Here is a 72,089-nt window from a genome sequence, read left to right on the forward strand (position 1 = left end):
CGAACTTGAAGGCCTTGGCACTAGATAAGTGCACCAGAGAAGAATAGCGATCATGCATCTACTTCCTAGCAGTTGTACAAGTATTGACTAAATCCCTCTAGCATTGATTCTCGGCTTCCAATTCTTTTATCTTGACTTTAGAAGCTGCAAGCTGATTCTTGTATACATCTCTAGCATCATAGGCCATCTTGACATCTAGAAGCACATGGGAAAGTTTCTTTTCTGCAGTAGAAAAATCATTCTCCATTTTTCCAATAAAGAGGGATTGGGCCTCAGCAGTGGCACATAAAGCCATGGTACGTATGATATAGGCTCTACAAATCAATCGTGATATGAATAAAATGTAAGCAGCAAAATAAAAACAAGGAAGAATGGAGCACAGAAGTAAAACAAACCTCCATAGCATGAACTGGGGCAAATGGAAGAAGTTATTCTAAACTCATGTTTCCCATTAGTTCTTCATCTTTAGGTAGCCACATCCCTCGGGCAACTGCCAGTGCAGTAGAAAGATCTATGACTACGGAATCTTTAGAATGAAAAACCGACTTGTCAGCCCTGGAAAAAGTTGTTTTCTAAGGTTCCCCTTTGTCTGCCAAAACAAAAGTCCGAACTTCTTCTTCAGGTTCCACTTCTTCGCCCTCCTTCCCTTTGTTCTTGCCAAGATTAATACCTTTGCCTTTGGTAGAAGAAAGATGATTCTTTTTAACTTTTTTCTTTAAAGGGGCATCTTTAGCCTCCTTCTCCTGCTCAATAGAACGTATGACCAGCAGAGGAGTATCCTCTACGGCCTTTCTCTTGAGAGCTTTAGCTCTTTTTTTCTCATCCTTGGTCAAAGGAAATGAGTCAAAGGAAAGAAGCGACAAGTCCATGAGGTCAGCTGCTGAAGCACTAAATGCAATCTCCTTAAGGTTGGATGAAGCAATGAGGTCCTCTGCAGAAGGAAGGTCGTTCCAAACTCGTTCTTCAAAGAAAACAAACCTCGTTCTACCCACCGAAGATGGAAACGATTCTGAAAAAACAACAAGAAATTCATAAATACGGCGAAAAAGCAAAACCTGGCAGGGGAAACAACCAGAACACTCTGGATGAAAGGAATAAAGGTATTCTATACTAAGATCCCAAATTTACGAGGAATAGGAAGTTTCTTTGACTGAGGCACATACCACTTTCCTTTAATAATGATCATTATTTCTTTACTAAGATCCCATACTAAGATCCCAAATTTACGAGGAATAGGAAGTTTCTCTGACTGAGGCACATACCACTTTCCCTTAACAATGATCATTATTTTTTTCCATCTTTTTTCAGAAGTAATAAGGTCTGTGTATATCCTCTGTTAAAGAGAAGAAGTGAAATAATAACGGCCAAGTTTGGTTTAGTGTCTGGAAATGGTGTAGCTGAACAATAAGTTAGTGAGATTCAGGTCAATACTTTCTAACTTCGGCGAACAAGAAGAGCCAACATTATTCTAAGAAAATTAGGGTTTACTTAGAGAGGGGCAATACCTAATTTATTGAAGACTAAGTGATAAAAGGGATGAAAGGGAAAACGAAGGACATTAAGATGTCCGACAGATAAAAGAAGTTCATTTTCACCCACCTCTTCACCGGAACTGAAATCGGCATCGGTTGGGTACTCAACTATCTCTACCCCCTCGAGGATCTCAAACTCTTCCATTATGGAATCAATGGTTAACTTAAGGCGTCGGATTGACAAGATCATTTCTTTTTCCTTTTTGGCAAAGATATCGACTGATCTAGAATTAGATTCCTCCGCTTGAGGTGAAAAATTATCTTCTCTCACGACAGGATCTCTCATAACCTCAATAAGGTTATGTGATACTCCTCGATTCTAGAGCCACGGGTGATCAAGTTCGGGAACAGAATACAAGGGATATCAAACAATTAATATTTAAACAAGCATTTGAATACAAAAAGAATAATAAATAAATAAATAATAAACTGAAGGGAACTAAATAATAAATCCTCATTTAAAAATCCTCAAATAATAATTAATTAAATAATCCCATAATCAAATCCTCCAATCCTTTGATACCAGTAATTATTTAAACTATAACTCGGGAATCCATACTGTAGACCCCCAATAATATTCTAACTGAAATAACTGAACTGAAACAAATCCAATAACTAAAACATGAAGAAAAGGCCTACATAGAGTCGGAAGAGTGAATGACTGTCTCTGCTCGGAATAAACAATCTCTAAGACTGGAACTGACGAACACCTGAAAAATAATGGTAGGTCAGACCCACAAATAAGTTCTAATCTACTACATCCCAAACAAAGACTCGATACACGTACACATCCTAGTTAATTCAACAATAACTAAATAGTCCATATATAGATATATACACACTAAAGGAACCTCACTAGACTATAGAGTTGCCTCAACCTGAATAGTAGGCAATATGCAAAACGCACATATAGTGAGCATGAGTACCTAGACCTATCAGGGCACACAACTACATTATATCTAGCTACACATCCCTTGCAATATATGCACCCTAATCACTGATCTTGAGACTCAAGCTCATATTATGGCGTATAATTATATATATATATAATCTGTCCTAATAAACTATCCAAATATTATTTTAAAAAGATGTCATCCAACTGTTCCGTTAACCTGATAGCTATAAGTAGGACTTAACTATGTAGTTAATACCGTTCCCTTATAAATATAAATAAGTTGGACTTAACTATTCCGTTAATCCATTCCTAAAGTGTAATACCGCTAATTTTAAAAGGATAGTCTTGGCATTTTAAATTATTGTTTTATTGTATTTTGTGTGACTATTTGGCTTATTTGTTAATTGTTTAATTATTTTAATTAGTTATTTGATTTAATTGTTTAGTTATGTGTTTAAATTGCATTTATTTGGTTTAATTGTTTATTTATGTGCTTAAATTGCATTAATTGATTTCTTGTTTTCAGTAATTGAATGGTTTTATTTAATTGTCTTTTGTATTTTCTTTAATTGTATTAATTTAGTAATTATTAATTCTAAGGTAAAATAAGTTAAATAAGTTTTTAAATTACGCTAATTAACTAGGGTTCTCTAGGAAGTCAGTATGTGTAGCCGACATGGATTAACTTAGGTTGCTCTATGGGCCGACTAAGATCGACATTAGGGCTTTGTCTCTAATCATACAGGGAATAGGGTTTTATTTAAGTCTCTATATATATAGAACAGTATGTTGACTTTGGGTTTTAGAATACACAACCTCTGTTTACGTATCAAGGTTACAGAGCGAAACAAAGAGGGGTTTTGAGCAAACAGAGTACGTTCGGTGAGGGTTTCGACTGCGGCTTAAAGGTCAAACCTAGGAGAAGGGAGGAGCAGAAGTAATAAGAGGCTAGACAGTATTCCAATGTTGCCAAAAACGTGGACACGACGCCAAGATTTCATAACTGAAATCACAGGCAAGTTCTTTTCTTCCTCTTTTCCGTTGGCTTGTGTTCTGTGCACCTAGATAATCTCTGGGAGATTAGTTGGACATTAACTGAACCATGTATGATTTTTATATGTTAACTTTGATTATCTAATATCTGTGAAAACTTCTCTGCAATAATTCTATCATGTATGGTTGCATTGTCTCTGTTTTAGCATAAAAAGTCGCCACTGTTTTAGTCTTGTATTGAATCTTACTGCAATAAACCAAGGTCTGAATTAATACTAGATGTGATTTAAGACCTTTAAGTTCAATTTAGAGGAAGAACAGTAAGGTTGGAATGGCCGGAGACGGAGCAGTTGGACTGAAACGAAGCAAAACGGGGCTGGAAGCTCTCAGAAGAGGTAAGAACCTGCTCCATGGAAGTGGGAGCCGGCTCCCACACTCACAGAGCCGGCTCCAAGCATAAAGAGCCTGCTCCTAAAGTCATGGAGCAGGCTCTCTCTCAATTTTGGTTTTCTGATTTGTTTTTACGAACTGTTTTGAGATTGTGTAGGGTTTAAACTGTTTGGATAAGGGGTTAAGTAGTTAATCTTGGGTGTTATTAAGACGTTAAATTGATTAAAATTTACCTCTGAGTTAATGGAACAAACAGTATAAAATTAATGTACTTTGTATGCTGTTAACGGATGGAAGACGGATTAATTGCTTAATTAAATTTTAGCAATTTAATGGGGTTTAGTATGTTTATAAAACTTATTTTAAATGCATGATAGGGTCATCTGTTTATTAGTTTTGATCTATGCATGATCTGGATGCTAATTGTTGAAATATCAAATCTTTTTCTGCAATTACATGGATTATCGTTTAAATTTTAATTGTTGAAATATTAGACATTCTTCTGCAATTATTGGGATAATGGTTTTGGACTGTAAATTATTATACTATTATTTATGTGTTGTAATTTACATGGATATGGAGGGTTGTATGCACCGGTATGGGACGGTGGCATACTAGGGATGGTTTAGCACAAAACGCTAAGACCTAACCTACCGGATTAAAGGAATGGATTATAATATATTGAATCCTATTTGTGTTTAAGTCAGATCAATTGGCTAAGTTGAATGACTTCCTGGATTAGTTGGTTGTAGTTAAGTCATATCAACTGAAAAAGTTGAGTGACTAACCGGACTGTGTTTTGTATGTCATCTTAATGAATAATTGAATGACATACTCTGGTTTTGGGATGGACTTTAGATATATGGTTATGGTACCACGAGATGAGCTTGAGTCTCAGGCTTGTTGGTTAGGGTGCGTATATGCAGTGGATGCGTAGCTAGCTATGGTAGGTTGAGGTGTACCATATTAGGTCTAGGTATTCATGCCCACATTTGGGTGCGTTTTCGCATGTTGCCTTCTATTCAGGTTGAAACCCCTACTGTAGTCCAGTGAATGTCCCTTAGTGTGGATATATACTTACTTATGGACTAGATAGCTATTGTGAGGTATCTAGGGTGTATCTGCGTATTGGGTCACTGTATGGATTGCAGTTGGATTAGAACTTGTTCGTGGGCCTGACCCACTCTTTTATTCTTTTCAGTTACAGGAAGGTTCCAGCCTTAAAGCTTGATCGTGCTTGTCGAGGACAGTCTCTCTTTCATCTGCTTACGTAGGACTTCTCTTGATGTTCTAGTTTAGTTTTGTTTTCTGTTATTCAGTTCAGTTGGGATTTTATTTAGGGGTCCACGAGACGGATTCCCAAGTTGTACTCTTGGAGGTTTTGGAGAATTGGAGTTTTATTACTCAGTATTATTTGGAGGATTTTATATTTGATATTTCTTTCAGCTTTATTCTATCTATTATTTCATTTTTTCTTATATTTTGTGTTCGCTTTAAAATACTTTAATTGTTTGATATTCCCTCGGGTTTGGGCCTGGGTCTGATCAACCCGTATCTTGAATCCGAGTGGTATCACATAAAGTGCCCACATCCCATAATGGTACAACCATGATATCAATCATATATGCATTAAATAAATATTTATTGAATTTATTTACATTAAATCATGCAATCTAATTCTTAATGAATCTATTCTTATTAAATAAATATTTAATACTGATCCATCAACCAAAAACCGCAATATTGTTAATATCCTAGCATTTAATCAAATTAACCTTAAAAATATTTAATGCAAAAACCATCTGATTAAAACAAAATAAAAATATATATATATATAGAATAATTTTAAAAAATTACTTAAATACTCAATCCAATCCCATTTAAATCAATTAGTTTCCTTCTTTCTCGTACAGCGTGCATATCTTAGAAAACAAATACTAATTATAAACACCCAGGTCTTTTCTTAAAGCCATTGACTTTTCTTTACTTCCTCGGTTGACGTGCATGAAGAAAAACACACATTCTGATTTCATAAATATACACAAAATGGTTTATGCTAAAAGTGATTCACCTCGTTCGGCGTACGTGCAGAAAACACCAATTCGGATTACATATATATATACAAACTGGTTTATGCTAAAAGTCATTCACCTCGTTCGGCACGCACACTTTTACGAATAAATTTTGATTTCATCTACTTATGCACAAACTGATTCATACTAACATAATTCATGTAAAATAAAAAAATAATAATAAAAATCCAGGCCACCAACAGTGCCCAGTTCGGCAAAAGAAAATAACTAAAACCCATTATTAAAACATGAACTGAAAATTTTAAATTAGACTATGTAATTTGATCCAATTTAATTTATTCAAAGAACCTATAATTAATCTAGCATGCATAGGGTATGAATCAAATGAGAAGAAAAGAATTAAAACTTGCCTTAAGGATTTTGATAAAAACCCTAACCTCCTTTTTCTCTTATTTTTTCTTCCTTCTTTCTCTCTCCAAACTCTCTGTTTTTTTTTCTAAAATATATTACGTGAATATTTTCTAGTCCCCTTTTTATTAACCTATAGTTATATATTTATAGGCAAATAAAATAATCCTAATCATTTTTCCCATCCAAGTTTAATTAAGAAATAAAAAAATAAAAATTAACTAAATATAAAATATTTAAAACGTAACTAAATATATATCCTTTATTATATATATATATATATATATATATATATATATATATATATATATATCAGATTATTTCATTATCTTACTAATAGAAATATTATAAATAATATTAATTAATAATTTACTTCCCTTATATATATATACACAACTATCTATGGGTAATTCTCCGTACCCATTTAACCTCCTGTCCAAATAGTCCATGGGATCCAATTGGTTGGTCCATTACTACTATCCATATCCAATAGCCTTAAAAATGAAAAATAAAATATATAAAAATAAAAATAAAACAATTAAATTCTTAAACAAATACATATCATTACATACAATTTAAATTAAACAAATAAATCGAATACACATAATTTTAGCACACAATTTAATTTAAACAAATAATTCAATTAACACATAAAATACAATTAAATCAATTAAACAAGTAAACAATTATCCAAGAAATTAAATAAACAATTAAAATGCAATTAAAACAATTAAAATAATACCGCGACTATCCTTTTGAAATTAAGGATATTACAGGTCAGAAATCCTAAGAGGTGGAATTCTAAGAAGAACAGGAGATGCCAAATGGGTAGTTTCAGAATCCATAACCTCTATATGATCGTGAGTGGATGAAGTGTTCATAATAGAGAATCAATAAGATAGATGAAGACTAACCTGATAGTATGACGAAACAGTAAACGCAATGGAAGTAGGAACGAACTTTGAAGAACTTTTTGGTCAAAATGCCAATAGTCACTTCCAAAACCGCCTTTTACACTTTTGGCAACCGTGCAAATTCAATTCCCGTTTAATTAGGGACCGTTGCTCGAATTAGGAGAGAATTGGGGGCAAAGTGTGGAGGGAAAAATCCTCCACCAATGAAAATAGACCATGTCATTAAAATAAAGTATTATTCCATTATTTCTCCACTAGCCCTCAAAAGCCCAATATTGATCAAGCCCAATAAAACTATCAACAACCCAAAAGTAGTAGTGATAGCCTCTCGGGTTGTAATGAGACCAGTCCGGCCCACTCGTATTATAATCCAAAAATGGTTCGAGATTAATCAATTCCTGCATAGTAAAGAATCCTATATGGAAAGAAGCTCTACATGGGAAAAGTTCTACATGGAAAGAATTGTAGAAGGAAAGAATCTTGTATGTAAATAATTGTATATGGAATGAATTTTATATGGAAATAACGTGGAGGACAATCATAGCGAATCCTACCATAATTCCACTTTCTTTTTGTATATAAATAGAGGCATAGACCTCCAATAAAGATGATCGAGCATTACAAGCTTTTCTCTAAATTGTTCTTTTATTTGAGTGAGTTGTATTTATTCTTTTGGTTTTTTAGTTAAACAAATTTTTGCACCTACAGTTGTGTTCGGTAGAAAGGAAGGAATAAAGGAGGAAATACAAGTGAACTATTATAGAAGTTTTAAATTAAATACTATCTTAAATTTTACAAGTTTTAAATTATAGTATTAATCTCTATAAATTAGATATAATGGTCCTTCTTTCTTAACGAACTTAGTAAATTATTAGCTTATTCTCTTTTGTTCTATCCAACCGAAAAAAAAAAAGAAGGAAATACATAATCTCTTTTTTAGGGATGCCTCATCCATCCATTATTCTCTCCCTTTCATCCACTTTTTTTCTTTCATACTGAACAGAGCATTAGTAAAATATGTTTTTCAAAGTCCTAAACTACTCAATATCACATTTATACCCTAACCAATTTAGCTATTTAAGCATGATATGCAGTATCTTATCAATTATACCAAGGGCTTTTAACATAGTGATATCTCATTTACCTCCCAAAGTAGATGGTGAGAGTTCGGGTCCTCAAAGAGGCAAAACAAGATATGTGCAAGATTCTCTTATTAACAATCAATTTATTTATTTTTTGCCCCTTTATAAATTTTAATTGCTAAATTATTAGTATATTTTTAGAAATATAACATATATTATAATTTTTTTTTTAAAAAAACAATAATATTTCTATGACATTTTTAACAAGTTTTCATTTTTTTTTTTTTTGGTCATAATGTGAATTTTACACAACATTTTTTAATTCAATTGAAATTAATTATAATTTAAAAACGAGAAAAATACAAAAAAAATTAAATTAAGCAAATACAAATGATGAACCAAAAACAAAAAAAAAAAAATATGTAATAATCACAAATTACAACGAGTAAAACTGAAATTTTGAGAGGCTACCAAAACTCAAAAGCAAGACTTGTTGGTCCTAAAAAAATTAATGACTTGGTGAAAAATTAAAAATAAAAAAGGTGAGACTTAACAGTAGTTTTTCTTTTTATACTTTAGGGTGGTTGTATGCTAAAAATTTAGCACATTATATGCAGTTTTTCATTTTTTAAATTATTTAAGATAATTTTATCCAACCACCCTATAAATTAATGAACTAAATAAATATCATTTCTGGTCTAGTTAACAAAACCCTCTTGAACAGTGAACCACAAAACTGGAGAATATAAAGAAGTACGTTTATATATTTTGAATATACAATTTAAGGGGATTTTATGGAAAAAAAAAAAAAAAACGCATACTCATTTCTATCATTGCATAGATCGACAATACTCGTGGAAAAATCTGGTTACCATAAATTTTCATCAATTCACACAAAGTTAAATTAAGATGGGTGCCATAAGTGAGAGGAGGTTTAAATTAAATAGTTGTTAATGTTAGATTTTAGACGGCGTCGAGCAGCTATTTGTAATGTCCGTTTTGCCGGATGTTTGTATAAGGTTAACTAATGCCTGTGTTTTGCGGATGTTTGTTTTCATTCAGAATTTCAAACCGCCCAAGAGTTCAAAACTGATTAGCGGATGAATTGATTCTTCGTTTAAAAAAAAAAATAATTTCTCATTACATTATTCTCTCCACAAATACCATCTAAATTGTTATTATTGGATAAATCACCATGATTTATTTATTTGTTTTAATAAAACATTCTGACCTTAAAAATTATGGGGTAAAAATGGAACAATAGAAAGAATGAAAAGAATAACTGTTTTACTTCATTGAGTACGTATATATCCTTGATAATCACATGAAATTAAGAGATTAGGAAAGTCATTCCAAGACCAAAGAAACTAAACACAACTACGCGGTCGGTAGAATAAAATGGCTGCGTGAGTGCTTCTTGTAGCCTGCTGATGGTTCCATGCCTTCCAAAGTAGAAGGGAGAGTTTAAGTCCCGAGATATACTTTCCTACACGAGTGATATTGCGGCATCCATGCCAACAACCAATTATATTTGCCACGTAAGTAAAAGTGATTTACTTTAGTAAATCCTATCACTACCTATCAATATTTAATCACTACAGAAAGTATTTCATTCGGAGGGACAAAAGTGGGTGCGAAGAAAACGTAACTATATCTACCACACAGTTTGTGCCACTAAACACAACTACAAGTGAGCCAAACTAGATACATTTATACCCAGTAATGCAAAACAAGCACAAATACGCGTTCCAGATAAGCTACAAGCTCATAAGCACCCCCTGTGCTTTCTCAAAAGCCGGTTTACAGCTTCCTAGAAGCACTTTCTGAACCTGCATTCAATTGAAATAAGCTGGCGAGACCAACAGGTCTGTGGCTTAGCGGTACAAGACTTCTACCTCCCAAAAGGAGGTCAGGAGTTCGAACCTCAGTAGAGGCAGTGTGTGTGAGTCCCAACTAGGAAAAAAAATAATAATAATAAGCTGGCGGTTCTAAAATGTTCACTCTAGTTTTCTGGTATTCAGCAAATCTTACAATGTCTAACATCCCACCCTCTCCAAAATTTACCACCACTTGTGCACTTAATAAGGGAAAAATGCCGATCCTTCGCAATAAGAAATATATTAACACATTATTCTCATGAATCCCAACAATGTTGGGAGTTTATCGGAAAAGGGCACTCGTACTGTAACACCAGTATGCCTCTGAAAACAGCAAATAAAGCAATAAACAAACTTAATGCCAAATGAAAATTAAATAATTCCAAGAATTAGTGATTTTGGTTCTTTTAGTTTTTCATTTCCTCTGTCAGAAAGAACTAACCTTGTGACTCATGTAGGCATAACCCATACCCGAATATCAATGAGTCTTGCATATTTCCATTCACACCAATGCGCACACATCCAAATCATTCAGATCTGTTCTGGCTCATGCTCTTCCACGTTTGAGAATCAGAGTTTCATGCAAAATAGGTAGAACGACGTTGTTGAACATAATCTGTAAGAATGGATCTTTTATATAACATGACCATATGAATATTTTCAAAGGATATATAAGAATATCATACGCCATCTTTGTATTAAACTGAGTTGATCCAATGAAGTACCAATAGTTTCTACTAAACTTGGGAGAAATCAAACATGAGAATGCTCATGAAATTTAATCAATGAGTATGTACAGACAGAGATTGGCACATAAAAAGAAAAAAAAGGATATCAGAACACGCTGCAGAGATATCCTAATATTTGAAGTGGATGCCGGAAAAAACATCCACAAAATGAATACAATATAAAGAGGGAACTGCAACAGGATTTCCACCAATACGGGTCCCTGAAATTAGCTCGGGATTGATGGTTAAGAACAATTAACTAAACAAGGAATGCTATACACTTAAAATACCTCCTCTACATAAAGTAGCTGAGGGAACTCTTCCTCCTCGATCCACCTTCTCCATATAGTTCATTCCATTGGAGGAGCTCATTCATATTTGAAGACTCTGATGATACACTTGCACACACCTGCATTTGAATGAAATATATTATTAAAACCATATTCCTCTATTAAGAATACAATATCTGCCGTGCAAATAAATTGCAAATGACAAATTATATGTTCCGTGCTGCATACAATTGGAAGTGAATAGATTCATGAAAAGAAAATCTCACATCTCCAAGCTTGAGAGTAAATGATTTGGAACAAAGAGAAATAAAAGTATTATTCTGAGTGAATAAAGAGCAATTGGAGAGAATAAAGGCATTGAATCCCACCACAATTGTTCTACAAAATAACTCAAATAATAGCATGTTTCCTTGAACTTGGTCATTAACACATTTATATTCCACAAGGAATGGCAGTGCCATTGGTGCGAGTTCGAGTTTCAGAGCAGCCACTTTGTGAAACACCAAAGGTTAGATCTCTCTCGAGTCCTCCCTTCCCAAGACCCTCCTGTAGCGGGACCAGAATTGGATAATGTCCTTTTATTTATTTAATTATTTTCCTTTTATTTACGGAAATACAGTACAAAGACGATGAAATAGTTAGGAATTTCAGAATAAGGCTGTTTCGTAGATGCATACAAGTATTTTACAAAACGAAAAACGATAAATACATGCAAATCTTTGTGTGTCCATGTGCATAAGTGAGTTTACAAACCGAGTTCTCAAATCACCCAGTTGACCCTAGGCAATGAAACCGGCCTACTGCCCAAGCAACAATCCAGGCTTACTAATTTATATTTTTTACTAAATTAGAGTAAAAATAGATTTAAATATGAAATAAATGGATTTTTTTTTTTTTTTTTCATAATTGATGTTGTATTAGAAAGATAAAAACATGAAGTACAAGTGCATAGAGGGCATACCCTCAAAGAGAAAGTCTAAAAACATAGGTAATGGAGCTCATTTGAGAAAGCCCATTTCCAGTACAAGCTCAAGAGGACACAAAACAATATAGAACTGCAAATAAATGGAAATTTACAACATAAAATACATAAATTACTAAATTTTATTTGAGTGTGGGTATTTGTAAAATAAATATTAAGAGGAAGGGTAAATGAGAAAATATTTTAACTCAATCAGAAAATTCAGTAATTAAATGCTTTTTTATAATTATGAAACAATGAGGGTGATATTTTAATTTTCTCTAAAATTAGGAAGTTGAAGGGCTTAAAATGCAAATCACAAAGATTCCTATTGAAGGCTTTATATATTTAAGTTACACCCTCTCCAATAGCTTAAGGTTTTGGAGTAGATGGTTGTTAATATGGTATCAGAGCCAAAGGTCTCGCATTCAAACCTCACCGTCACCCTGATAATTAAAATTTGTGTTGGATCAAAAGAAGGTCATACGTGAGGGGGCGTGTTGAAGGCTTTATATATTTAAGTTACACCCACTCCAATAGCTTAAGCTTTTGGAGTAGATGGTTGTAAACAATTACAAATAAGAGGACCATCGTGTTTTGTAAAAACAATAATGATCCTTCCAGATAACCCAGCTACAGTTGTTAAAAAACCCTGCAACCTGGACAGTCTTACTCGTGTTTTGCAAGGAAGCCATACTTTTGAGCCACCACGACATTAAATCCACTGCAATCATCATATTGAGAGAGGTGTGCATGATTTATTTCCTTCCTTTCTTCCCTCCTTTTTTCTCCCCCTACTCCTCTTCCCTCCTTTCGTCTAGTCAGTGCAGAATTGGCTGAATCTTCCAACGAACCAGCCAATTTGCTACCTGGCCGAGTCGTGTACAATTTGTACTCACACCGAGATATTGGCCAAACTCGGTACTAGGCAAGCAAATTCCGATGCAACCCGGGATTCTTCAAACCTTGTGGGAGAGTGGCGGTGTTGAATAAGTGTACCATATACTTTGGTTGTGAAAAATGCACAAACTAGGTGATTTTCATGTCTACAAATATTTAATGGGGCATTGACATGGCACACGAGAATTAAATCATTACATTGTCTTATAAGTTCAGTTCAAGGCCACCACCCATTCTAATCTTGATTTTGAGTTCGCAACCACAAGGAGAGAACTTTTAAACAAGGGAGAATATAATTTAAAGTCTCACAACCCTTTTATATGTAGATTTCAGTACCAATGCAGGCACATCAACACAAAATCCACATAAGCTTTTCCATTATTTCTATTTTAAATTTTTTCCTTCGTATAATATATCACTTCATACAGGAGTCTTACAAAACATGCCACCACCTTTTCAAATTAGTTTTGAATCAAGTGTCCTAATCAGTCCAGCTGATTATGTCTCACAAGATGATCTTTCTTGGATACATCGAATTTAGATGTTGTGAATGTAGGTTCTTTATATATAACCGAAGCACTACTCGCAACATAGTAGAGATCTCAGGTGGACTGAGGGAGGTGAGAGTCCAGAAAAACTTGAGAGAGGAAGGCAGTGTGCAAGTTCCCCATTGACTCCATTGGTGAAGGTTGAGGGTGAGATGAGAGAGAGCATGGGTAAGAGATAGGAGTTTAGAATATGAGTGCTGGTTCCCCTGTCATTTCTCCTCCCTTTCGGTCTTGGTGGAAGGATCTTTATAGGCAACTGTGAGGGTAGGTGATGTCATTCTGAGGCAATATATGAGTTTTTGTTATAGTGACAACAAGATAATTATAAAGTAATGAAAAATAAGGAGAAGTTGTGTAACTGTTATGTGTAATTAGGGTAATTATTTAATGAGATAAATAATGTTAATATGGTTAGGTATAGTGGGGATAGGATGTATGGGAGTCAAATTTTCTTTCTCAACGGGTCATGGACTTCAACCGCCAAACTAAGTACTTCCTTGAATCCCAAATGTTCCCAAGTGCTGCTCCCAACTCGGGTCTTCAAGTCCTGAGTCTCCTATTCAAGGTTTATTAATGACGTGGCAAGTGCCACATAACTTGCTTGTTAACTACTTGACTTTTTGTTAAGTGGGCCACTATTGATGATGTGGCAAATGCCATGTGGGATAAAACATATCGGATACCTACAAATGCTTGCTTGTTCGATGTAAAGGTGGAGAACCACGTACTTGATTCTAGAGTTCAATCACAAGGTAGAAACAAATCTCATCTAACCACTAAGCTACAAGCAATTATCAATACAAATACATGAATAAAGATAAGATGACAAATGAATCAATTTGTATTTAAACACTTGGACTTGGACCGAAAAGAAGCTCATTCACCGAGTAAGTCATGCTCAAGCTTATTTTTCAAGCAAGATTGCTTAACAACCAAAACCTCATAACAAGTATGTCATCCATTAGGCTCATGAACAACTCTAAAACTGAAGCGAAGTCCTTATGCTAACATTGTCAAACAATAGTAAGTCAGTTATGGTGAAAAATGATGCAAGATTTCTGAGTATATATAAACTTGGAGTCACTATTTTGCATCAGCAAGTTCAGAATTGTTTATTTTACTTTTGTATTAGAAAATTCCCAAGTGGTTGAACCCTTGCCAAGGATTACAGATTGGCAAATGGACAAGAAAATTTTGCTTGATGGTGATGGTGGTCCTGTTTGATGCATCACTTTCTGAAAAATCATTAGTTATGAATATGTTCTAGTGAAATAGTATCTCTCACCCAAAAAGCATGAATTTTCAACCTGAGTACTGATATCTCAACCTCCTCAACAATATGCCTGTTCCTCTGTTTTCAGATACACCACATGAGACACGGGTGTTCCATCCAAGCCTGACAGGTTTTTTCAAGGTTGAATGATAAGTAACATGAACCATCATTCATTACTGTGATAGGAAAAAGTATCATGTGTTGGCATATTTGGTAAAACAAAAGTCGTGGTCAGTCCATAGTGTTCAACAGTTCAGTGGAATAAATTGAAGCTGCGACTTAGATTGAAGACTGAGCTGACCGATATCTTGCTTCAAGCTCCATCAATCACACAATTTAGAAAAGGTGACCTAGAAGACCATAAAATTTGGAGTGATTAACTAATAATTCAGTTGGCCTAGGAATTTCGTAATTGATCTAGAAAATTTTGGTTTGGAATCAATTATGAAACTTGAATTAATTTACAATTAACTTAAGCTCAATCAGGAAGTTTAAAACTGGATATTACTTAATTGAAAATGAATTTGAAACCCTTAATTTTGGTTAGGAAGCTTAGATATTGAGTCTGAGTTGAAGGCCATATAAAAAGCTGATTTTGGTAAGCATTTTGTGTTGTTTCAGTTTGAGTTGAAGGCCATATAAAAAGCTGATTTTGGTAAGCATTTTGTGTTGTTTCAGTTTTGTGCCTCACAATAACATTATCTACATGGAATCTCGTGATTAGCATTATATTTCCAAAACTAGACTAAATATACTTTCCCAAGATATATTATATACCTAATTTCGAGTCCATTTGACCTCTCAAAAAACGCTAGAGTCAGACTATTTGCAGTCAAATGCATAAAAATGTGTGGATCGATCAAACCTTGACTTTGATCTATCGGACATACCAAAAAGCTAAGATCTAAATTTTGATCCACCAAATAACCATTCCTTGTAACAAAACCATTATTTACTATGCCACAAATACTTGCCAACAAAGCTTGGTTGATTTGATTGAATCCTCTAATCTGCAGAAACTAATTTTTGTGGTTATGTTAGGACTAGTAAGATTCTAACAACATAATGATTTAATGTGCCAAACAAACTTCTTAAGAAGCAGAATTTTAAGGTTGTGAACCAGCTTGAGTTTGGCCAAGAAGTAGCTGAGCCATGCTTGAATCATGCCAATCTAAACTCTATTCGAGCACAAGCTTGAAGCCACCAGCAGACCTAATTAATAGTCCTCTCATTCTTTTGTATTTTCAGAGTTCTGCTCTCACACTCTCTTTGCCGCTTGTGCTCTGTGTTCTGAGCACCTAAGCTATGCATCAAACAAAAAGGAGCCAAAGAAGGAACATGCCTTTAATCAACCAAGGTACCACAGAAAATCACCAAACAGTGCCTTTAAAACATTTATATTCTCTAGAGAAGCCAACCAAAATCATTGATTCATCAAGGAGATCAAAGCAAAATTAAAAATAATAAGACTTCTTGATTTTTCCAACTCCAGCAATCATACCTGTTCATGTGCATATTTAAAATCCTCCATGCTCAAAGAACGAATATCTGAACTGCTGTGCAATGCAGGCAAGGGTCTGTTCTCTGCCAATGCCAAAGCCTTCTCCTAAAATTGTGAATATAATATCTGATCGATTAGTATAATGAGGGCAGGGGGAAAAAAATAAAGGGAAAAAGTTTTGCACTCCATAGCTTCAGTGCACACAAATATTGCGCAGAGTTCAATGTATATAATAATAACTCAAGAACTAAAAAAACAAGGCAATGAATGTGAAAATAGTGCAGACAATAAGATCCTAGCTTATCGGTCCCTCGAAAAACAGCATACTGCAGTAAACAATTTTTTATTGTTATTTTTCCTGGGCAACAGTTTTTTATTTTTTATTTACAAAAGAAAGCAACAGATAAGAGTTTGTTGCATCTTATATTCTCAATTATCAAGTAAGATCCTGCTGAAGATGCAACACAATTATGAGCTGAAGGTAATGTCTTCAGAAGTACCTACCAAATAGTTCATATTCTAAATATCTTTGTAACTGAAAATTACTGAAAAACAATAATAACTTTTATGTAGTCGTTAAGGCCTCAACATGAAAACAACTAGAAACAACAGCGGATACAAAGAAGCAAAAGGAAGCCCCAGAAGGTTAGCTAGTGGAGTTGTTAAAAGTTGTACTGCATCAGAGATCGGAGAGAGTGTGTTTTATTATTATTATTATTATTTTTGAAATGGGTGGGGGAGTTGAGCATATTGTGTAACACATAGTAAAAACAACTAACTCATTTATGGATTAAAATCTAAATTAAGGATCAACTTTTCTTACACCGTGTGCACAATTAAAAAATAATGAGAGCTATACAGTCAGCATGAAGCAAAAATGCACAAGAGGGGATATTCATATGCTAAAAATCATATCAACTGAATTCCATCAATAACAAATTGGATCATTTGGTCTGAAATGCAAACAAACTGTCTTGTCAACAGCAGAGTTAAAGACAAAGGACCTAATAGATGGCATCCCAACCAGATGTACCTGCTATAACTTGGAGGCAAAAAAAAAAAAAAAACCTACTGATATCATTTAGTCGATCAATTTAAAAAGAATAGCAGAATGGTTCACAATTGGGACCCTTACTTATGGGCCTTATTAATATAGGCCACGGAACCAATTGTATTTGATGAGTTTTAACATTGTCATTCCGACATCACTCTAATTACTTATCAACAGACCGAGTCCCAAAAAGTTTACCATGATCCACAGTCCACTAAAATCAATAAAACTTTTTTATAAGGGGCCCATGCGGGTCACAATCAATAGTCCTTAAGCTTAAAAACCATGCAGTGAAGAGAATTAGACAACCAGTGTGCAATGATCTCTACAGATGTTATAAGCGGTGAATGTTTTACTCGATCAGCAACCAAAGAATATAAATAAACATAAAAAACTAAATTTTGAGGATCATTTAAAAAATCATTTTAATTTCAGAATACAAAATAAAAAAGAAATACCATTTAACATCACTGATTTTATTGCACCCAGAAAAGGTAATTCAATTTGACTTTATAATTAGAATTAATATGACCTAAGAGCAGTATACAGAAACAAAATATGGGAACTTTTGACATTCAAGTAGTTGCATAAACTAACCTTCTTTTCCTTCTCCAAGATTTCTCTTATGGGACAATAGGCCGCTGTCACACATAGATTCTGAAACCAAAAATTCAATCAAAGGAACCAAACATCGACCCGAAAAATAGTATCTGTTTAAATTAGGCATAATTTGGGATTAAGGAAATCAATAAACAACCTTTAAGTCGCTTCCTGAATAGCCATCAGTCATATTAGCAATTGCTTCGAGTCTAATGTCAGGAGCCAGTACTTCCCTTGCCAATATAACTTTTAAAATTTTCCCTCTGTTTGGGGCATCTGGCAAGTTTACCATTAATCTACACCAAAAATGTGTACATAAAATCATCAAGGGTAGTGTTTTTTTACCAGCTATAGAGAATTAACGAACTCTATAAAAGCAGTACGATTTCTACCTACGCGGAAGCCTCCTTATGACAGCTTCATCAAGGTCAAAGGGCCTATTGGTGGCAGCAAGTACCAGTACACGTTCCTTATCCTTCGTACGCAGACCATCCCAGTTCACCATGAACTCATTCTTCATTTTACGCATTGCTTCATGTTCTCCAGGATTTTCACGTCTTCCTAACATGCTGTCAACCTAGAACAAGGAACGTGTAAGATATATAAGAGAAAATGATCCTGAAGTATAGTAAACTCTGGAAAGATGGAACTTTTACCATCACTAAAAGCAACACAAAGAAAAAACAGATTTAAAACAAAAGTTGTAAAATTACTATCAGCAGCAGGAACACAGCTAAAAGAGATTAAGTATAACAATAAGAATGATAATGACCCATTCACCAAGTAATGGAAATGAACAGACAGATTATTCAACCAACCTCGTCAACAAAGACGACACTAGGAGCAATTTTACCAGCCAGAGTGAATACTGCTTTGACAAACTTCTCTCCTTCACCAAACCACTGTAAGCAGTGAAAAGGCATCAATTATTTCGTAGACAGAAGCTCACAAAGAAAGCCGCAAATTCATCCGTCGGATGAAAGGAAGTACCTTTGAAGTAATACTAGACATCGATATGTTGATAAAGTTAGCACCAGCCTCAGTTGCAACAGCCTTTGCAAGCATCGTTTTTCCAGTACCCGGAGGTCCAAAGAGTAGTATTCCCTTGCAAGGCTGGAAGAAGAGTAACTAACTTGAAAAATAAACTAACAAGATGAACTGCAATTTGCAAAAGGCTGGATTATTTTTGGGAAGAAAGCACTAAACTAATATAATCCACTTAACCTTTGTCAGCTGCCCTTTACAAAACAATTCTGGCCTTTGAAGAGGTAACATCACCAATTCCTTTAAAGTATCTTTCACATTTTCCAAGGCACCAATATCATCAAAAGTAACCCCAATATCACTTGGAGGAATAACATCCGCAAGAAGTCTCTTCTCAAAATCATTATCAGTTACCACATCCTGAAAACCTTTGCCGTCACAATCCCAATTTCATGCAATAAATTTTGGATAAAAAAAAAAAAATTTGCGTGTGGGAGGTGGGTGGGTGTGGTTGGATACAATAATCAACTTTACCTTCAGAGAATTCTTCAAACTATTAGTTTCATTTTCAATACCCTGTAGAATATTAAGCCCATACCTAATACTGCAAAACAAGACACGTAGAGTAACATTAACATCAGAATGTTAAGAGGAACATCAAATCTACATATTCTTTGTTTTCTTCCTTCTTCCAACACATTGGCACAACTAGAAAAAAATGTACCCACCTTTCACCGGAAATAACATGTTTGGGATCTTTAGCTGAAGCTTCAGAACAATGCATAAAGTGATGACTCAAAGCCCATCCAATAATTTTCTCCGCAACTATTAAAATGAAGAAAAATACATCACTGAATAACACAATCTAGGTCAGAATATCAAAGTGAAAAACAACATTTTATAGATCAATGTAATACTTTCACTCGTCAGGGCTTGATCTTTAATGCATACTGTTTCAAGGTTGAGGCAGTCCAGTCCGTTTCGGTTTAAAACCTGAAATCATGGCGTTTGACGTAAATAATTGAGAGCATGAAGTTAACATCAGACAGCCAATCTGTTCAATTTATAAGCGCATATCCTACTGTTAGGGTTGTAAATGAGCCGAGCTGAGCCGAATAGTGGGCTGTTTGAGCTCGGCTCGAGCTCATACCCTAGCGTCCAAGCTTGGCTTGAAGAAGTTCACGACCAATCGAGCCAAGCTCGAGCCTAATTATCACATCGCATCAGTGTATCACCACTTCCTATAGCACATACATATTATATATACACATATATTGGAGTACAAGTTCAGAGAGGAATACAAGTTAAGAGAGAAATCCAAGAGAGAAATACAACAATAATCTTATATATACATATATATATATTACATAGATGTATTAAAGAAAAAAGAAATTATTACATAATTTTTTTTTATAAAAAATTAGCTATATGCTTGCGGTGCTGGTAGAAGGTAAAATAGGCATTGGATGGCAGTCGATGAAGACAGAGGCGCTGTAGATGAAGGGAGAGAGACGCTTTCAGATGCTGTGTGCGGCAATGTGAAAGAAAATAAAGTTGAAAGGGTTGGGGTTATATATTTGTGGGCTCAGGGGTTTTATTTGTTTATGGGCCTTAGTTGGGCTAAGAGTTAAGATTAATTTTATTTCACTTAAATGGGCCTTGTATATAAACTAAATGGGTTGGGTATAAATTAATGTATAGGTTCTCACTATTATTAATAAATTAATATGTATATGAAATATATATATTAATATGTATATGTATAATTATTTATGTTAGCAAACATGTTCACGAGCTCTGTTCACACACATGTTCACAAACAAACAAGCCGAGTAGGGGGCTGTTTGAGTTCGGCTCATTTATTAAACGAGCTTGAAAATCCTCTTTGAGATTGGTTCGTTTATTAAGCAAACGACCACGAATCGAGCCGAGCTTGAAATGTTTGTTGAAAGATTGGTTCATTTACAGCCCTAACTACTGTCACCAAGCCAACACTTCTTTTGACACGACCTTGATGATCACAAATAAGCCCAGTGAAATTCTGTTATGCTCCGTTTGGTAGGTATGAAGATAATTGGATGGGAGGGAGAGGATGGTACGGGTGACACATCCCTAGAGAAAGGAGAGTGTCCTTCCCTCTTTTTGTTTGGTTGGATGGAACATAAGGGAATGAGGTAACACCTTCCTTTGTTTGGTAGGAGAGAAGGGAAGAGAGATTTACTTATATTGGGTTTATCTAATAATCATGAAGGATGGTGTTTTAAATTTAATAATTTTATACCAGTCTTGCGTCTCTTCATTCCTCTCTTCTGTCCATATTTAGAGGGATAAAAATTTGTGAATAAGGATGACTCATCCATCCTCTTTTCCCTTCCCTCCTTGTCTCATCTCTACCAAATAAAGGAAGTTTGTTTCTTCCTTCCTATCTTCCCTCCACCCCTCTACCTTCCTACCTACCAAACGGACCAATAAAGAAAATACAAGGCAGTAATGCAATCATCTCAAAGTTTGTGCCAAACCACCACCTTGAATTCGAACTTCAAGGAAACCAACATCCTTTCTTTCTATGTTAAAATAGTTGTCTAAAATATTATAACAACTATATAGACGTGCATTGCACATCTACCCCGAAGGTTTAGTACCAAACAATGTAAGCAAAATACACTATTCCATCTTTAAGAGGCTATGGCAAAAAGACTGCAATGCAACCTCAACTTGACTGGTTAATATACCTCATTTTTTACACAAATAAAAGAAGTAAAAATTATGCATAAAACTAGCGTACAGAGCAGGAACTACTCATCCCACCAGATAAAGCATTATAACTGGCATTCAAAAGTCTGTCAAGATACTACAGTTATGTTTTTCTCCCCCTTCTTTATTTAGTCATCACCCTTGCCTCTATCCTGTACGAATTTTCTTTTTCCATTCTACTCTATTACAAGACAAATCACCTCTTGATTTTTTAAAGTCATTTCTAAGTACTGCATCCCAAGTCAGTTTTGGGAGGCCACCCAATCTCTTACCTTTTCTACAAACCAAACTTCCTTTTCTCATTGATGTATCTACGCTATGTGTTCAAACCACCTAAGTCTGTTTTTCTTTTTCTTTTTCTTTTCACCAACTCAAGCTAACTCTAAGTTTTCGCTCACAATTTGATTGTTAATCATATCTCTTCTAATCAGTCTTACCATCACAACGTCCTCCATTCCGCTGCACAAATGTGTTGTCCTTGTTTCTTTTTTAGCACCCAACACTCTTCTCCCATATAGAATCCGCTCGCCTAACAACCGTCCTATAGAATTTACCTTTTAATTTATTTGGAATTTTTTTATCACATAAAATATCACTTGCTCGTCTCCATTTTGTTCATCTTGCTCCAATCCTACTAGTGACACCATCATCAACCTCCCCATCTTTTTGTATTATGGAAGCTACATATCAAATATGTTTAATGTAAATGATCCTTTGATCTTGAATTGTTATTATTATGTTGTCATTTTTTAAGACTTTAATAAATTTACATTCCATTCCATATATTATGCTTTAGTCTGACTAATCCTTATATCTTTTTTTTTTCCTAAATAATCCTTACACCTTTTTCTTCTAATGCTTTTCTCCATATTTCCAATTCTCTTCTCAAAGCTTCTTTAAAAGTATCCAATAGCATTAAGTCATCAATAAACATGCACCATTGGAATATTTTAACGAATATCTTTTGTTATTTCATTTAAAACTATTATAAATAGATATGGGTTTAGTACGGATCCTTGGTGTAATCTTACTAGTGTAGAAAAATCAGTAGTTTCTCTATATATGGTATGAACTCTAGTTTTCTTCTCATTATACATATCTTAAATAATTTTTACAACTTCTAAAGAGACCCATTTTCTTCATAGAGGTCACAAAATTATATTCCTTGGTACTCTCTTATCATATGCCTTCACTAAATCTACACAAACCTAATGTAATTCTTTTTATTCACTTCTGCAATCTTCCATCAATTGTATATTTAAATAAAGGGACCTGTTTCTTTATTTATTTCTACAAAAGCTGACACCACATGTCAATGACATAAAAAACAAAGCATGATAAATATTGAACTACAGAACCCCAGCACAGAAAAGAATGACCAATACAAGAAGAAATTTTTTAAAAAGCAGAAACAACTGCCAGACACAAAATGTTTACTACTCACTGAGCGAAGGCTAACAATGTTTGACTGTGATTTTAGTGTCTCAATATCATGATCCAACTGTTGTTTCCAGTCCAAAAGTAGAGTTTCCTCCTGACACATTTCAAAGAGATATTAAGTGCCTTCCACAAAAAGTTATGCAAAACTATATGGAATATACACTGTATGTAAACTCAGTACCTGAGGCATCTGTATAGTCACTTTATTTGGGAAAAGACGGGTGAGTTGCTTTATTGCTTTGGGGGTTTCTTTGCCTCTATCATGCAGTTTACCTAAGTTATCCTGAATAACAATTCAGTTGCATCACTCGAATACTTCAGGAAGTGAATCAAATTTTACATAGAAAACAGAATTTAGCCCCCATAGTTCTTACCATATGGAAAGGAAGAATGATGCATTTTAAAATCAAGAATTAATGACACGCAAGGTGGTAAGGCTGTTAACTAGATGATACAATTGCATAATCATCCTTAAAAGATAACAATTAAACCTCGATTTTAAAGTGCATAAAACAAGTGAAAAGATCTGATGAATAATTAAGCCCATACAAGAGCTAAAAAACAATTAAGCCCACATAAGCTAAGTCCACACTGTGCATGTGAGAGAAAGTGCGTGCACACACACACATACTTGGAGATGAACTGCACAAACTACGTTCAACATACCGTAAATGCAAGGTCAAACAATGCCGTTTGATTGCTCCCAAGCTTCTTAAACAAAAAACCACCGGGATGAGACTGGAAAGCATGTAAATATCATATTTAGTTAATATGTAAAATAATATTACAAATGAACTAGATGCAATAAAATTAACAACATACCTTCTCCTTACGGTTGTCCGTCTGGGTATGGGAGGCAATGACAACTACATTCCCCATTAAATTCTCAAGCTTGCTCTTGAAAGCTGCATATGCTTCTGAATTCCCCACTAAAGACTTCTCCAAGTCTTTCACAAATAAAATCAATGGAGTGCTTTTACTTTCATTTGAAGCAACCTATAAAAGGTGAGAATCTTAGATCGTGTTTACTACCATCTACTCTAAAAGCTTATGCTGTTAGAGAGGGTGCAACTATAATATTTAAATCCTTCAACACGCCCCCTCACGTGTGACCTTCTTTTTGTCCAACACGTGTTTTTCAATTTTAATTAGAGTGGCGGTAAGGTTTGAACTCGAGACATTTGGCTCCGATACCATGTTAATTACCATCTACTCTAAAAGCCTAAACTGTTAGAGAGGGTGTAATTTTAATATTTAAATCCTTCAACAGATCGCATCACAAAAATTTAAATATGAATAAGTCCCTTCAATGTGTAACATATAAAGAAGGGGAAATGGTGTATTCATTCGTATTGCAATAGACCAACATTGACCTCAAAAAGTTCGCTAATAGCAGGCTTGTAAACATCGTCACTAGTGGAACTATCCAGGCGAAGTAAGTCAGCTGCATCAGGACAAAAAAACAAGAAGAAGATTGTCATCACTCTAAAAGTTAGTTTAAAATAAAAAAATAAAATAAAATAAAAAACAGTTTATTGCCACAAACCAAGGGCACAAACATAGATCAACAGAAAAAAGAAGAGATACGTCAGGAAATCACCAGCACAAAAGAAACCGTGATCTTCTTCACAAAGACCCCCAAGGTCATTTCCTTCAGGAATAGATTTATCAAATCTGACCCCAATTTTGGAAGATCGATTTTTTTCAAACGCAAGAACTACTTTGCCTCTATAACCATATGTTGGACCCCTGCAAACAAACGCACATACAACCTTTCATTCGAAGAAAATACAGAATAAGAAATCCAATATCATTAATTTTTCATATCTACACAAACACAAATAAGAGAAAAAAAAAGGATCTACTTTTGGCATCATTATTCTCACTCATTCTTTCAATTTTTTAGTCAATATTGTGTTGTGTTCATGCCGCTGTGGGGCAAATGTTAACTCAATCGCAATGGGTGTTAACTGCATACCTAACACTGATATAAGTGTAAAACCATCTCAGATATGCCAAAGAACTAATCTAGGTAAACACAACTACAGGATACACACATTCAATAGGGGTGTCAAAAGCAACGAATATATTCCAACTTCAATAAGAAATCCCAACAAAACCTTCTTAATGGTCCTTGTCCATCAATAGTATCAAAATGAACAGAGTGCCCATGTCAAACATATTATGCTTATCACACAAGCAGTTATAGACTTCTTCAACAAACATATTATGATCGTTTTGCCGCCCACCACTTACCGACAAGAAAGAGAGAAAGAGCTACAACTGGGCTATGGACTTAATTGGGAAAATCACACCGCCTTCTTCCAAGGGGCATTCTTTCATTATCTTGGCTACTGATTACTTGAGGCAACATAAATGGAATAGTCCAATGGATGTACAGTTTCAATGGGGAACCAGTTAAGAACGATTCTGCTTTTAGTCTGATTAATATATTTCAAACCATTTATGCAATATATTTGGTATACTGGTTGCATTGTTACTATTGCCAACAATGCGGGAGGCATCAACACCCCCTCATTTAATCAGTCACATATACAACACTTAACCAATATACAAGTATAGTGCTACAACACTTTTTCTTTTAGTCACAAATTAGGCATTTGATGTTGTACCTTCTTCCCCATCAAACTCATCCAATCTTAAATGAGGAGTAATTTTAGAAATCACTTTCAGAATTGTCCAAAGAATGTGCAGAATTAGGGATTTGAGAAGGAACAGTTTGGGCAAATCTCTTAAACATTGAACTTTAATAAGAGGAAATATGATGGTTATATTATAGGAATTTCTAATATTGTGAGGAAGTTCAAGTACAAACAAACATTCAAGGGTTATGAGGGCTTCCACACGCAATGGCTATATACAGGCACAAAACACCTTTACATAGAGTAAATAGTACAAGTACTTACATCTGGGGGGTTCCCTTTTCCTTGTAAGATAAATCAATGGGAATAAAAATACAGAGGAAAATGGAAGCAAATAAAGATGGGGAGCAAGAGAGGGTGGCGAAATTAGTAACAAGACAGACCAAATCTTGTAGCTACAAATGACCCCAATATTTGATTGTTATATGTAGAGGATCTACTCCTGTTAGCATATATGATAGCCACGATTTATGGAATGACTTACCATAATAGCAGAGATTTGATTATGCATATGTTAGCATATATGATAGCCACGATTTATGGAATGACTTACCATATTAACATAGATTTGATTATGCTATAGAATATGCCATAGAATATGCTGTAATTTGATTTAGTTTTCTTTCTTGTAAAATGAGCATATGCTCTTTTTATCCATAAATACTAAAGCTGTGAATGAGTTATTCATCTTATTCAAGCCTTTACACAATTCTCTCCTTTTTCTTCTTTTTTATATTTCTACTTGGTATCAGAGCCAACACCTTTCCACACTTTTCAGCAGCCTGGCTATCGTGTGACGTTGCCTACACATGTTTTTCTGTGTTGTTGTTTTGTGATCGAAAACAGGTTTTACAATTTCTTTTTTACTCTTCAAGGGTTGGGTAAATTGGGATAGTTGGTCTCCAACACCTAGAAGGGCTTGGGTAAAAAAAAATTTAGTCTACAAAGAGGTTCCGGATATTAAGGAGGAGGCTGTCTGGCTATATGTAAGCGGGCAACGCTTTTTAAAAAAAGTATGTATTTGGATTTTTCAAGAATGGTCTGGGAAGACATTGTTATTGTTTATGTTCTAAGGAGGCCCTTTAATTTATTAACAGAATTTGTGGTGTTTTTGGAGTTTTTTTTATTATCGTGTGATAGATTATGACAGATTTAGGGTCCTCGATTGTTAATTCTCTTGGCTCAAGTTTTGTGGGTAGTGGTGCCCTTTTTTCCACTAACTCATCAGAAAATCCAAGATCACCACAGTGAAGTTGGATAGTTCCAACTATTTGATTTGGGCTCAGTCTGCCATGATGTTCATTGGTGGCAAAGGCAAGATTGGCTATGTTATTGGTTCTGAGAAAGAGCCAGCTGAGTCAAAAAAGGTATATCCACAATGGCTTGCAGATAACGCTATGGTTATGTCTTGGCTAGTCAATTCGATGCAACCAAACATAATTGTTGGCTATATGTTTATGAAGGCTGCTAAGCAGATTTGGGATTCAATTCAACGCACTTATTCTCTGAGGCAGAATAATGCACGGATTTTCCAGTAGAGGCGAGATATCACCAGGATTTCTCAGGGTGACTTGACAGTTTCAGGTTACATCGCCAAGCTTCGTGTTATTTGGGAGATGTCATATAATGAATCCTTTCACTCTTGGAAGGATCCAAATGACGCAGTTTTATTTATTTATTTATTTTTTTGACAAGTAAAAATTAAATAAAAAGGCGTTCAAAAAGGGAACGCATCCCAATTACAAGATTGGAATCGAGGCTAAGGCCTCAAAGAATCCAAGAAAGTAATTAAATCATCGGAAGAGAAGCAAGAACTCCTCTTGACATAATTAAAAAGAGAGCGAATAATAAAAAGTTTCAGCCTCGCCGTGGACGACTCCTTCCCTTCCTTCCCTTCGAACATTCTGTTATTTCTCTCCTTCCAGATGCACCACCACACGCAATGTGGAACGACTCTCCAGTAATCACGTACATCTCTCCGCACACGACATCCTCTCCAAGCATGAATCAACTCCTTAGAAGAACGTGGCATTACCCAACGCATGCAAAACATTCCAAGAATAAGAGTCCAACAGTCATGCGCTACGGGACAATGCATAAGGATGTGATCAATTGACTCACCATCTTGCTTGCATAGGCAACACCAATTGACAAGACAATTTCCCCTTTTCCTCAAATTATCAATCGTCAAAATCTTACCCCAAACAATGGTCCATAAAAAAAATGCCACCCGAGTTGGAGCCATAGAGCGCCAAATGGTCTTCCACAGAAAGTCCAGGCGATCAAAATTAGATAAGCATGGGCATAAAGATCGCACTTCAAAGCGACCATGGGAAGAGGGAATCCATATCAGATCGTCACTTCCTCTGCCTACTCCTTCCTGCCGATACAACTGATCCAGGAAGACACAAACCTCATTCAACTCCCAATCCTGAAAGGAAGGTCGAAAGTGCACATTCCACGTAATCCCACTGCTATCAAGTCGATAACAATCAGTTACGTAAGCATGCCTATCAACTGCAATACTAAATAGTTTAGGAAAAGTATAAGATAATGGTTGATCACCACACCAAAGATCTTCCCAAAAACGAACACATCTACCATCATAGACTTTAAATCTAATATGAGAAGAGATGCTTTTTTATATCCATGGATTGTGGAGAAGAATCGAGTATTTCAGTTTCTTGCAGGATTAAACAACGAGTTTGAGTATGCTCATGTTCATTTACTGGGCTTATCTTCATTAGGTGTTGCTTCTGTTGATCGTTCTGCTATGGAAGTTCGGGTTCCCAACCTTTCAGGAACTGCACCATCCCAGTCAGTTCAGAGTCCTACCATCGGTCCTCCTCTGGGACGACAACGTGGACGGTGTGACCATTGCGGAAAAATTGGTCACATCAAATCTCGTTGTTATGTTCTACATGGACGCCCACCGTAACAGAAACAACCACCTCGATCCTCTGCACATTCTGTTACACAACCAGTCTCGTTGTCAACTCCTGACAACTCTGCCTCTACATCTTCTGCCACAATTACCTTGACTCAAGCTGATTTGGACAAGTTCTAACAATTCTTCAACCAAATGGAGGCATCATCTCAGCCAACCTCCACTTACGCCCACTCAGGTACTATTGCGTCTGCACGTAGCGTATCTACATCTTTGACATCATGGATCATTGATTCTAGTGTTTCAGACAATATGACTGATAAGTCCTCATTCTTCCAATCTTATAGTATTTGCTCTGGCCATCGCAAGGTACGCCTTGCGGATGGCTGTCCATCTTCCATTGCTAGGAAGGGTCACATATCAGTTACTCTTTCATTAACTTTGTCAGGTACACTTCATGTTCCACAGTTGACTATAAATCTTATTTCAATTAGTAGCGTTACCAAACAATTAAATTGTAGTGTAACGTTCTTTCTCTCTTATTGTAATTTTCAGGATCTGGTGTCGAACAAACGATTGGCAGTGGGCGTGAAGTGGACAGTCTATACCTATTGGATGCTCCTTTGTCACCTCAATCACATTCAGCTTTATTTTCTAATTATGCTTCATCTAATAAAGCACAGCTTATGCGTTGGCACATACGTTTAGGACATATTTCTTTCGGTTATTTAAAACATTTATTTCCTTCCTTATTTTGTAACGTGGCAATGTCAGATTTATCCTGTGAGACATGTCATATGGCTAAACATGTTCGTTCCAATTATCCTGCTAGTAGTAATAAATTTGTTTTAACACCTTTTGATCTTGTTCGTTCAGATGCGTGGGGTCCTTGCCCAGTTACTTCTAGTCTTGGATTTCGATATTTCGTGTTGTTCATTGATGATCATAATCGTGTTACATGGGTTTATCTTATGAAATTTTAAAATGAGGTGTACACCATTTTTAAATTTTTTATAACAATGGTTCAGATTCAATATGGTCGTACCATTAAAAAATTCAGATATGACCAGGGTACGGAGTACACTTATGGGGAGGTACAATGACTATATACAGAATTTGAAATTGAGCATCAAATGGCTAATGTTAAAACTCCTCAACAGAATGGCCGTTCTAAAAGAAAGAATCGCCATATCTTGACTTAGCCAAAGCAATCTGCATTGGCATGAATGTTCCCCAATCATTTTAGGGAAATGTAATTCTTACAGATGTTTACATCATTAATAGGACTCCTAGGGTTCTTAACTTTTCAGCCCCTTTCTCAATCTTACATCCCAATTCATCTCTTTTTTTTATTCCCCTACGAGTCTTCGGGTGTGTGTGCTTTGTTCAGCAGTTGGGGCAGACCCATACAAAACTTGACCTCAAGGCTATGAAGTGTGTGTTTTTGGGCTATTCTCACTCTCAAAAAGGTTATAGGTGTTACCATCCTCCCAATCGTCGATAGTTTATATCCATGGATGTTTCTTTCTTTGAGTATACACCATACTATAGTGGTTCAGTTGGTTTTCAAAGTGAATGGTTCCCATTAAATATAATGGATGATCATCTTCTTCTGTCTTCAACTCCTCTACCGTTACTTGTTTCTTCTTCTATGATTCCTCCTCGTGATACCCCTCCAGCAGGGGGAATTGTTCCTTTTTCACAGGTTTATAGTCGGAGATAACATATACAAGCTTCTACTCCCACGATCGACTACCCTGTTCCTTCAGCACCAGCTCCGCCTTCTCAAGCTATTGTTTCACTTGATGATCACCCCATTGCTCTTCGAAAGGGTAAACGTTCTTGTACATACTCTATTTTTAGTTTTGTTTAAGATTGTGCTCTCTCACCCTCCTATCGGAGTTTTCTTGTTTCTGTTGCCTCAATTCCTCTTCCTTCTAGTGTTGCAAATGTACTAGCACAACCTTAATGGCGTGATGTTATGACAGAAGAACTATAAGCACTTGTAAAAAATCAGACTTGGGACATGGTTCCGCATCCTATTGGATGAAATGTTGTGGGTTGTCGTTGGGTGTTTACAGTTAAGCATAATCCAGATGGCAGTTGCTCGTTACAAGGCCCGATTGGTTGTCAAGGGTTATGCTCAAACTTATGGCATACATTATCAGGAGACTTTTGCCCTGTTGCTAAGATGAATACCATCCGTGTATTATTTTTAATTGCTGCGATTCGATCTTGGCCTCTATTTCAGTTATATGTCAAGAATGCCTTTCTTAATGGTGATTTGTAGGAGGAGGTGTACATGGTTCCTCCTCCGGGCTTTCGCTCTCCTGCTTATTCTGGTATGGTATGTCGTCTATGTCGTTCTCTGTATGGCCTCAGTAGTCTCCTCGAGCTTGGTCTGATCACTTTGGCATTGCCATGCTCAAGTTTGATTTCCATCAAAGTGTAGTTGATCATACCTTGTTTTTACATCATTCAGGCAGTAAGATAGTTGCTCTCATTGTGTATGTCAATGATATTGTTCTTACCGGAGATGATACTACCGGAATTGCTGAGGTTAAGAGCAATCTTGGCTGTCAGTTTGAGACTAAGGATCTTAGTCCCTTACGGTACTTCTTGGGCATTAAGGTGGCTCGTTCCAAGGCTGGCATTTTCATCTATCAATGCAAGTATGTTCTTGACTTACTTTCTGCTTCTGGTCAGCTTGGCGCTCATCCTGCTGATACTCTGATTGAGCAGAATCATCGGTTGGTTGATTCTGAAGGGGAATTGTTGTCAGATGTTGGTCAGTATCAACGACTTGTGGGGAAGCTCATCGATTTATCCATTACTCAACCTGACATTGCTTATGCTGTGAGTGTCATGAGTCAATTCATGCACTCTCCTCGTACCCCTCACCTTCATGCAGCTATTCGGATCCTTCGCTACTTAAAAGGGTGTTCGGGCCGTGGTATTTTGTTTGCTAATCATGGTCACTTACATGTTGAGGTTTGGACAAATGTTGATTATGCAGGATCAATTTCAGATAGGAGGTCAACTTCGGGTTATTGTATCACTATTGGTGGTAACTTGGTTACTTGGCGCAGTAAGAAGCAGGATGTTGTCTCTCGATCTAGTACAAAGGCAGAGTATAGGGCTATGGCTCTTGGGGTATATGAGTTACTATGATTGAAAACCTTGATGACAGACTAGTGCCTTCCAGTGTCGCTTCCATTCTCACTCTACTGTGACAACAAGTCTGTCATTAGCATAGCAGCAAATTCTGTTCAGCATGACAAGACTAAGCATATAGAGGTGGACCGTCACTTCATCCAATAGAAGATCATCTCTGGTCAAATTTGCACTCCATTTGTCACAAGCTCTCAACAGCTTACAAACATTTTTTACAAAGGGCATCAGCAAGATTGTGTTTGAGAATGTATTGTCCAAGTTGGGCGTTTTACATATCCATGCACCAACTTGAGGGGGAGTGTTAGCATATATGTTAGCCACGATTTATGGAATGACTTACCATTATAGCAGAGATTTGATTGTGCATATCTTAGCATATATGATAGCCACGATTTATGGAATGACTTGCCATATTAGTATAGATTTGATTATGCTATAGAATATGCCATAGAATATGTTATGATTTGATTTAGTTTCCTTTCTTGTAACATAATCATATGCTCTTTTATCTATAATATGAGCATATACTCTTTTTATCTATAAAAACTAGAGCTGTGAACGAGTGATTCATCTTATTCAAGCCTTTACACAATTCTCTCTTTTTTTCTTTTTTTTATTATATTTCTACTACTCCCAACACAATCAAAACCACAATTGATTTTTCATCTTAAATCCAAGAGACAACATCCAATTAGTTTAAGAAATTCACAAGGATACATATAATTTCAAACTTATTTGCCCTTGACCTATAATACTAACTTCCAAAATCCAAACGATGACCTATATTAAATTGAGAAAAAACAGAAGGAAGATAAAAGCTAAGAACATGTTAATTTTCATCAAGGGAAACTGATAAATACATGGATTCAAAGGAGGAACACAACCCTCCGTTACATTGCATAATTTTGATGGCATGGATGGAGGATTTATTGGAGGCGACTAGAAGAAACTATAGCTTCCACCTTGCCATGATGCATCACCATACTATTGCTCCTTAGATGGGATGCTGATAAATACATGGATTCAAAGGAGGAACACAACCCTCCGTTACATTGCATAATTTTGATGGCATGGATGGAGGATTTATTGGAGGCGACTAGAAGAAACTATAGCTTCCACCTTGCCATGATGCATCACCATACTATTGCTCCTTAGATGGGATGCTCACATAACAAAAGATTAAGTGCACAAGATGATGTCGAGAAAGTCAGGATCTAAGAGAGAAGGATTCTGCAAATAAAGGACCTGCCCTCTAAGAGAGTGGAGCATGTGAGGCGAAGGACTTTAGACCCATTGGTCTTGTTGGGGCGGTGTATAAGATCGTTGTGAAAGTCTTAGCCATTCGGTTGAGAAGAGTTCTCGATGGAGTGATCTTAGACTCCCATAATCCTTTTGTTGGTGGGCGTCAACTTCTGGATTCAGTTTTGATTGCTAGTGAATGCATTGACACAAGGGCGAGAAGTGGTATTCCGGGGATTGTATGCAAACTGATATCGAAAAGGCCTATGATCATGTTTGTTGGGATTTTTTGTTGTATTTGATGGAGAGAATGGATTTTGGGCAGAAGTGGAGGGCATAGATTCTTTTCTGTATTTCAACAGCTCGGTTCTCGATTTTAGTGAATGGATCCCCAACTGGTTTCTTTGCCAGTTCTCGTGGCTTGAGGCAGGGGGACCCTTTTTCCCTTTTCTTGTTTATCATTGTCATGGAGGCTTTTAGCCGGCTGATGGGGAGGGCAGAACAGCTTGGGTTCATTCATGGATTTTCAGGGGGCAGAGTTCCGAATCAGTTAGTCATCTCCCACCTGCTCTTTGCGGATGACACTATTGTCTTTTGTGATGCTACCCTCCTTCAGTTGAGGTATTTACGGTGTGTGTTGGCATGCTTTCAAGTTGTTTCTGGGTTAAAGATTAACATTGGGAAAAGTGAGATTGTCCCAGTCGGGTGAGGTGGAGGATGTTCAAGTCTTAGCTGATACTCTGGGGTGTGGTGTCGTCAAGGAGAGTTGCTGTGTGGGATCCGATTGTTGAGAGGTTCAAGAGGAAGCTTGCAAGTTGGAAGAAGCAATATTTGTCCAAAGGGGGGAGGGTTACTCTTATGAAATGCACGCTCTCAAATCTCCCGACCTATTTTATGTTGCTCTTTCCGATGCCTAAGTCAGTTATTCGAAGAATTGACATGATTCAGAGGAAGTTTTTGTGGGGCGGGTTAGGAGATGAGTTCAAGTACCACTTGGTTAATTGGGAAAGAGTGTGTTCCCCTATTAATAAGCGGGGTTTGGGTATTCGAAGGTTGGATGTGTTTGATAAGGCGTTGTTGGGCAAGTGGTTGTGGAGGTTTGGAAGAGAGAGGACCAAGCTTTGGAGGCACGTTATCGCTTGTCATTATGGGGATGGAGATGGAGGGTGGCACTCAAACGAGTGCTAGAATCCCAACAGGAATGGGCTCCCAGAAGCTTATTGGTAGAGGGTGGGATGAATTCTCTAAACGTATTCGGTTCAAGGTAAGAAGCTGAAGGTTTGTCAGGTTTTGGGAAGACAGATGGTGTGGGGATTTGGCTTTAGCATTCAAATTCCCGCGTCTTTCCCGGATTGTTGTGTTTAAAAATGCTATGGTTGCTGACTATTATCGTCTCGATAATGGGAGGGTGACTTGGGATATGCAGTTCCATCAACAGTTCCATGATTGGGAACTTTTGGAAGTGTCGGACTTCCTATCCTTCATCTATAGCCAGGTGGTGGTCGGGGTGGGCATGTTTGAGATGCTGTAGGTGGGTACCTCAAGAGGGCTTTTCGAGGTTAAGTCATTCTACAATTGTATGTTGGAGCGCCTGGGCCCTATTTTTCCTTGGAAGGCCATTTGGAGGTTGAGAGCTCCACTGAAGGTTGCTTTCTTCTCTTGGACCGCTGCTTGGGGAAGCATCCTAACTATTGATAATCTTAGAAAAAGAAGTCATGTTGTGGTCAACAGGTATTGTTTGTGCAAGACAACGGGACAATCCTAGCCACCGAGCAATGAATAAGAAGATGTTGTTTGTGCAAACATCTTCTTATTCATTGCTCGGTGGCTAGGGATGTTTGGTCTATGTTTCTTGGGTGTTTTTGGTCTTCCATGGGTGTTCTCAGAATCCACAGTAGACTTGTTAGAGACTCGGAAAGGGTGTACAATGGAGAGCTGAGTTAGAGATGCTTGGAGGGCCACTCCCCTTTGTATTTGGTGGGGCCTATGGCGTGAGAAATGGGAGATTTTTTTAGGGAGAGGAGTCTCCCATTTGGGCTATTAAATACAGTATTCTTACTTCGTTATTCTTTTAGGTAAATGTGCGGGACTGTAATTCAATGGATTCTCTTTTGGATTTTGTGGATAGCTTAAAGCTATAGTGTCGTCTTGGACGGTTGTTGTCTTCTTTGGGAGCACTCCCCTTTTGAGCGCCTTTTATAAAATCTTACTTATCAAAAAAAAAAAGGACCTGCCCTCTCAAGAGTGCCTTCTTTTCTATTATATGTTAGAGCTGTCCTGCTTTTAAAAAAGAATTTTGAATATACAAATCCTCTCAATCCAGAGAGTTTTCAAATGATTGAAAAACATAGTGCAGTTTCCTGTTAGATTGCTGGATGAGCTTGAAAAACGTAGTGCAATTTCCTGTTAGATTGCTGGATAAGCCACCTTATCATATTCACTAGCAAGTGAATTTTTTCCTGTTAACACCACAGGGCTTTTGGAACCTGCTGGTGAGTGGTGACCTACACAGCTTCTTTCTGAACCCATGCAAGCCATACGAGCCACAGAAAGGGCATGAGATTTGATCTCATCCTGGACAGTGTGATATAGTCCTCGGATTCTTCCCTTTCAAACAATTGGTTCCGATGACAGGGCCTACCTGACCCAAGACTCAGCAACCAATTTCATGTCTTTTGAATACTTCGGCATCTAGTTTTTTTGGGTACCAATGCTAGATATGAAGCACTTTACAACTGTGATTCATATATATATATATAACCTTGATTGAGGATTATGGTGCATAATTGATCTATAATTTCTCAGATGTCAATTATATTCTATTTAAAATGGTAGAAATAATACCTTAAAGGAATTTGAAGAGGAGAGAATCCAGATGATATCGAACCAACGAATTTTACTCTATCACCTGCCAGATAGATAATTGTTGTTACAACTTTTAACTATCTTGGATTCAATACACTAACGGTATGGCCAAAAACAGGAGGGAGGTGTTGGACCAATTGTGAATGAAATTACTCAGCAAAAGAAATTAGATACCTTTTTTGAAAGTGTAGTTCTTCAACAATGCAATAGATGCATCCTGCTTAGACTTGGCCTGAGAGATTGCATTAGATCCATCGGTCATATCAGCCTCAACATGTGAAACTGATTTCCTGAGCTGTAATACAGCAGCCTGTGCAGCACGTTTAGGAAACACGCTTGCTCTTTCAGACCTTGAATTCTCTTTTACAGAATCAAAATCCTTTGGCGCTAATCCCTGATAACATTTTAACGAGCATTTTCAAAATAAAAAGGTAAAAAAGCCTCGTGTGTCAAGTCCTACCCAGTCAAGCATTTAATATTGCTAAGCAGGGTTTACGCATGAGGGCGAACTAGAAAATGACAAACACTAAGAAGAGATGCCACAATTTATTACTGAAGGAGGAATGCAGATAGAGATGAAGCTTACACCAGGCAATAGAAGAGAATCAACTATTAGGAGTCTAGCACCGAAGTATTTGGCAAGTGCCTTAGTCAATGTCTCCTGATACATTTCCGAACCTACAAAGAAGTTTATGAGAATTTTTATGTCTGAGATGGAATCAAATAGGAAAGAAAATAAATATAGAACAAGTTTCTAATAGAACCAAGGAAATTAGGGGTAATACCTGCAGGACCAGATAATAATATTCTTGGGCACAAGGTAGGGAGATCTGAGGCGTGCTTCACAAATTTATTACATTTCATATGTATGTATGTGGAAGCAATCAAAACAGTCTTCGTGGTCTCACTGTCAGAATGCACAAATTCATATCAAACATAGATTTCCAAATAACATGGACCAAATCATGAAGATTCCACATAGTCCACAACCGGAAAAGTATTCAAAAATCAAATATTATGAATTCTAAAGATATAATTTTATATGTAAAAATATGTAAAGAAGCCTAACAAATTGTTGGAAGGACAACAAAATTGAATCCATGACAATATAAATGCAATAGCTAAATGTGTCAGATAAATCACCTAATACTATAGATGAACAAATTATGTAGCAAAAAACTAGAGAATTCATTTCAAAAACAGCAATCAAACAAAAACTGTTCCATTATTAAATTGCTATAATTATTAATGAATAAAAGAGAACATAATAAAATGGAATGGAATAATTTGCACATCAGACGAAAACAAGGATACTGCACAGAGAAAGAAGAATACGAATATAAATATGAACTGAAAAACCCTGGTTAGATTTTTAGCATGGAAAAAAGCACAAGTGCAAGAAAAATCAGTTAAAAGTTCATATAGTATGGTGAGGCTTTATTAAAGGAGTAAGCATGTGAGTAGGAGAGGAGTCATCCAATTCTGTGTACAAATACAGGTGCATATCTAAAAACATACACAAGCACACGTACAGATATATGTCATGTCCTCATTATATGTTTCTCTACGTGACATAGTTGATTATATTTACATTATTAACAAGTTTATCGACTTTATCTTACAGTCATAGAAAATCCATTTACTGTATACAATATACTTTTTTATATAAAAAATATATTTTATCTCCATGCCTTCACTTTGTCTTTGCTCTATACTACTACTATTTCCATGTCAATATCAATGTGTCCATGTCATTCCATATCCGTGCTTCTTTGCTAAACGCACAGCAGAAAATGTGACAAAGCAATTGTGAAGTTAAAAAGATCGTGAAAAGCCTAACACTGAGACTGAGAATCACATGTTGCACCTTAAATAATAAGGAAATTTTTCGAATGAAACTTCAATGTCGTTGGGGTTGAGAATTCCTTCTTTTAATCCATCTACAAAAGCTTCACGCCTTGTCGATGTCAAAATGGCAGGATCAATATCCTTGAGCAGTTCTCTGATCTCACTCTGCTTATCAAGAAGTTTTGAGATGCTACCACTTAAATCAATATCAGATGAAGATGATCCTGCAAGCATATCCCGGAGCGGTCTTAATTCGTGAGTTGCCCTGGGGACCTTTTCAATTTTTGCACCCACAGAAGCATCCAATCCAATGCCATTGGCATTAAGATCTTCATCAGCAGCATCAAAAGGTGGAATAACAGCATTCTCACTTGACAGGACGCTGGCCCCATTTTTATGATCAGAAGTGTCCTTCATGTCAGCATCCAGTATATTATTATCTGATACCTCAAAAGCAGTAGGTAACACATGCATTTCAGAACCTTGTTGAACATCATCATCATGACGAGATGTTGGAGGAAGGGATAACTCTTTTTGAAGATTAGACAAAGATGCTAATATGGATGCCCCTGCAACTGCTGAAGGGTCTCCTGATCTTGCCTCAATGTGTAATCCTTTTACTGGAGCACGATGGGCTTCTAATATGCTTATTGAAGGCAACATGCCTGGAGTAGCTAAGTTATCACTGACAAGTTGCTCGAAAATCTGATAAAATGTCAAGAAAACTTGCTTTTTCTTTAAAAAATAAACGAGTATAGAGTATATATTAGGACTACATAAAACAACAATGAACCCCAAGTAACTAAAAATAAACTAGTTAACTCCACAAAAACTGCACCCTCAAATCCTGGTAAAAAAGGATACATAAGCATGTTTACCAGATGAAGTAAAAACCACCTCATCACCTTCATTGAGAGGTATGGCAGAATTTTTAGGATAAACCTTGCCATTTACTTGGACAGCACCTTTTCCCCCAGTAATTTTAAGAAAGATGACAGAAGAACCTCCACACTGAGCATGGTAAAAGAGAAATGTAAGTATTACCTATCATTTTGAAAATAGAAAGAAAAATAAAATAAAAATAAAAAATAAAAAACAAACAAACAAGGATGTTTCCACACTACTATTTGATAAGCAAAACCACATATGTCCACATTTCTATGCATTTAGTTATTTCATTCTTATGCGTACTGCTATGCATTTCTACTGACCAAGTAATTCATCCGTCTCAGAAGCAAATACCATAGGAAGTCATACCTCAGGCTCCACACGCGTCAAGTTGCACAAAGATTTACTAATGGATGGATCTCTTATTGATAAGTCGCACTGACGGCCTTGACCAACAGTGAATATAGGACTGCTCAAAAGCACATGAGGGTTCTGGAACAATGGAAAACGTAGGAACATTAGAAAGAATTTAAGATTCGAAACATAATCACCAATGAAGATATGCATCGCTTACCGGAAAAATAATTTAATAGAAACAATTTTTCAGTAAAAAGCATAATTTGTTACCTAAAACCGAAGGCAGATACCGAGTTTGGACCAGCCATTGTGGAATGTTAAAAGGAATATAATTAATACAGACCTAGCTACTGGCATTATTTTCACAAAGTGAGTGCTCTCAAGCACAAATCTCATTCTCATGTTACTCAACCCGAGGATTTTACCCAGCAATAGCACTTAAAAGCTTAGGTAACTAGGGAAAAATTAGTTCAAGTCCAAAAGTAACAATGATGAAATTCAAGTTTCTTATTTTCAAGGTTCATCATGTCACTTTCATGCCTAATGAAAACAAGATCACCAAAGGAAAACAATTTATTTCTCACAACCCTGGCTTGCCAAAATTAAAGCCCACAAAAGCTCCTTATCATACCCTGATGTTTTTTCTCACAATTTCAAATATATGAACATTACAACTACATTATTCTCTTTGGGACTCATATCAAGCTAGAACATGAATAATCATCACAACAAAAAAATAAAAATAAATAAATAAATTAGGGTCTCAAGTTATTTCAGTTTCAACATAAAAGATCCACACAACTACAGCTCACATTTTAATGGATATTGCAAGAATGCGGACTCATGAAAAGCTTCTGGACATAAGGGATAGGGGGGCCAGGCTTCTCATATCAAAAGGGTCGTAGATAGAGAACTCAGCCACCTATTTCATTCTACGTTCCGGGGCAGAGCCTACCTGATTCGACCAACTTTTGGATAACAAGACGGCAAAGCTGAATTGCTTTGATCAATGAAAAAGCCCAGTCAGCCACCAGCAAAGGTTAGAACCTCCCTATTTGACATTGGTTCTGGTATTGAAGACAACCCTCGGGGGATGGTTCAATGCCATAAGAAGATGAAAGGACAAAAAGGAAAACTTCCATGCACATGCATGGACAGGTGATGGGGCTCAGACATCAAAGACTCCGTTCTAAGGTTAACAAAACCCTATTATCATCAAACTGTCCAGGTCTCCAGCTAACTTGACGATCGGCTTGTCAGAGGAGGAGGTTGGGATTTAGGACAGTCCATCGAAAAAGGAGGGCCAGCCATGAATGCATATCAAAGTTTGGATGTCTTGCATTATCAAGTTGGCTGTTCTACAACCCTGAGGCCATGCAGGAGAAGCAAACATGTGTAAACTGGAAGGGTTCAATCTTTGGGGGGATAACCTGGTCCACTGAAACGCAGCTATCTCAAGGGTGGCTTTGAGGAGGACCATTGTCTCATCAGAGACGTAAAAGCCAATATTTGTGTCAGCAATCATATGGCATTACCTGTTTCAGATTCCCAAGAAAAGTTATCACTCACAGTGCCGCAATGCAAGTGATGAAGCCAACGGAGCCTCAATTATTTACCATGCAAAATAACAAAGCATCTCAAGCTATGAAATTTTTTTTTTTGATAAGTATCTCAAGCTATGAATTTGAATCAGGGAAACTGCTATGATAAGGTCAGAAACTGCCAGTTTGCTCAGAAGAACAAGTTTAAAACAATGGTTGAAGATTGAAAATCTTCCACATGCAACATGAATGTCTTTTTGCAGAATGAAAGAGCTTGAGTTAGTATGCATGAAATTTTCCTTTATGAAGTTCAATGTTGATGCAATTGGCGGTAGATGTGGCCAATGAGAAATGTGGCGACCCAATGTGGGCGGGTGCGAGGCACTGGCAGGTTACCACACTAGGAGAGTTACAGGTGCACAATCCCACATCGCCTGGGTGTGGATAGGGCAAGTGCAATATATAGATTCAACATCCTTCTATGAAACAACGCGTTTTAAAGCCGTGATGGCAGTGAACCCACCAGAACTCCAGAGTTAAGCGTGTTTAACCAAGAGTAATACTAGGATGGGTGACCCCCTGGGAAGTCTCTGGTCTGGGGGAGCCAAAAAGTGCAATATATAGATTCAACATCCTTCTATGAAACAACGTGTTTTAAAGCCGTGATGGCAGTGAACCCACTAGAACTCCAGAGTTAAGCGTGTTTAATCAAGAGTAGTACTAGGATGGGTGACCCCCTGGGAAGTCTCTGGTCTAGGGGAGCCAAAAGCGGACAATATTGTGTCTGACTAGGGTAAGGGTCGTTACAAATGGTATCAGAGTCTGACCAGCAGCAAGTGTGGCCAACAGGGACGTTGGGCCCCAAAGGGGGGTGATTGTGGCGGCCCAATGTGGGCGGGTGTGCGTGGGCAGGTGTGAGGCACTGGCAAGCTACCACACTGGGCGAGCTACAAGTGCACAATCCCACATCGCCTGGGTGTGGATGGGGCAAGTGCTATATGTAGATTCAACACCCTTCTATGACATAACGCGTTTTAAAGCCGTAATGGCCGTGAACCCACCAGAACTCCAGAGTTAAGCGTGCTTAACCAGGAGTAGTACCAAGATGGGTGACCCCCGAGGAAATCTCTGGTCTGGGGAAGCCAAAAGCGGACAATATTGTGTCTGGCTAGGGTGAGGGTCGTTACAAGAAATTTCAATCAAATTGCTATATACACGAACAACAACAACAACAAGCCTTTTCCCAACTACATGGGTCTACTAAATGAATCCTATATTTCCATTCCGTTCTATCTAAGGCCATACCCATAGTCAAACTCATGCTATCATATCCTTCCTTACTAACTCCGCCCGCGTTAACAATCAAATTGCTACATATACATGGAAAATTCGAATGGCAGAATTGGATTGCGCACTGCACAGAAAATCAGCATTATCATCATCCTTGCCTTTATCCCGTACAAACGGGGTTGGCCACATGGATTCTCTTTCTCCACTCTTTCCTATCATAAGCCATATTTCCTACTATATTTAATTTTGTAAAGTCATTCCTTATCACTTCATTCCAAGTTAGTTTAGGTCACCCTTTGTCCCTTACCTTCCATGCAAATCAATCTTTCTCTCCTCACGGGTGCATCTAGAGGTCGGCGTTGAATATGCCCATACCACCTAAGTCTACTCTCTCTTATTTTCTAGTTAATAGGCGCCACACCTAATTTCTCCCTAATCATTTAATTATTAATCTTATCTTTCCTAGTTTTTCCTAGCATCCTTCTTAACATCCGCATTTCCGCCACATGGATGTGTTGCTTGTATTTCTTTTTTAACGTCCAACATTCCACTCCATATAGAATAGCTGGTCTAATGATTGTTCTATGTACTTTTACTTTTAACTTATTTGGTATTCGTTTATGCATAAAAACCCACTAGCGTTCCTCCACTTTGTCCAACCTATTCCAATTCTACTGCTTACATCATCATCAATCTCACCATCTTTTTGTACAATTGATCCTAAGTAACGAAAATAATTACTTTTGAGTAGTGCTTTGGTCTTGAATTTTTGTTGTTATATTATCATTCCCTATAACACTACTAAATTTACATTCCATATATTCCTTTTTAGTTCTACTAATTTTTAATCCTTTTAACTAACGCTACTCTCCATGCCTTTAATTTTATTGCTAAAGCTTCTTTAGAGCTATCCAATAGCACTTTGTCATCCGCAAATAACATGTACCATGGAAGGTCACCTTGTAAGTCCTTCGTTAAATAAATTTACCAACCCTTGGTGTAATCCTACTCTTATATGAAAATCATTCGTCTCCCCACATATAGTATGAACTCTAGCCCTCGTGCATACCTTGAATAAGTTCTATAAATCTATCCGGAATATGTTTTCTTTGTAGAGTCCACCAAATCATGTTGCTAGATCTATTGGGTGTGCTTCCTGTTTCAAGGAAGGGAGCATTCTCATGCATCAGAGAAAGGCAAGGATTTCTAGAGTCCAAGAGGTTATATAAATGAGAAGAGTGAAGACAAGGTTCCTTCATCTCGCGTCCATATATGTTTTTCAAGGTGAAAGCTCAATTGAGTTCAGAAACCGTAAAGAATCAATTTCTTTACAAGTGAAATCAACTTGAGGACTTGAACAAGCTAGGATCACTGGCTGAAGGGCAAAGGCATTGCAGAACTAAAGGCAGTTGTTTAAAGGTTCAACCAGACCCTCTGGTTTACTAGGTGAAAATCATTACGTGTAAAGAAATTTCTTGCCTATAGAACCGGACAATTAGAGAAAGAGCATGACCAAGGGGAGTTGTGCAGACCTAATCACCTTCGCACTACCAAAGATCTTATTGGTTATTTGTAGCATGGGAGTTGCTGAAGGGGCACCACTCTTGGAGTTAGGTGCCAGCCTAAGCAAGGTAAAGTGTGAGCGTGAGTATCTAATACGTTATCATACGAAAATTTTAAAATATGCAACCAACACAAGTCAAGATCAAATTTAAGGAATATTTTCAACATTATCAGTTCAGTGTTCTGCCAAATCAAAGTATACAAATCCCTTAAAAATGCAATAAAAAGCTATTCAAATTCTTTTAAAAATGGATTTTGGCAACATTAGCTAAGAGGATAAGCTAATCAATGAGTGTATCTATCATTTTAATATGTATATGCATCAACTAAATCAAATAGTGGAAGGCTACAATCATAACAGGTATTATACCATCATATTCAGACTCAAGCAGAAGACACATTAAATGCAAGTAATCAATCGAAAACTCATAATTCCATCAAAAACATTCGATAAGATAAAACAATCTTTGAAGGAAGACATTAAAACATGGAAGAAAGAGGTGTTTGGGAATTTGAAGTGGAGGAAAAATAGTGCTTTATCAGAGATTGCAGATATTGATGGGTTGGAGGGACAGTGCAACCTTGCGGAGTCATTGAGGAATAGGACCTTGCGGAGTCATTGAGGAATAGGAAGCTGGAGTGCCAGGCAGAGTTTGCTGAGATTGCTATCATGGAAGAGATCTCGCGGAGAGAGCCTTGTGGCTCTAGGAGGGCGACAAAAATACGAAATTCTTTCATAGACTTGCCAATGCCCATAGAAGGGGCAATCATATTGGGAGGATTCGGGTGGAAGGAGAGTTGTTGTGTAAGGAGGAGGAGGTGTGCAGAGGTTCCTGATTTCTATGAGATGATGTTTACAAAAACCTCAAGTTGGAGACCATCGCTGGGGGGGCTTCACTTTGACTCTATTTCTGCTGAGGAGTGCACTAGTTTGGAGGAGCCTTTTTCAGAAGAGGAGGTCTTGACTGCTTTGAAGAGTTGCAATGGGGATAAATTCCCAAGAACCTGATGGATTTTCCATGAGATTCCTTTTGGAGAGCTGGGAGGTGGTTAGGGGGAGGTGATGGATACTTTTTATGCTTTTCATGCTCAGGGTTGTTTTGAGAAAAGTCTGAATGCTACCTCTATTGCTCTTATTCCAAAGAAAGGGGGGCAGTGGATGTTCAGGATTTTCGACCCATCAGTCTGGTGGGACGCATGTACAAGTTGATTGCCAAAGTTCTTGCTTTTAGATTGAGAAGAGTCTTGGATGGGGTTATTTCAGACTCCCAAAATGCCTTTGTGGGAGGCCGTCAGATTTTGGATTCAACCCTTATCGCTAGCGAATGTGTGGATTCCAGATTGTATAGTGGGGTTCCTGGTGTCCTTTGTAAATTGGTCATTGAGAATTCTTATGATCATGTGAGTTGGAGTTTTCTTATCTATCTGTTGGAAAGGATGGGGTTTGGTGAGAGACGGAGGCGATGGATTCAGTTTTGCATTTCCAGTCCTCGCTTCTCTGTGCTTGTGAATGGATCTCCGACAGGATTTTTTTCCAGTTCGAGGGGCTCTCTCCTTTTCTTTTCCGTATTGTGATGGAGGCCCTTAGTAGACTGTTGAGGAGGGCTATGGACTTGGGTTTTCTAGGAGGCTTTATGGTGGGGAGGGATGCAGCTAGTCAGCTGGAGATTTCTCACTTGATGTTTGTTGACGACACTTTGGTGTTTTGTGACATGGATGTGTCCCTAGTTGAGATATTTGAGATGTGTTCTGATTTGGTTCCAAATTGTCTCTGGTCTAAAAGTGAACGTGGGAAAGAGCGTTTGGTGCCGGTTGGGGAAGTTCCTGAGATTGCGATTTTAGCAGGGGCTCTTGGGTGTAGCATTGGTTCATTTCCTATCTCCTATTTGGGTTTACCCCTTGGGTCGTCCTCGAGAAGGGTGGGAAGCTGGGACGCTATGGCGGAGAGGTTCGAGAGAAGGTTGGTGGGATGGAAAAAACAATATCTTTCTAAGGGAGGAAGGGTCACCTTATTGAAGAGTACACTTTTAAGTCGGAATTCCTACTTACTTCCTTTCGTTGTTCCATATTCCTCATTCCGTGGCTGAGAGGATTGAGAGGCTGCAAAGGAATTTTCTTTGGGGGGGATTGGGGGAGGAGTTCAAGTTCCATCTAGTTCGCTGGGAGAAGGTTTGTTGTCCGATTCGTGTCGAAGGCTTGGGCATCAGAAGATTGGTGCCTTTCAATTAGGCTTTCCTCGAAAAATGGCTTTGGAGATTTGGGGTGGAGAGACATAGGCTTTGGAGGAGGGTGGGGAGGGGAGGGGAGGTTAGAGTTTCCTTGAGATGCGTATTCCAGGGGGAGTTGGTGTTTGGAAATTCATTCGGAAAGGATGGAATGTTTTTTCGAAACGCATCAAATTTCGACTCAGGGATGGTAGGAGGATCAGTTTTTGGGAGGACTTTTGATGTGGTGACCGCTCACTTGCTCTCTCTTTCCCTCGGCTTTTCAGGATTGCCACAGATAGGCAGGCCATGGTGGTTGACTGTTATCGTCTTGATAGCGGAAGATCGTCTTGGGATGTTCGTTTCACGAGGCACTTTCAGGATTGGGAGATCTAAGACGTCGTTGGTCTTTCGGAGTTACTTATCGCCAGGAGATTATGAGTGGAGATTCTGATGGATGGTTGTGGGTCCCTGCTTCTCAGGGTCACTTTGATGTTCGGTCCTTCTATAGATGTTTCATGGAGGGATTCGGGGTTCCATTCCCGTGGAAGGTTGTTTGGCGCTCCAAAGCCCCCTTAAAGGTGGCTTTCTTTGCGTGGACATCTGTTTTGGGAAAGATTTTGACTCAGGATAATCTGAGGATAAGGAATCAGGTTGTGGTCAATTGTTGCTACATGTGTCGTAGAGATGAGGAGACGGTGGATCACCTTCTCTTGCATTGCACCATGGCTAGGGAATGATGGGATTTGATGCTTGGTTTGTTTGGTATTCAGTGGGTTATGCCAAGATCCTCTAGAGGGTTGATTAAGGCATGGAAAGGTCGCATAGTGGGGGCCCAAGTCCAGGATGTTTGGAGGGTTACGCCATTGTGTGTCTGGTGGTGTCTTTGGCTCGAAAGAAACAAGAGATCTTTTGAAGGAAAAGAGACTCCTATCTCCATGCTTAAGTTCTCTATTATTTCTACTCTTTTTTGTTGGGTTATGGGGAGAAATTATAGATATTTAGAGGAGATTGTAGATTTTTGTGGACTCCTTGAAAGTTTAGAGCTCTTTTTGGCCTTGTGTAGTTCCCTAGGACACGCTCCGCTTTTAAGCGCTTTTTATACATTTTACTTATCAAAAAAAAAAAAAAAAAAAAAGATAAAACAATCTGATCTACAACAAAAATTGTGATATTATTACCGCACACCAATCAACAATCAGTAGAAGAAAAGAAAAGAAAAGAAAACGATATTATCAAATTATAAAAAACAAAGGCTTGTTTTTATTGTTTCAGTCTCAAGCTTACTGTTATACCAAAATAGATAACATAGAAATGGAGTGGGGGTAATAGATGACAAAGATTTAAAAGAAAATTATTTAACTTTTGCAATAAAAGGAGATTGGATAAAACTAAATGAACTTGTGTTAGGAGAAATTGTACTTACTATAATTAGTGCTTATACAGCCAAACAGACGGAAACATTAAAGTACAATTTTGGAAACATTTGAATTAATTAATACAAAATTCCTTAACAAAAGAAACTGTTTATAAGAGGAAACTTGAATAGTAATGTAAAAAAAAAATTGAAGAGCGCATGAGATGATGCAAAGTGGAAATAGATTTGAGGATAGAAAACTTCTAAGGAGGCTATATTTCATATGATAGTAAAATACATAGAGGTGAATCAGGGGCGGAGCCAGGATTTCATTTCGGGGGGGTGCAGTGTGCTTCACCAAAAAAAAAAAAAAAAAATCAAATGTCCAATGTTTTTCAATAATTTAATTAGCTTTAGTCGATTTAATGATGCACCATAGTCTTTCAACAGACCAGTGGCCTAGCGGTATCAGCTTCTTACTTTCCAAAGGGAGGTCAAGGGTTCAAGTCTCAATAGAGACAAGTGTGTGTGAGTACCAACTAGGGAGGAAAAAAAAAAAAAAAAAAAAAAAAAAAAAAAATTATCAAATATTTTTAGAAATTAAAAACTTTAGGGGCGGCACTTTCTAACATTTCTATAAAACTTCTTATATATATAAAGAAATATACATAATAGGTGAATTACACTGATTTAACTAAAAGATTGACTAACAAACACAAACAAGAGCCTGTAACTTTGTTTTTTTATTTTTTTAGTTTACCTAGTTTTTTGAAAGTTAGTTTGTGGCAAGTTAGTTACCTCTTGGTAATGGTCAAAGATGTAATTCATACTTCAACCCAGTGTAATTAAAGGCCCAAGGCGCACCAAGGTGCTAGAGGTCCTTTGGAGCCTAGGCGCACGGTGAGGTACACGCCTAAGTGTAGTGAGGTGCACAATTGAAATTTTAAACTACCATAAAAACATTCATATCTCATAAGTCGCATCAATATTCTAAAAATTAATATAAAATATAAAAAAGTAAATCCATCAACTATACAAGCATTCAAGAACCATAAAACAAAGCACAAATTTGTTTTCTTGAAAGACAAAACAAAATTTCTTTTTTTTTTAATGGAAAACAGAGCACAAAAAGAAAGAAATCTATTAAACAAAAAGTTAAAAATAAAAAACTGTTACCAAGAGAAGGGAAAAAAGAAAAAAAAAGAGAGCCCAAAAAAAAAAAAGACGCAGAGACAAAAGAAGTAGATGAAGAGAGAGAAGTAGATGAGAAGAGAAAGTGTGAAGAAAAGGGAGAACAAACAGAGCCCCAAAAAAAAAAAAAAAAAGACGGAGAGAGAAGAAAACTAGACAAAGAGAGAGAAGTAAGCAAAGATGAGAGGAGAGAGAAGTAGAGGAGGAGAGAGAGAAGAAGAAGAAGAAAGAACTGACATGGCTTCATCGTTCAACTCTGCAACTAGGGATTTGTCGTTGGTCTCAAAGTCTCACTCTTTCTATGTTCGGTTAACACTTTGACTCTTAAGATTTCTTATTTGTTTATTCTTTTGAACAAAAGTTCCTTCTCTCATAAGCTAATACTTTCTTATAAGTTTATTATGTTGCCAAAAGTACCATTTTTAGCTTGAGAAATAGAATAATCATTTAAAAAAAAAAAAAGCGAGGCGTGCCTAGGCACGCACCTGACAAATAGGACGGGGCGCAACCGAGGCGCCCGCCTAGTAAACATGAGTGCGCCTGGGATGGCAAAAGGCGCTAGACCTACACCTCGAGCCTAGGCGCGCCTATAACAACACTACAGTTCAACCAAGGGCAAACGTGTAGTATTCAATACCAAGGGCATATTGAAACTTCTATACTCTCATCAAAATTAGGGCTCATGCATCTATGATCCATGCTTTAGCGTTTTGAAATTTCATGCTTTGGTTTGCAAAATCCAAATTGACATGCATTTAAAGTGTTTTGAAAACTTGAAAAAAAATAAAAATAAAATAAAAACTTAAAGTATAGAAGTGCAGAGCACTCTGATCAATTAATCTATCAATCAAACGATGCAGTACCTATGTCAATTGATCACCCTTTCTCTCTGGACCGGTTGATTTAGGCAAGAAAGCAGTTTCCTTTTTTCCCCAATAAATTAGAAAGTAGTTCCCTTTCCAGCTTTAAATACTAAAAATTCAATTCTCTCTACAACTCTGAATGGTATATGCATTTTTTTTTTTTTTTTCCTAGTTGGTACTCACACACAAATGCCTTTTCTAAGACTTGAACCCCTGACCTCTCTTTGGAAAGCAAGAGGCTGATACTGCTAGGCCACTGGCCCGTTGGACAAATCATAAAACACACAACATACAAAGAGATGCATATGTTTGAGAGTTTTTGAGCAAAATTGAGAGCATTCATATTTTTCTTCTGCCATTCATCAACAACATTAGAATTTGTGAGTGTTATGTGAGAGTATTGACATCATAATCATTGTGGAGCTAATTTGGACAAGTTCAACACCAACAATCATTCAAGCAAATCAAGATTGAAGTGAGCGACTAGTCATTGGAGATCAAATCACTTATTGAAGTAGCAGATTCCCGAGGAGCGAAGTTTGTTTATGAGCAAACTGTGTGCCAAGAGGCTCGAGTGGAGAATCTGGTGGATCAGTCTATGTCAAGAGGTAACTAAGGGTTCAAGATATCCAAACTATTAACCTGGTGAAAATATCTTTCGCATAGTGGATTCGATTTGGCTAGACAAGGGACCCCTAATTTTTTTCATTTGGGTTTTCCACGTAAAAATCTCAATGTCCTTTCTCCAAGCTTTTTACTGCTTTTATTTATTACATCTTGATTGGTGTGCTAATTAGCACGATGGATTTATCGAACGTCAATATTTAATTTTAGTTTGAATTTCAAATTTCAGTAATTTAGTTAAAATCCAAAACTTTTTTATATTTAGTTAAATTTATAAGCAAGACCTAGAATACGTCTAGAACACGGACCTTGCACTAACTCTACCAAAGCCTAGGTTTCTGATCCTTACGCCATCAAGTTGTACAATCATCAACGTATTAATTAAATTCGTAATTCATACTACAGATGCTTGAGAGAGAATATTTTGTTGATCAATAATTACACGAAACTACTCAATTTAGAATTATGCCTGAGACATCAATAATGGAAGCTATTTAATTACAGAGTAGACTAATGGAAAGATGTAGAGATCAGAAGAAGAATTTTAATAAGGACATTATATATGTAGAAAAGCCAATAGGTTGCAAAGAGAGAATTATGTGGATTTTTATAAAGAAATGAGTAAAAATCAAATGTTGACATGATAAATATCATTTATAATATAGTTGTGCCTATAAGAATAATAAATGTACAGCATTTTCAATTACAATAGGCTTGCATTAGGGATCAATATTAAACTCATATCTTTTTACAAAACATATTCAATATGAGGCTACATAGTGTATGCTATTTCTTGATGACATTGTTTTTGATTGATAGAACTAAAGAAGGGAGAAGGAGAGAAGCTCAAGAATCAAAAGGGTTTAAGCTAAGTAGGATTCAAATTGAATTCATCAAATGTAACTTTATAAAACTAGAAGTGCAAATAGGAATGCAGTGATCAAGGGTTAAAGGATGCTACAGAGCAAACAATTCCATTACCTAAACTCGATCACTCATAGAATGGAAAAGGTTAGTGATGATGGAATAAAATCGGTGCTTTTATCATATTGTATGATTACATATACCTCTAAAATTGAAAAAGTAAATTATACGAAGTGATTGTTAGTTTAACTATACTCTATGAAACTAAATGTTAAACAACTAAGAAACAATAGATTCACAAAAATGAGCCTGGTTCAAATGTTGAAGTGGACATGCAGAGAAAAGTGACTAAGATAATTTGACAATGTGCAACTACCAATCCTGCACCATTAAGAAAGAGTAGCATATCACACTGGGGATAATGCTAAAAGAAAAGAAAGATTAAAGTTAACCTGAGTTAATATAGTAAAGAAACATAAGATTTGTGTTGTTTAACTCAAGTTATCGCCTTACATGGAACAAAACAAGAAAACAAAATTTATGTAGCAAACCCCAAATAGTTGGGGCAACGCTTTATTGAGTTTAATTGAGTTGGGAAAGTGTTATAATAAATACTTTGAAAACTTTGAGTGGTGCACGTATATCCTTCGTAAAGGATTTCACCATAATGGACATGAACAGTTGCTCCTACGGTAACCAATTGATTTGAAAGCCGAATTAAATTTGCAGTTGGATTGTATACAGTAAGAATAAAGAATTCAACAAACTTCAAATAGCTTAATGGTGTGAATATGGACCCCTCTTATGAATCCCTTCCTCCCAAGGTTGCCCTTTTTTTTTTTTTTTTTTCAGGTCTCACTGACATAATAAGCTTGTAATAAATAGTAGTGAACTATTTGACTAGTATATTACATAATTGCAGACAAACTCTCCAATAGTGGAAGCTAAAAACAAAATACATAGAGGCGGCAACTGACTTCGAGCAAGTATAAAGGCATAACAAGGTAGTAGCACCACTGAAACTTGTAATTGAGAGAGGCATAATACAAGTTTAAGTATACATTTAGCTGGCATATACATCTACAGCACAATCTAGAAACCTTATCAACTTCAAACATTTGAACCCAAAAAAGCATCCCAGATTTCAAGAAGTTAACATGCGGACCAATCAGTTTTGTCAAACCCAATGATTTTATTTGATGAGAACCCCGGTGATTAATCTGACTGCTGAACGTACGTTGTAAAACTAAAAAGAAAGTATAAGGGATCTTTTCTTTTGTTCTTGCAAAAATAATAATAATAATAATAATAATAAATAAATAAAAGAGTGAGAAACGAAGGCCTACCTGAGGGTACTGGGACAGAAGCTTTCCCCACTCGACCTTCCGCTTTTGCATCAGTTGCCGTTTCTGGGCACGATTCAAAATTGAATCAACCGACTTCGTCTTCTCCGCATCAATGGCGGAATCATCTGTACCACAGATCAGACGTTGAAGATGAATATGACAGAAAAACCCATAAGCCAAGAAAGTCCAAATACATGAAAAAGAAAGATTTCACACCTAAAGCCATTGGAGACACCAATGGCTCGCCTTCAAATGCAACAACCGGAGATTTCTCAGCCACAGTCGCATCCAATCCATCCAACGCTTTCGAAGTATCGGCACAAGGCGTATCAAAACCCAATTCCTTTGCCGGCTCTGGGGTTTCCACAGGAGGCGCACAAGGTGTCTGGTGCGATGCCTCCGCCGCCTGCGGTGGCAATCAAAACACATCAAACTCGAAATTCACATGAAAAGTAAATGCGTGCATAAATGCATTTAGATTGTAGAGAAAGATAAACCTTGACAAAACCCTAACCCAGATCGGGAAAGAACCAACCTTTGATCGTTTGCGGTTGGGGAGAGAAGACGAAAGCGGACGTTTTGAGGAAGATGAGCTTTGCCTGGTTTCAACCATGTCTGTACCGTATAATCAAAACAGAGAATTATACAGAAAAAGAAATGTATATGTGTGTGTGCATATATATATATATGTGTGTGTGTGTGTAACAGAGAGGATTGTATGGTGAATGATTGAAGGAGATCAGTCACCAAGCTTCCTGCTCTTATTTGGTAAAGGTCAAAGACTCAAAAGCACGGGTCTGCTCTGGTATTTATATCCGTAAATTAGACACGTTGCGTATTTTTTATTTTTGTAAAGAACTGGTATAATTCAAATTAAATTAAATTTATAAAATTAAAAAAAAAAATCAGAAATTAAAAAGTAAATTATAAATTTGTCCTTAAAGGTTATTACAATAATATTGATTTTCATTTTTAAAGATATATTAAGATTATTTTGAGATTTTTATAAATAAATAAAAAATAGTCAAACTTCAAACTATATTAAAGGGCAATTTGCACATATTTTTAAATATTAAGCATTTATATGCACATATTAAATTAAATACAATGGAAATTAAATATAATGGGTATTTGTCACACATTTTTATATATTCTGATTTTTTGCACTTTACACTTACATATTTACAAAATAGAGTTTTGGCGTAAATCAAAATCACTCTTGAATAATAAAGAACTCAAATAAAAGATGTTAAAAGATGTTGTGCTATGTTTGGTGTGTAGGAATGGAATGGAATGCAAGTGGGAATGGAATGAGAATGGGAATGGAATGGAATGGTTATTATCATTCTATTGTTTGGTTGTAAAAATGAAATTTGTAGGAATGAAATGCTAATAACCATTCTAATGTTTGGTTGGACTAATTTAAAATTTAGAATGGAATAAATTTCTAATTGAATTCTCCAAAATATCCCTCTTAGTAACAAATAAAATAAATTAAATTAACAATTGTGGTGGTGGCAGAAGGCAGCAGCAGTGGTGGTAGTGGTGGCGGAAGGTGATGGCAGTGGTGGAAGGCGATGGCGGCAGCGTTGGTGGTTGTGGAAGACGGTGGTGGTTAAAGGTGGCGGTGGCGATGGCGGTGGCTGTGGCGGTAGTGGTAGTGATGGTGGTGGTAGTGGTGGCGGTGGCGGTAGTGGTGGTGAAAGGCGGTAGCGGTGGTGGTTGCGGCAAACGGTAGTGAAGGGCGGCGGTGGTGGTGGCGATAGCGGTGGTAAAAGGCGGTAGTGGTGGCGGTAACGGTGGTGAAAGACGGCAGCGGCGGTTGCGGCAAATGGTGGCGGTAGCGATGGTGAAAGGCGGTCGTGGGGGTGGTAATGGAAAGTGGTGGGCTATGGTGAAAGTCGGTAGTGGTGGAAGGCAGTGGTAACGGTGGTGGTGAAAAGCGGAGATGATTGTGGTGGAAGGTAATGGTGGTTTTTGGACTTGGAATATGAGGGTATTTTGGGAAATCGATTTTTTAAAATAAATTACTTGGGAATGGAATAGCCATTCAATAGGTTTAGTTGTGGAATGGATTTTCATTCCCAGGAATGGATTTTCATTCCAATGGTATGGTCATTCCCACTTTAAGTTACATACCAAACAAAAGAATAGTTGGAATGGACATTTCATTTCATTCCATTCCTACACACCAAACGCAGCATTGTAGTTAACGAACTTCTTCACCTTTTAAAAGAAAAAAATCAATGTTTCAGATCGGTATGGGCATATGGGTGTGTGATTGTATTTTTTGTTAAATAGTAATAATAATAATAAAGAAATAATAAATAAAAATAGAATGATAAATATTTAAGAAAAATAAAATAAAATGATAAAATTACAGTAGTTTTATTTAAGTTGCAGTCTGTCTTATCGTAGTACAAGTTAGCTACTCGTACGCTAAAACTCTTGTTCATCATGTTCATCTCAAGGAAGAAATCTTCCAAGTACATCATTGACCATAAAAAGGAAAAGAAAGGTTGGCTTTCGTGTGAACATAAAAATATGGAGAACAATTCTATTTTTATTGTCGTCAATCCGCAGCTTGGCAATCATACATATATATATATATATATGGTTTACATACTTAATTATTCTATACTTTTAAATCTGTGCAAATTGATTCTACCGGCACATTTAAATTATAATTTGATTAAATTATTCTTAACTATTTTACATACTAGTAAATTGCATGTGAGTGAAATCTAATTTTAAATACCTTCCAAAAAAAAAAAAAAATCTAATTTTAAATTAATATTTAACAAAGTAATTGTTGACCCTACAGGTTATTCAAAGACTGTTTAATGATTTTGATGATTACAAAACATTAAAAATGTTTTCGGACTAATGTTTACATTGAGCATGCAGAGCAAAGAGATAAAATACGCAAAGCAATTACAACCAAGCAAACAAGACGTATATATCATTTCGAGAAAAATCAAGTTTACCTTAAGCATAATGCAATCATGATCAACTTGAAGAAAAATGGGTAGATAGATTGGTGAGTGATTAGGATCTCTGTCAAAGTAATTTATAAATTAATTTGAAGCTCATATTTATAGGCTCATGCATTTACTTCAAATTCATTTTCATAAGATCTTGCATTTTAAAAGAAAAATCAAAATTTCCTATTTCTTAGATATTGTAACCAGTTAGGAAATATCATCTAACAGAGTAGATGAGCAAAACAGAGAGCACGACTTGATCAACTAGATCTAATAACCAGTTAGAAAGTTGGTTCTAAGTGATTAGATCAACGCACAGAATGACACATCCAATTATATCTTTTTGTAACCGATTAGGAGAACCTATGTAACCGATTACCTTCGCTCAAATAGAATACTATTTCTTTTGGCCAATGATGTAAGCGGTTAGGAGAACCTATATAACCGGTTATCTTCGCTTAAACAGAATACCACTTCTCTTGGCCAATGATGTAACCGGTTAGAAAGCGCTCAGTACTCGAGTAGTTGATCTAAAACTGAAAAAGTCCTCTAGCTGATGTAACCGGTTAGGAAGAATCCTGAAACTTGTTAGATAAGATCCAATCTCAGTTTCTCGACTATTTTAAAGGAGCTAAGACAGATCTAAACTTTAGTATTTATTGCTCCAACGGTTACTTAGTTATTTAATGCTCCGCAACCAACTCCAACAGTCATATTTGAGCAATTAATGCACTTCATCTTTCTTCTCACTCTATATAAGTTCAAGCATTAATGAAGGTAAAGGCACGGTTGAGAGATCATTTGAAATATCATTTAGGAGCATTTGCTGTAGCATTTATTCATTCAATCATATTAGACTTGAGCTTCATTTGATTCATTTATTACTATAGTCTTGTGAGCCTACATTTGTATATCTATCTCGAGAGAGATTCAATCTTGTATTTCAACTACAAACTTCTCTACAAACTTGTAAGGCTTGGTGTGACCCAAAAGAAGCCTAGAATAAGGGTGTTCTTTTAGCAAGAAAGGGAAGCAAAGGCTTGCTTCATGTGAAGGTTTGCTCTCCACCATTAAGGAAAAGCTTTAGTGGATTGGAAAGTCTCAAGAGGGATCTTGAGCCGAGGAGTAGGAATTTCCGAACCTCGCTAAAATCTCCAAGTCATTGTTTGCAATCTCTTATCCCTATCTCTCTTACATTTATGTTTTGAATTATTTATCTACCATATTGCTTATTGCATATTTGTTGATTAGAAGTTAAATTTGTAAATTTGAAAAATTGCCCATTGACTTTATTCACCCCCCTTCTAGAGTCAATTAGTGTCTAATAGTAATTAAATATTTATAAATTTTAAAATATACATAAACATAAAATTAACACAAGCTAAAAGAGATAAAAATATAATTTTTAATTGAACTTTATAATATCAAACTCCTAAAACAATATCAAAATCAAGACTAACAGTTTACTAATATTTTATTTATTCATATATTAAAAAATTATTTATAAAATTAGAAAATATGTGGAGACTAAATAGACTAAATTATTTATTTTTTTTATATATTTTCTTTTCTAATTAGAAGGACTAAATTATTTATTTTTTTTTTATATATTTTCTTATCTAATTAGATTTCCTTTTATTTAAAAAAAATCATAATAAATAGGTAATTTGAGTTTTATTAAAACTTTCTAAATATGTAATTTGAGTTTTATAGAAACTCTTATAATTATAGAAACTCTTCTAAATACCTTATAGCATCTCCAACCATTATGTATATTTTTTTTTAGTATATTTATCCCGACAAATAAAAACATACTACTTCACCGAGTCTATGTGGCTACTTATGTGTCAAATATAATGGAACCCATTTTAAAATACAAGGTAATTAACTATTTGGAAAGTTGTAGTCCAATTTGTAGGTTTCATATTAATATAGTATCTTTGTTGACTATTAAATCAAATTGTATATGTGTTTTATATAGGGTCAAGTGCAAAAAACACCCCTATAGTATGCTTACAGTGCATATTGCACCCCTCCCATGCAAAAAAAAACACCCTTAAACTATGACATTTGTGCAAATAGGTCCTATTTATAAATTTTGGACTAAAATGCCCTTAGCAACACATTTTATAATATATATATATATATATATATATATAATATTTTGTTAAATTAATAAAAAAGGGTTTGGCCGTGGTTGCCGCCACAAAACAGGAAGGGAAGACGGGAGAAGACCCGTCATGTGTTGGGGACATCCGCCATCACCGTCGCCGTCGCCACTACCCAGTTCCATTCTTTTCGGTGAAGCTCCAAGTACTGAAACCCAGTTCACGTCAGGGTGTTCCCAAGCAACGGCAAAGCAATGACGAGCTCCTAGTGTCAATGACATCCACCATCACCATCACCGTCACAACCCACACAATCCCAATCCCAACCTAACACCCATCAGAGGATTAGTTCATCAACTTGTTAGAGAAAGTGTATGTATATTATATATATATGGAGAGATAGAGAGAGAGCAAGGGATGGATGGATTTTTTTCGAAAGGATGAGAGGAAAAAGAAATTTGGTATTGAGAGAATCCAGAGGATGGGTGGGTTTAAAGGATGGCAGGTTGTGGTGCAAATTGGGACTACAATAATTGGTTATTGTTGGAGGAATATGATGGAAAGCTCTTCATGGAACTGATTGTAAAATAGATAAGTTATATATATATATATATATATATATATATATATATATATATATATATATGGATTGAAAGAAAAAAATTCATTTAGGGTTAATTTCATTGACATGTTTGCTCCTAATTTTTTAATCACATTTAATACGTGAGAAAAGACATGTTTGCTCCTAATTTTTTAATCACATTTAATACAAAATACACAAGCACACTATTTCTCTCTCCTCTATCTCTATCTGTATTGAACGTTCTCTCTCCTCAAGGACGTTTCTGTCTATCTCTCTCTCTTCTGTCTTCTTCCATCACTTCTTAAAACCGGTTTTGGCTCATCGTTCGCCAGATTCAATCCATTTACATCAAGAAGGCGCGAAATTTTCCGGTGATGAGATGGGTAAGAGTTCTTGAACTTTATAGTGTTATGTATTAAACACCTTCTCTGACCATGTTCGGACCTCCATTTCCAACCCTTACTGAAATATCTATCGTGGTTTTATACATTTTGAGAACGGTGTCTCGCCAGCATATGTAATACAGCTTGGCCTACCATGTATTCCTAGTTGCAAGACTAGCAAAACTATTTAGAGCCATCATTATTGTTGTCATTATCTGTTAATGTCTAATGTTGGTGAACTTTTTAGCTCCCACATAATACATATAACACGTGCAAAATCTACACTGTAGAAGCTCAGAACTGATTCTCCATCGTTGGGCGTCAATTGCTAGTTCATATGAATGGATGCACATCAATTGATTGGAAACAATTGAACTGAGAAACCATGTGTTGCCCTTTTTTGGGGTTTGCAGATCTCTGGTTCATAGGCAACTAGTCTGCGAGCGATTAGCGACTTGTAATTAGGGCATTAACCACCATCCTCCCCGGTAATCGACCACCACCATCAATTACGATCCTCTCCGGCGATCCACCAAAGGTTTAGCTCAGAAAATTTTGATTTCTGGAATTGAAATCTAAACGTTTTTTTATTCAAACCTTCCATACATCTATCCAAATCAAGAGCAAGATGATGAGAATCTGAGGCTACTGACACTAGAGAACACCATAGCGACACATCATATAAATCCAACAAAAACCCATTCGAAACCTCCATTATTTCCGGCTAACAACATATAACTACATCACCAACAGTTTCGGCATTACAAAACAGACCCATATCATTTTAGCGAGCTGTATAACATTAAAAATAAGTCGTAAACAGAGCAATGTCTCACCAGCATCGTGCAATTTTCTGGCAATTATTCTCGTCGGATTCTCGCTGCCACATCATCGTTGTCGGAAGCGGAAGCCCCATACCATCCTTAGATTTTCGTCGGCAAAGCCACGTGCCTTCATTGTCGCCGAAATCTTCATCGATCGTAGTCATCATCGTTAACTCTGGCTGCCGATCATCGTCGTTCTCTCTAGTCGTCGTTGGAGTTCTGGCCTTCCCTGGGTGGGACGTGTCACTGTTTGGCCCCAAATAATAAGGTGAAATAAAAAAAAATAAGGTCAGCAACCAATAGGATGTAGACACGTGGGTGAATTGAAGTAATATGCGAGGGTATAAATGGGTAAATATATCATCTGACTAAGGGTAAATATGTCATTTCAATCATTAAAGAAATAATTAAATGGGTCAAACCGAATGTTTTTTTTACATGTAAAAAGTGGTCAGACACACCTGTCAACTAACTTTTGGGGTGTGAGTGAAAAACGGAGCAAACATTTGTAATGTGAGTGATAGTTATTTTTGAAAGATGTTCTAGACTGATATTTGGCCAAACTTCAGGGGGTGTCAGTGAAATTATCCCATTCATTTAAGATAATTAGATAGATCGGAACAACTGATTTATATATATATGATGGGGTTTTTCTATTTTTTTTTTACTAATTGACGTAAAGATTGAGATTTTAAATGATTCAAAACTAAATGATTCAAACCCAGTTCAGCAGTAACGCAATTGTTGAAGTTCAAGAACAGTTTTCAATTGCGAGTTTTAGGGCTAGAAATACATAAACACACACACACACACACACACACACACACAATATATATGTGATTCTCGTTGATTTTTGCTGCATTGATTTCAAAATCCTGCTTCAGTTCTTCTATTCCGTTTTTTATCTGATTTCAAGAAGTCAAAGTATGGATAGAATGGTGAAGTTCTGCGAAGTTGCCGATGAGGAAGTCAGCGAATTGAATTAGTTTGAGGAGGAGGATGATGATGGGGAAAAAGGCAGTCTATATTTCAAACTGCTTCTCTCTCATCCATTGGCACAACTTAACTCATGGGTTTCACAGATCTCTCTATGCAACTCCAATTCCCAATCTCCCTCTCAATATTCTCTCACTATATATATGTATATATATATATTAGTGATACCATCGACGACATGATGGCTGAGTCGAATTTGTTAGTTTTGGGTTTATTAGTTGTGCTTCCAGGTGCGGCACTCCACGACAATGAAGAAGGCTTCAATCTCATGAACTCGCTTTGCCTGGTTGTTGCAGTTTTGGGGTAGAGAGTAAGGTTTGGTAGGGGTATTTTTGAAAGAGTAAAAGGGTAAAATGGGCATTATATTAATTGATGGGTGTTCTCGCACAAATTGAAAAGAATGGGGGTGTTTTTTGCGCACCTTTTTAAATAGAGGTAAAAGTGCTATGAAAGGTATACTTCAGGGGTGTTTCTTGCACTTATCCCGTTTTTATATATAAATCACATTGCATCTCTCTAAGACATGGATACTTAAGATTGCATCTCATATATATAATTAGATAGACATTTATTCATTGCTATAATGATCAAAACTAATGATCTATGGTGACTCCAGAAACAAAAACAAAAAGAGGAATTTAAAGAAAAATTGCAAATTAAGCATTGAGAAATTGAAAAATATTACAATTTTTGTTCTAAATTTCGTACCAATCAAATTCTTACATATGAGTACTATGAAAGATACTGTGAAAATGAAAAATAAGATAATATGATTATGGAAAACTAAAAAAATAAGGAAATTAGTTATGAAAAATTGAGAAGATAAAGAGAGGGAAATTGATGTATTTTATGGAAACAAACAGGAATAGTAATGATGATTATTTAAGTTAAAATTTTATAATAACACATTATATTTTTATCTCTGTCGGTTTTAAGTCGGGGTATTAAAGTCGTCAATAATATCATTTCCCATATATATATATATATATATATATTTATTTATGTAAATTTGATGTGTCATAATGATTTATGCAAATAAAAATATATCCCACAATAAGAGCATCTCCAGAATATACACTGCCACGTATAATGTGTAAATTTTTTATTTTTTATTTTTTTATTATCTCCAGCAGTCTGTTAAGATACACTACTACGTCACTAATGTGTAAAATCGTTGTGTATTTTACACAACCTTTTTAAACAGCAACACAACATATTTAGTTATTGGGGGATATATTTTTACACAAAATGTATAAAACAACCGCTGAAGCTAAAAATAAATAATCTAATTTTTTTTTGTAAATCTATTATGACACATCATCATATTTACGAAAAATATATATATACAACGGTTGGAGATGCTTTAACAACCAACCTCACATAATTTTTACAAACCTACTTAATATAGAGTTGATTCTTAATGGAATGAGAAAGAGGGAGGAGAAAGGAAATATGCTGATGGGGCTGTGTAAAAAAGTTATGTAAAATACATAACAATTTTACACATTGGTGACGTGATAGTCTATCTTAACGGACTGCTAGAGATAAAAAATAAAAATTACACATCATACGTGGCAGTGTATATTTTACACAAAAGAGGTTTTAACGGATTGTTGGAGATTCTCTTACACAACCTTTTGACAAAGTCACATCAGTATATTTCCTTTCCTCCCTCTTTCTCATTCCATAAATGAATCAACCCTATATTAAGTAGGTTTATATAAGTTATGTGGGGACCCATAGTTGGTTATTATTGACAAATACATTTTTACACAAAAGGTATAAAATAATGGCTGGAGCTAAAGATAAGTAGTCCAATTTTTTTGTGTAAATCTATTATAACACATCATATTTACACAAATATATATATATATATATACACACACAACCGCGGGATATGCTCTCCAGTAGTATGTTAAAACACTCTTTTGTGTAAAATATACACTGCCACATATGATGTGTAATTTTATTTATTTATTTTTAATCTCCAACAGATACACAAATGTGCCAAGTATAATGTGTAAATATATATATATATATATATATTTTTATCTCCAGCAGTTTGTTAAGATACACAAATGTAAAATTATTATGTATTTTACACAACCTTTTTACATAGATATCAATGTATTTTCTTTCTCCTCCCTCTTCTTCATTCCAATAACGAATCAATCCTATGTTAAGTAGGTTTGTACAAGTAATGTGTAAAGCATCTCCAATGGTTTTGCATATATATATATATATTGTGTAAATCCTCATCTTTAGCTCCAACCATAATTTTATACCTTTTGTGTAAAAATGTATCTACCAATAACAACCAACCATGTGCCATGCCTGAATTCCACATAACTTTTACAAACCTACTTAAAATAGTGTTGATTCGTCTATGAAATGAGAAAAAGGGAGGAGAAAGGAAATATGCTGATGTGACTGTGTAAAAGGGTTGTATAAAATACACAACAATTTTACACATTGGTGACGTGACAATGTATCTTAACATACTGCTGAAGATCAAGAAAATCTACACATTATACGTGACAGTGTATATTTTACACAAAATGGTGTTTTAACAGATGGCTAGAGATTCTTATATTAATTTTAAAATAAAAAATCATAATAAATAGGTAATTTGTGTTATTCTAAAAGGAAACATGCATACAGAACATATAAATTTATTATTAAAAAATAATGTACTATTGCACGAGAGTAAAATCTAATTTAAAATTAATATTTAACAAAGTAATTAAATAATTATAATTCTAAAATATACATTAACATAAAATTGACACAAGGTAAAAGAGATAAAAGTATATTTTTTAATTTAACTTTACAAAAGGAATTTAATTATTGATAGGTGTACTTTCAAACTCCTAAAACAATTTAATTTTAAAATAAAAATGGATAATAAATAGGTAATTTCTATTATTCTAAAAGGAAACATGCATACAGGACATATAAATTTATTATTAAAAAATAATGTACATATTTCCTTATCTAGTTAGATTTCCTTTTATTAAAAAAAAAAACTTATAATAAATAGGTAATTTAAGTTTTATATAAACTCTTCTAAATACTTTATATTAATTTTAAAATAAAAACAGATAATAAATAGGTAATTTGTATTATTCTAAAAGGAAAGATACACACTGAACATATAAATTTATTATTAAAAAATAATGTACTGAAACTCTTTGTACTTTTAATAATAGTATAAATTATTTATTAATACATTATATTGTAAAAATGACTTAAATGGACATAAATCTATAATTTTATTAATTTTTTTTTTTCATCTGGGTCTCTCCCTAATGATTTGGGTTATATTAGATTAGCTCATGAGTGAGTCTAACTGAAAAGGTCTTAACTATTACTGTAATCAGTCACAATCAAGAACGTAATGGACATAATCTTGAAATAGGACCTACAGGGGGGTGAATAGGTTAGTTCCCATTTTTCGCTTAAGTTTTGACTTTGCTAATAATTTCACATAAACTTATTTTAACTTTTGAATGCGGAAGATAATATATTAATTCAAATGTAAGTTGGTGAATGATGTGTGGTCGCGTCAAACCCAAAGCGTGCAATGAAGTGTGTAGTGTGACCAAGTTTGAATTTATAGAATACCACTACCACTACCATTACTAACTAAAATATAGCAAGAGTGAGTAGGGATAGTCCTAAGGGAAATGAATCGTGTTTTGGAATCATTTATGGAGTAGTAGGTCGAATGATCAAAAGAGAGGTTTGATCTGATTAAACTAAATCCCATTAAAAATAATGCAATTATCAATCTAGAAATTAGAGGGAAAATAAATGAGAGAGAGGTCTTGGGGCTTAGAGTTCACCACTAAGCTTCACTTCACCAAACACCAGCAATTGTAAATGAATGGGGATATTTAAGTTGTAAAATATGTGCGTGTGTGTGTCACTAATTGAAAACTAAGCATAGATGGTAAAGAAACAAAGATTGTCTAGTCAATCTAGTGAATAACACAACCTATCAAATGAGACCATAACACATTCAATTAAACCACAATTAGAGCACACAGAATAATCTAGAGGAATGTACTATTTGCATTCATAAGTATGGAATATCAAGAAAGAAGAATGAATTGTTCACTTATCTAAGAAATTAAAGCAATTACACTACATCTAGGTTAGAGACATGTAAATTAAACTAATTAAACTAAAAGTGTGGTACAATCCATTAAGAAACAAGAGTATCACAAGAGTATTCAATTAAGCACTATGTTTTGACCATCATTAGATTAACAGCATCAATACACATAGACATGCATTAATTTCATCAAATCTAGAGAAAGACATATGAACATCCATTCTAGCATACATAGATATATGGATAGAAATAAATGGTCAATTGAAAGTATTAATCCATACAAATCAAGTAAAAATCACAAGATTTATATTAATTCAAGATCAAAACATTTATTACAACTAAAATCCCCAAAAATGTACAAAAGCTAGGTTTAGGAAGCAAGCCTATGGGCTATCTCTAGCCCCAAGTGAAGGATTTAGCCACTCATTCTAGTGGTCATGGAACCCTCAAGGGCTAGCTTGGAGGTTGGCATCATCATCTTTATCCTTGCTTTCTTCCCTAAACCCTAGTTCTAGAGAGGAAAAATATCTACTACTATGAATATTATAAGATAGATTGATAGATGTTCAATTAATTCATTACATTGCCCTTTGAGTAGGCACCAAGTCAGAAATATAGCCTATGATTGGAGGAAATTCGCAGTTACTCAAGTTAGGTAGAAATCGACGCGCTTGGGAATTAGACAGCACACTAGCAGCCACTTCGATCGATTGAAGATATTCGATCGATCAAATACTTAGCTTCGATTGATCGAAACTGATGTGGCATCAAAAATATCTTCTGGGCCTTATCCACTTTGCTGAGCTGGTATCGCCTCACTTCGATTGATTGTAGAATTCTTCAATCGATTGGGATTCCCTTCGATCGATCGAAGCTTCTCTGGTGCATTTTCTTGGCTTCTTTCCAACTTTGCTCCTTAGCTCTAAAATTGAGCTAAATGGCTCTTGTTAGCTTGTTTGAACTTTATTAACCTGAAATAGGCAATAACACAAATAAGTATCTAAGACATGAAAGTAAGATAGATGAATGGATTAAAATATCCTAACTTAGGTGCTAAAATGCATCACATTTGAGTACTTATCACACCCCAAACTTAGATATTGCTAGTCCCTAGCAATGAACTACAATAAAAAGAGATAGATAAACAACTAAGTAACTATGAACTAGAAAGCAATAAAATGAAAGCGCCACTTTTGTAAGGAACACGATTGCATTTAGTGTATGCAACAAGCCTTTTAAACCCCTAGGTTACCCCTAGTGGACAAGTGAAGTCTCGTGAGGGTTTCCAAAAATGATACCCACAAACATTGAGTTCTTTCTCACAATGAAGGCATCAATATACAAAACAAGCATTGGGAGAAAACTACTCGAGTATGCAATTTTTCAACCATTTCCAAGCAATCTCCCAAAATCTCAACATCAAGCAAGCAAGTATGGTCCTCCACACATCAAGAAAATGATCATGCAAATCAAAACAACTCTAGAATCTTTTTTAAGTGAACCGGCATCAAATATGTTGCTATCTAAGCCAATTAAAGAAATGATTACATCCTTACCCTTAAACTAGCACACAAATCTAGTACCGATCATCAAGACAAAGAGTGGACTTTTTATTAAAGCTTTATTCTTCTAGGTGCGCTTTATTTTATTTTATTTTAACTTAGAGTTTGGGCCCTCTACCTTTTGGCGCGAGAAATTCAGTGTTTGATGAGGCTAGAATCCCGGCTACTCAATGAAAATGGATTGTTATCCACTTTTGTCAAGATGAAAACTTTCAATGCACTACTAGCTTAATTGTGATATAATCAAATCAATAATTAACAAAGCATATACCCCACAAATGAATGCTAGTGTGCACCTGTATTAGTGTAGAATCCTAGAGTGAATCTCAAAACAATCACAAAATCAAGATTATGTGGACCACAAATACAAACAAAGTAAGTGCGACATGTAAAATATGCTATTACACCCCCAAACTTAATCTGCGCATTGTCCTCAATTTGCAAAGAAGCAACAGATAATGGAAAGAGTATATTAAATGGGTGAAGCAAAAGGGACCCGGCAATGAAAGTTTAGCTTTGGAAAGCGCACCGCAAACTTAGATTCTGGAAACCTGTTTGAAAATGGTCACATTAACAATGTCAAAGCATATGCATTAATGATATAAACAAGAGGTTAAACTGAGAACTGGGCAAAAAGCAGGGAATTTTTTTTTTTTTTTTTCTATCAATCGAAAATTCCCATGATTGATCGAAGTCACTGAAAAACTGAGACCTGGGAGCAAAAATTTTCGACACATTTTCGATCGACTGAAAATGATTTCAATCGATTAAGATTTATGTTCGATCGATCGAAAATTTCCGACACAATTTTGATTGATCGAAATCATTTTGATCAATCAAAGTCTCCAGTGCTCAAAAATTTTAAGAATGCAGATTTTGAAAAACTTACAACATGCCTAGAAAACTTCAATGAGACAAGGATATATCATTATTATGATTATCGTGACCCAAGTTTTTCAACCTGGTGCGTCAGTGATAACCTGAAAGTTAACCCGATAACGGATTCAAAATGCGGAATTAAAAGATGAAACTAAAGTCCTTTGAGATATAAATCATCTCTAAGACACCAACGTGACATTCCATGAAGCTACGGAACTCAAGAAAAGCGAATGAGGAAACTAGTGTCAAAACGAACTAAATCTGTTAATTAAGGGCAAAGTAGTCAATTCACAATTAAAAAGGGGAGAATTGACTCTAAAAAAGTTAAACAAGGTGAATACAAGCTAATCTAATCATTTCACAACATTTCAAGAGGTTCCAAGAACATTGGCCAAGAAACCCACAAAATGCCCTTTCCCGGTTTAAGCAAAAACTGACACTGTCCCATTAAAACATTAATAAATCCCACTGTAATTTGAATATAAGACTGACATAGGTACTATTGGAAAGCTGACTCAAAACCCTTAAGTTTAGGCTTAAGAATCACCCCATTTTGATTAGAAATGAAGAAGTTATGATCGTTTGAAGTTGGAACTTCAGTGCTGAAACTGAATCTGCAAGACTGGGGTATGAAGGCTATTTTGGTCGACCGAAATAGAGTTTTGGTCGACCGAAACTCACATAACTTTTTAAAATCATGTTTTTGAGGGTTGGTTGGTTCGGTAGACCGAATTGAGGCATCGGTCGACCGAAGTAGGCCATCGGTCGACCAAAATGACCCAGAACAGTAAAAATGGTTACTGAAATTGATTATCTATTGTACATTGAAGCTTCCACCAAAACACCTCAAAAAGCTGCTACAATGCTAGGAAAAAGGTCCTTGGTCCAATTCTAAGGTTGTGCATGCATCTTATATGATCCGTACATGCTTAAAAACGTTCCTTAGCCTCAAAGGAGCATCCTTAACATGCTAAAACTAAAGAGAACTTAAAAACCTACTCCAATGCATGAACTCTTTTATAAAAATCCATGATTTAACCATAATTAGTTCAAAAGTCAAAACTTAAGAGTTTTGTGAGATGTGAGCATTTACGCAAACGTAAAATGATGTAGTAGACGCGCTACAATGGCCTACGGACTCATTATAACTCAATTACAATTTTTGACACGTCAAACCTCTAATTTTCACAATAGGCTATATTTACAATACTTGAAATTTTAGAACATGCTTGTGAACATCAAGTTAATAGCCCTTAGCTTCATGTTATACGTACAAAACAAGTATCAAAAAGTGTACTTAAGTACACATTACATATTTCAAGGCAAAAATAGCGTTTTTCACCAAATGATACTACATGCTAATACTCGCATATTTTCAAAAATACAACAAACACTTTAAGGCATCAAAGTAACTTAGGGATGTGATGCATCCCAAAACAAAGTCTCTTTACCTGCAAAACAACCCAAACAACTAGGGTGAGTAATCAAGTTACTCGTAGGATGTGGTGCATGCGTATACCCTATAGTTTCAAGTATAATGCAAACCAAACATAGACCATCACAAGGGTGCATTCCACCTGACGTCTATGCTTCCATGGTACTCTAAGGGATCATCTCAAGCTATACAAATGTTTGAAACGATAAACACATAGCATCCAAGTATACAAGACAAGTACACTAACCATATTAAAACTAAGATTACCAAATCATAAGCTACAAGAAATCCATGATTTACAACTTGGAAGGTAATGCGAAATCAAATAATGGAAAGACTAAGATATGTGGCCACGAGACCATACAAGTTATTTTGTGTAATTAGGACCCACAAGGTACTACCTAGTGCGTACTATGACTGAGAAGAATTCTTACCCTCCGTACTAGAGCCAAGCCCTAGCCATCAACATTTCATATCCTTACAAGCTTCCAAAAGTCAACAAGTTCATGACATTTATATAATCTCAATGCATGAAACTACCTACCAAGCACAAGTAGGGTAAAACCACACAAACCTAAGGTTGCATGTTTAAAGTGGCTAGCTAATGGTACTACACATTATGCCATATGAATTTAATATTAATGTAGGCCACAGTTACTAATCATGCAATATAGTAATTTACCTACAAGTAATTATAAGTACTATATACAATATTTTCATACTAGACTCTCAATGAAATCTCCATTTACTTAACAAGATAAGTGCAATTTCAAGATATTCATAATAAACACTCAATGAAATCACAAGTATTAGGCAAATCATTAAACAATAACCTACCTATACAATTTAATAGTCATATACATGCTTTAATTCACAAATTCTAAGTCAAGTATATAACATCTCTATTTATATGTAATTACAAGAATTTAAAAAGCATGTAATCAATATATATCAAACTCCAATATATATAAAACCCAAAGAGGATAAACATACAACCACCCCTATCTCACAAGAGGATTGTTCCTCTTGAATCCAAGGGAAACAAAGGAATTTCAAGTTTTCCTTCTAGGGTTATGAAGAACAAGATGAGGCAAGGCTTTTGTATTCCAAGCTTAATGACCTAAGGTGAGTGGAAGGAGGCCAAAATGAAGAAGAAAACTATTAACCAAGCTTTTCTCCAATGGTGGCTAGGTTTAGGGTTATGAAGAACAATGAAATGAAAAAGATAAAGTGTAAAATGGTGAGTGGAAGGTCTAGAAATCCTCCACTCACTATGTGTTCTTACACTACCTCTCTCACACACACACAATGCAAGACTTATTTTGGTGCCTACACTTGTCACAAATCAATGGCTCATTCCTAGGCTTAATCTTAAGCCTATACTTATCAACCATCTAAGCCAACAAGTGCTCCAATCTTAGGCCAACAAGTGGGTAATCTCCACCCTCCATGTGTCAAGGAATTAAGTCTCCAAGTGGTTCCACCATAAAACCAACAAGTGGCACCATAGGAAAGTGACACTAGTCACATTTTTCAGAATTTACAAAAAGGTCCTTTTTGAAAATATCTTTCAAATTAAATTACAAAAAGGTCCCTAAGACGAAAAATAATTATTTTTCATAATTACACGAAAACCCCTCAAGTTATGAAAAATTACCAAAAGGTTATGCATCCATGCCCTTTACAAGAAAAGTAAATATTTAACATGCTTTTCTATGAAAGTAAAAATGTAGATATCATGGAAATTAAATATCATGGATGTATACAAAGCCGAAATCAAATCTGAGCACAAAAAGTGAGGTTATGCAAGAAAAATGGTAAACGAGAAAATGACAAAATAGGGATAAAGATGAAAAAAGAAATTTGCCAAAAAAAGAAAGGAAGGAAAATGACCGGGTCATTTCAACCTACCCTCCTTGAAAGGATTTCGTCCCCGAAATTGAATCGTACCTGAAAAAGAGAACAAATGGAGATACCGAGAGCGAACCTCCTGCTCTAGCTCCCAGGTAGCTTCCTCGACGCTGTGGTGTCTCCACTAGACCTTGACCAATGGAATGGTCTTGGTCCGTAAGACCGGCTCTCGTGATTCAAGAATCTGGACTGGATCTTCCTTGTAGGTTACGTCCTCATTAACAGTAACATTTGTCCATCGTAAAATATGTGATGGATCTGGTTCGTACTTTCTCAGCATGGAAACATAAAAGACGTCGTGAACCCTATCCAGGCCCGGCGGTAACGCCAAACGATAAGCAACTTCACCGACGTGCTCTAATATCTCAAATGGTCCAATAAACCTAGGAGACAACTTGCCAGTCTGTCGAAATCTTGGAAGTCCCTTGCGAGGAGAAATCTTAAGAAAAACATGGTCCCCTACCTCAAAAGACAAGGATCGTCTCCTCCTATCAGCGTAACTCTTCTGTCTGCTCTGTGCGGTAGCCAACCGCTGCCGAATCAACTTGATTTTCTCTGTAGTTTCAATGAGAATGTCGGGACCCAAGGCAACGGTATCACTGACCTCGGTCCAACAAACTGGAGATCTACAAGGTCTGCCATACAACGCCTCAAAAGGTGCCATGCCAATAATGGTCTAGCAACTATTGTTGTAGGCAAACTCAACTAAAGGTAAGTAGTCCTCCCAACTACCTCCGAAATCCAAGATACAAGCCCGTAGCATATCCTCCAATATCTGAATGATGTGCTCTAACTGACCATCAGTCTGAGGATGGAATGCCGTGCTGAAGTGAAGTCCCGTATCAAGAGCCTCCTAAAAACTCTGCCAAAAATGAGACGTGCACCGCGGATCCTTATCCGAAACAATAGATACAAGAACCCCGTGAAGCCTGACAATCTGCCTCACATACAATCCACTCAGTCTCTCTGCACTGTCTGTCACTGCTATGTGCAAGAAGTGAGCGATCTTAGTCAACCTGTCAACTATAACCCAAACGGCATCATTCCTTGCCTAAGACCTCGGAATTCCCATTACGAAATCTATGGTGATATGCTCCCATTTCCACTCAGCTACTGGTAATGGTCGCAATAATCCTGCTGGTCGCTAATGTTCTGTATTCACTTGCTGACAAGTAAGGCATCGAGCCACGAACTGTGAAACATCCCGTTTCATGCCCTGCCACCAAAACTGTCGTCGCAGATTGTGATACATCTTTGTACCACCAGGATGAACTGCAAGTCGAGAGTGGTGAAAATCCCGAAGAACGTCTTCACGACAAGACGAAGGAACGAACATCATCCCCTCGTACCTGAGACCACCGTTTGAATGTAAGGTCCAACCCTCTACATTCTCACCACCTGAAATCCGAACATGGATGGCCTTCATCTCCCCATCCTCCAACTATGCCTCAATAACTCTGCTAACAAGAGTTGGTTGAGCCACAAGACTAAACAAAATAGCCAGTGAGACATCCTCACAAGACTGTAAACCAAGATCAGCAAGTTCTTCTAGCATCCTCCATCTGTGAATGGAAATGCTAACAGGATTCCCCCGTGACTTCCTACTTAATGTGTCGGCCACCACATTGGCCTTACTCGGATGATACTGCAACTCAAAGTCGTGGTCTTCCATGAACTCAACCATCTGCGCTGTCTCAAGTTTAAATCCTTCTGTGAGAAGAGATACTTGAGACTCTTGTGGTCGGAAAAAACCTAAAACTTCTCTCCGTACAAATAGTGTCTCTACCCCTTCAGGGCAAAGATAACTGCTGCCAGCTCCAAATCTTGTGTCGGATAGTTTAGCTCGTGAGTCTTCAACTGTCGAGACCCATAAGCAACCACCCGTTTTGTCTGCATCAAGACACAACCCAAACCTTCCCGCGAAGCATCACAAAAGATCACATAACCCAAACCACGTTCAGGAATGATCAACACCGGAGCCGATGTCAACCTGACCTTCAACTCCTGAAAAACAAACTCACAGGCCTCGTTCCATACGAACTTGACCCCCTTGCGGGTAAGTCGAGTCATAGGTGCCGTTAGATGAGAGAAATCCCGAACAAATCTCCGGTAATAGCCGGCTAGGCCAAGAAAACTCCGAATCTCAAACACTGTCTTCGGACTTTCCCAATCCATCACCGATTCAATCTTTGACGGATCTATTGCAACTCCGCCCCCTGACACAACATGTCCAAGGAACTTCACTTCTGATAGCCAAAATTCACATTTCTTAAACTTGGCGTATAACTGATTATCCCTAAGGATTTGTAACACTGTCCTCAAATGATGCTCATGTTCCTCCACTAAAGTTGAGTATACGAGAATGTCATCAATGAAAACCACAATGAAC

General features: G+C 36.3%; 1 protein-coding gene across 3 annotated transcripts; it reads right to left on the reverse strand.

The window, feature by feature from the left end:
* Nucleotides 1-9,515: 9,515 nt before the first annotated feature.
* On the reverse strand, nt 9,516-52,703 carry LOC132306240 (uncharacterized). 3 transcript variants are annotated; one of them, XR_009481863.1, is made up of 29 exons: nt 52,454-52,703; nt 52,135-52,324; nt 51,919-52,043; nt 39,088-39,210; nt 38,695-38,841; nt 37,850-38,535; nt 36,768-36,889; nt 36,569-36,660; nt 36,157-36,376; nt 35,962-36,025; nt 24,755-24,903; nt 24,528-24,598; nt 23,977-24,150; nt 23,821-23,892; nt 23,336-23,437; nt 23,159-23,248; nt 19,878-19,953; nt 19,689-19,785; nt 19,495-19,564; nt 19,201-19,380; nt 18,967-19,089; nt 18,795-18,878; nt 18,369-18,553; nt 18,134-18,272; nt 17,974-18,033; nt 16,326-16,430; nt 11,143-11,261; nt 10,567-10,678; nt 9,516-10,448 (listed from the first exon to the last, which is right to left on the reverse strand). XR_009481863.1 is itself a non-coding variant. In XM_059803562.1 (27 exons), exons 1-27 carry the CDS (start codon nt 52,529-52,531, stop codon nt 11,148-11,150), a joined length of 3,738 nt encoding a protein of 1,245 aa, XP_059659545.1. In that variant the 5' UTR covers nt 52,532-52,703; the 3' UTR covers nt 10,833-11,147. The 3 variants fall into 3 exon arrangements, 1 of the variants encoding a protein (XP_059659545.1); XR_009481862.1 differs by having other exon boundaries at nt 10,567-10,740; XM_059803562.1 differs by lacking the exons at nt 9,516-10,448; nt 10,567-10,678 and having other exon boundaries at nt 10,833-11,261.
* Between the last annotated feature and the right edge of the window lie 19,386 nt (nt 52,704-72,089).

The sequence above is a fragment of the Cornus florida genome, unplaced genomic scaffold (assembly GCF_030987335.1).
Source record: "Cornus florida cultivar Cherokee Brave unplaced genomic scaffold, ASM3098733v1 CherokeeBrave_3.0.0_Hap2_Chr05, whole genome shotgun sequence".
In the NCBI taxonomy this organism is placed as follows: Eukaryota; Viridiplantae; Streptophyta; class Magnoliopsida; order Cornales; family Cornaceae; genus Cornus; species Cornus florida.

Bases quoted from the DNA above. Each gene is read 5' to 3' on its own strand.
- LOC132306240 (XM_059803562.1), bottom strand. From the start codon at position 52,531: ATGGTTGAAACCAGGCAAAGCTCATCTTCCTCAAAACGTCCGCTTTCG. The intron at 36,661-36,767 runs GTATTACCCCTA...ACTTCTTTGTAG, and splicing joins ATTATTATCTGGTCCTGCAG to GTTCGGAAATGTATCAGGAG. The intron at 19,565-19,688 runs GTGGGTACATTT...CTTGTTTTGCAG, and splicing joins CATGTTATTTCCGGTGAAAG to TATTAGGTATGGGCTTAATA.